The sequence below is a fragment of the Bos taurus genome, chromosome 21 (assembly GCF_002263795.3).
Source record: "Bos taurus isolate L1 Dominette 01449 registration number 42190680 breed Hereford chromosome 21, ARS-UCD2.0, whole genome shotgun sequence".
Taxonomy (NCBI): domain Eukaryota; kingdom Metazoa; phylum Chordata; class Mammalia; order Artiodactyla; family Bovidae; genus Bos; species Bos taurus.
In genome coordinates this window covers 29,718,346-29,790,434 of record NC_037348.1, presented here as the reverse complement: position 1 = coordinate 29,790,434, position 72,089 = coordinate 29,718,346, and the positions used below count along the sequence as shown (strand labels likewise).

General features: G+C 42.7%; 1 pseudogene; it reads right to left on the bottom strand.

The window, feature by feature from the left end:
• Positions 1-36,444: 36,444 nt before the first annotated feature.
• Positions 36,445-68,876, bottom strand: LOC789928 (transcriptional adapter 2-beta-like; annotated as a pseudogene).
• Between the last annotated feature and the right edge of the window lie 3,213 nt (positions 68,877-72,089).

Below are 72,089 nucleotides of genomic sequence, written 5' to 3'. Positions count from 1 at the left end.
GGGAAAGGACAAGCAGCCTTGGGAGGGTTTCTAAAACTTTAAGCTCATCTACTGGCCCAAAGCTACTTGTTTTTCTTGACTTATTTTCCTTTCTCTTACAATGTCTATTTTCTTCTTTTTCATTCCTTTGGAATTCTTGTTTGAATATTTTCTTCAGGTAGGGTATATGATTTATATGCTTGTAGTAGACATTCCAAAGGTAAAGTTAATAGAGGGGAGATGAGTTGGTGAGGGTGAGATGGCCTTGTTGGAACCCCTCTGGCCTCAGACCTCACAGATTGACTAGCCACCAATTCCCTTCCTGACTCAATTGTGTTTCGTTTCATGAAAGAATCAGACTGTCACTAGGCGTGCGCACGCACACACACACACACACACATTATCTTGCTAATTAATCAAGCCTACCTATCTTGCTAGTTAATTAAGCCTACAAAAAAAGCCTACATTCTTTTTTTTTTAATTATTTATTTGGCTGTGCCAGCCAATAAATAATCTTATCTGAGCACTTGGCATCTTCTATGTTCCTTGAGGCATTTGGGGTCCTCAGTTGTGGTATGCAGGGTATTTTTTCTTTTTTTTAGTTGTGGCATGTGAACTCTTAGTTGAGGCATGTGAATTCTTAATTGCGGCATGTGGGATCTAATTCCTGGACTAGGGATTGAACCTGGGCCCCCTGTACTGGGAGCTGGGAGTCTTAACCACTGGACTACCAGGGAAATCCTTAGTCAGACTTCCAGTATGATTATAGAAAGAGTGCAGATGCAGGAGGAAATACAAACTAATAAAGGTCCACTCATTCCTCTTCAAGAAGATATGTTCTTGTGGGTGAGCAAGATAATACAAGATTCAGATAACAGATAAACCAGATGAGGTGCTCGACGCCAAAATATGGATCTTAAAGAAATAGTATTTTCTCTTTGAATGTTAGGATAATAACCATGGCAAGTTCCAGAAAATAGAGTTGAAGGCCATTTTTCCCTTAGAGTTCTTATCTAGAACCACAACATGGCCAGAAGTAGGAGGAACTTCAACATCCTCAGATTTCTGCAGAGGAACCTCAGGTTCAGGGCAGAAAATGACCTAGGCAAGGTCCACTGTAAGCTGTTAGTGGATCTGGGATTCAGCCTTCACCTTCTGATGTCCAGGAAAGCATGGTGCCAACTCTGATTTTCTTTAGGCTCCTATGTTAGTTGTTTGGATATAATCCTTGTGTAGGTATCCAGCTATATCCATGATCAAAACACAGCTGAACTTGTACATTTTGGATTAGCATCATCATCAAATAATTATTAACAGTTAATAATTCAGACTTCAGTCTCTACATTATGAATTTGCAGGAACAGTAAATTAATTTTGGTCATTGTGATAGTCTGTTAAGATTACTGTAACAAATTACAACATACTGTGGAGTTTAAATAACAGAAATTAATTTTTTCACAGTCTGGAGGCTGAAAGTCCGAAATCAAGGGGTCTGCAGTGGTGGTTTCTGCTGAGACCTCTCTCCTTGGCCTATAGACTGCTGTCTTCTCCATGTCCTCACGTGACCTGTCTTCTAAGTCTGTGTTCCCAACGTCTTCTTATAAGGACTCCAGCCATAATGGGTTACGATTCATCTAATGACCTGAGTTTAACTCAACTGCCTCATTTAAAGACTCTCTCTTCAAAGTAAAGTCACATTCTGAGGTACTGAGAGTTAGGATTGCAGCATATGGATTTGAAGAGGGGACACATTTCAGCTCATAACACTCACTTAAAATATCAAAATAGCACAAAAAGGAAGCAAGGATATTAAGCATCATGAAAATAGAAGATTCCAAATTAAAGGGAAGAGTAAAAGAGACCTCATCTTGGTCCCATGTATGGCAGTACCTTATACACTGAGGATTTCACCTTTGCACACAGAAATCGGGCTCGTCCACCTGACCTAAACACTTCAACCTGCACCTGATGCTCCTTTCCCACCAACCCTCAGCATGAAAGAACTCAGCATCACCCACTCACAGGTGCCCAGGAGCCTGGGAGAGCCATGAGGCATCACAGGGCTGAAACCATGACAGACTGCCATGGAGAAAAGGAGATCCCTTACCTCCCTCAGGCTTCCCTGATAGTTCAGTTGGTAAAGAATCTACCTGCAATGCAAGAGACCCCGGTTCAACTCCTGGGTTGGGAAGATCCGCTAGAGACAGGAGAGGCTACCCACTCCAGCATTCTTAGATTTCTCTTGTGGCTCAGCTGGTAAAGAATTCACCTGCAATTCGGGAGACCTGGGTTCACTTCAGTATTCTGGCCTAGAGAATTCCATGAACTGTATGGTCCATGGGGTCGCAAAGAGTTGGACACGACAAGCAACTTTCACTTTACCTCCCCTTATGTGGTTCCGTTGTTGTCAAGGGAATGGCAAGGTATATATTAATTAGTATTTGAATTATATCAACAGATTATGTACTCACAGTATACTGTAAGTACATAATTATACTTAAAATACTAATATTAATAAGAATGCACTAATAATATATAATGCATTGTGATTAAATTAAATAAATATAAATATAATTATTGTATTGTATTAAGTTATATTAATATATTATGCATGCTGTTATATTGATTAATAATTTCATTAACACATAAGAATCATTATATATATATACTTAAACTTTATATAATAGATAAAATATATATAAATGTATTTCTCAGTTATTTGTAAAGCCTCCTCAGACAACCACGTTGCCTTCTTGCATTTCTTTTTCTTTGGGATGGTGTTGGTCACTGTCTCCTATACAGTGTTATGAGCCTCCATCCATATTTCTTCAAACACTGTGTCTACCAAATCTAATCCCATGAGTCCATTTGTTACCTCCACTGTATAATCATAAGGGATTTGATTTAGGTCATACCTGAATGGCCTAGTGGTTTTCCCTACTTTCTTCAATTTAAGCCTTAATTTTGCAATAAGGTGCTCATGATCTGAGCTCCAGGTCAGCTCCAGGTCTTGTTTTTATTGACATAGAGCATATAGAGCATCTTTGGCTGCAAAGATCATAACCAATCTGATTTCAGTATTGACCATCTGGCAATGTCTCCTGGGTTGTTGGAAAAGCGTGTTTGCTATGACCTGAATGTGCTCTTGATAAAATTTTTTAGCCTTTGCCCTGCTTCATTTTGTACTCTGAGACCAAACTCGTCTGTTATTTTAAGTTTCTCTTGACTTCCTACTTTTGCATTCAGATCTCCTATGATGAAAAGGACATCCTTTTTGGCGTTAGTTCTAGAAGCTGTTGTAAGTCTTCATAGAACTGGTCAATTTCAGCTTCTGCCCAATCAGTGGTAGGGCCAGAGACTTGGATTGCTGTGATGTTGAATGGTTTGCCTTGGAAATGAACTGAGATCATTCTGTCATTTTTGAGATTCCACCCAAGTACTGCATTTCAGACTCTTTTGTTGACTATGAGGACTACTCCATTTCTTCTAAGGGATTCTTGCCCACAATAGTAGATATAATGGTCATCTGAATTAAGTTTGTCTATTCCCCTCCATTTTAGTTTGCTGATTCCTAAGATATTGATGTTTAATCTTGCCGCCTCTTGCTTGACCACATCCAATCTACTTTGATTCATGGACCTAACATTCCAGGTTTCTATGCAATATTCTCTTTATGGTGTTGGATTTTACTTTCACCACCAGACACATCCACAGCTGAGCATCATTTCCACTTTATTCTATTCACTTCATTCTTTGTGGAGCTATTAGTAATTACCCTTTACCCTTCCCCAGTAGCATTTGGACACCGTCCAACCTGGGGGCTCATCTTCTGGTGTCATATCTTTTTGCCCTTTCGTATTGTTCATGGGGTTCTCCAGGCAAGAATACTGGAGTGGGTTACCATTTTCTTCTCCAGTGGACCATCTTTTGTCAGAACTCTTAACTACAACCTGTCTGTCTTGAGTACCAGCACAGCATGGCTCATAACCTCCTTGAGTTACTCAAGCCCCTTTGCCACACAAGGTTGTGATACATCAAGGGTTGTACTATACATCCGAGGATACAGAGTCAGTGTTTAAAGGCCCAAATAAATAATTTATGTGATGTACTATGTTTATATATATATATATATATACACACATTAATTATATATTTGGGCCTTTAAACAATGACTCTGTATCCTTGAGTGTCATTGTGTGAGTTATGAACATACACATATGGTGTATGGGTGTATTGGCCCTGGGTGAGGTACTTATCTTTTCTGTGTTGACGTGCATATTTTTAATAGGGGAACAACATCTGCCTGCCTGTGAAGAGCACTGAGGCAATGTCAGCAGGATTGACACATGATTGTAATCCATAAAATACAAATCGCATATAAAGACGATTTCCTAGCCATCAATGACTGATATAGAAGACTATGGCAACTCCAGAGTTATCTTGCTGCAGAATCATAGCTCCATCATAGCTCCGTTTGTTATAATTGAATCAAAATAGGTAAGGCTTGCAGATAGCACAGAAACTGTAATGAAAACATAACAAAACTACAGTTCCATTTATGTTGAGTTTATAAATCTCTTAAATCATATTATGTTATTGTGTTAATTATCTTATGTTTTGTTTGGCTGTTCATAGTGAAGGCTGCTGTCAACACTCATGCCACAGTGAGGCCAGTGACCCCAGGTAATTTTGTTTGTGAAATTAGAAGCTTGAGATCTGTAAAGAAGAAAAAAAAAAAAAAAGCAGAGCAAAAGGAAATGGGTTAGCAGACAATCTCAGTGAGAATTGGCGATTTCCTCACTGCTCCCACAGCAAGTGCTTACAAGCCTGACCTTCCTCTTCCCTGAGGAAGTTTCAACAGAAGATACCAGATGTCCCCTTGCCATCAGTGAGATCAGTTAATTTACAACACAGAATAGAAATGGAGAAAATAGGGCTCAGCTCAGAAGACTGTCACATGGAGATCTCTGAAAAAATTAATCATACTATTTTGTTGAATTAATTCTATTAGTAATAAAATCAGGGCTTCCCCTGTGGTGCTAGTGGTGAAGAACTCGCCTTCCAATGCAGGATGTAAGAGACGTGGGTTCGATTACTGGGCCAGGAAGTTCCCCTGGGGGTTAATGAAATCATACAATTTTATTGAATTAACTCTGTTAGTAATAAAATCAACAGCTTTGGTTGAGGTCTGCTTTGAGCAGGCACAGACAGGGCTGATTCATGTGCTATTTCCAACACTGACATTCCAGTTCCCATGCTGGAACCAGATATTTGCAGTCCTTCAGATTTACACATCTTCCAAGATGCCTCTGCTTCGCTTGCAGCCACTCCCAGTGCTAGCTTGAAGAAAGGGCCAGACAATTCCTTGGGTCTAACCAGGAAGAAACCAGAACTTTTCGTTTGTGTTAGAATTATGTAGTTGAATGTAGTTGGTTTGTTAACTATTTTGTGTTGAAATTAGAAAATAATAACATTAAATTTAAATTACTATTTAATATATATATTTATATTTGTAGGCATTCAAAATAGATATTTTATATTTGGCTCATAAAATACTTTATACTATAGTCAGAAAGCAAAAGAGGGAAAAATAATATTCATCAGTTACCTCTTAACCATATTCCCCATTGTGTTCTCTTTATTGGTGGAGTTGATTGCAGAGTCCATGGTTTGCTGTTTTGCTGAAAGGTGAGAAAGAAAACAAGCCCCTCCAACACCACCTCCTGTAGCCAAAATATCGGGCCATATTTTGGCTGCATGGTATCTCACATTAATGCAGCACTAAACTTTTTATGACTTTTCTGTTGTATTTCTCTTTCAGGGTTTTCTGGAGGAGTACAGAACCTGAGCAGAAAGAGGCCAGAGTCAGAGCAACTCTACCTGCTGGATGACATCAGGTGTCCAGAGTAGGGCAAACAAGAGCCTGACATGCCACAAGGCTGCCGGACCCTCCAGGATCTGTGATGGCCATGCTTCTCTTCGAGCCATGGAGAAAGGCTTAAATCCTATATCCTCAAAACGCCAACAACCAAGGCTGAGTGTGAGTCTGGTTTATATTTCCACTTAAAATGGAATTTAAAATTTGACACCTGCATATGGGGACTCTGCCATTTGACTCTCCCGTGCTCACCTGGTCCAGTACACTGGTCACCTGGCCACAACACGGCACACGGCAGGCAAGGCAGCTACTTCCCTGTACAAGAAGGAGGCCTTTTTGGTGCTAAGTGCATTGAGAGCTGTCAAACAGTCTTCAATGAAGATAAGGTTAACAATGTGTATTTCCATAACGACGCATTGCTGCTTAAAATTTGCCTCCCAGGGGAGAATTTCAAAAGTAGGTTTATTTAGAGAGATCTTTTCTGTGTGAATATATTTCTTCTGCTGTAGAGGAATAATTACCCAATGCAGCCGAATGGAACTGCAGTGGGGAAAAAATCATCAGGAAATCCAGAATAGAGATTTGCCAAGAAGGTCCCAGTCAGGGCAGGGGACTTCATCTTATTCTTACAGTGAGAAGAGGAGGAACAGAAAAGAGATTTCATGCTAATGGAATGGGACAAGATGGTACTGTCCTGAGTGGCATTATCCTCAGGTCGGGCTGGGAAAAGGATGTTCTTCATTGTAGTCAGTTCATTTAGATTTTAAGCATCTGCTAGACTCTGGAGAAATGAACTCCCTCTTAATCATCACTATCAAGAAGGAATAAATATGTGCATTTCTCTTTGCACAGTAATTGGCTGTGAAGATTCTGGCAATCCTTTCATTAGTGTGATGAGATCCAGAAATAGATCCAAGTATGTTTATTGGAAACTAATAGACCCACCTGAATGTAAAAATTCCTGTAAATGCAGTCGTTCACAGAGGGGTGTGTGTGTGTGTGTGCGCGCGCGCACGTGCAATCCCTCACGTGGGTTGTGGAGGGAGCAGTGGAGGGGAGTGGGAAGCAGGTAGTGATTAATGTTTTCACCACCTCAAGTCTTCCTTTGGAATGAAGATACATAGCCAGTGTAACTTGCCCTTTCTGGGGTAATCCACCTTTGCTCTAAGGTCCCAGTTTGAGAACTGCTAAGTCTAGTACAGACTCTGTCTCTGCAAGCTCCTCCAGGACTGGCAGACCTCGGTGGATTTCCCTTCCCTGACAGATAGGAGGGGGCAGCACCGCTTTCTCCTTGCTCTGTGGTCTGGGATTAGGCTTTTATATTTCATGATTTTATGTATGTATTTATTTTGTGGCTGTGCCGGGTCTTTGTTTTTTCGTGGGCTTTTCTGTCGTTGCAGTGTGCCGGGCTTCTCATTGCGGTGGCTTCTCTTGCTGTGGAGCACAGGCTGTAAGATGTGAGGGCTTCTGTGACTGTGACTTCTGGGCTTTAGAGCCCAAGCTCAGTAGTTGTGGTGCACTGGCTTAGTTGTTCCATAGCATGTGGGATTTTCTTGGACCAGGGATCAAACCCGTGTCTTCTGCACTGGCAGGCGGATTCTTTTCCACTGAGCCACCAGGAAAGCCCTGAGATATTAGGTTTTGAGTGATTATAACTGGGCACGCAAAACTCTGGCTTGGGTCCCAGTAGGAGCGACTGCAGTGGGCAGGATTTGGGGTCCCCACCCCCACCTTTCCCTGACACACACCTGGTGGTATAACTGTGACAATGTGGCAACCGAAAAAAATTCAGATTTCAGTATCTGGAAGTGGGATGCTGCTTTTAAAATACCCACAAATGGGACAGTGGCTCTGGAATTAGGCAGTGGCCCAAATCTGGAAGAGTCTTGACCAACATGATAATAAAAGCCTAGACTGGCTTGAACAGATTGTTATTAGAGATAGCAGGTGCGAAAGACTCTTGCGGTGAGGACTCAGAGGAAGTGAGGCGCAGTGTGGAAAAATCCTACATTCCCTAGGAGAACGCCTGTCACCAGAAACAAACTATTTGTAGAGACAGGGACTTAAAGGCCACTGCTGGTTCAGCTCCCAGATTGGACTTGGAGAATGTCGCCCTTGAGCGCTCAGAAGAAAGTGAAGAAATGCCACTGGAAGGTGGAAGAGGAGGCTCCCCTGGCAGAAAGCTTAGTGAAGCTGGGCCCTGCAGATGTGTAGGAAGTAGAATTCGTTATGACAAACCTGGTCCTTCAGCTGAGGAAAGCTCCAAGTCGAGGGTGGAGAGTACAGCCTGTTTCTGTCCTGCTGCTCAGAGTATAGGGTGAGTTGGGAGAGAGAGACTGAGGGAAGAGAAGTTCCCAAAAGAGCAGCTAGGACCGGAGAATTCGGGAAACTGGCAGCCTATTCAGAGAGCAAAACCATCGGAAAGGAGAAACTCACCATCTCCTCTGCATGCATGTGGCCTCTCGGCCTTTCCTGGCACCTCGGGAGGGTCAAAGTCTTGACTTTATTTATCAAAAGGGGATGATTCATCTGCTGATAGACATTTAAGTTATTTCCACATCTGGGTTCTCATAAATAGTGCTGCTAAGAACATAGGGGTGCAGGGATCTTTTTGACAGTTGAATGGATGAAGAAGGTATGATATATATGTACAACCACACATTAGAATATTTATTACTCAGCCACAATAAAGACTGAAATAATGCCATTTGCAGCAATATGGATGGACATGGAGATTATTATACTAAGAGAAGTAAGTCAGAGAATGACAAATATCATATCATTTATATGTGGAATCAAAAATACGACACAAATGAACTTGTCTATGAAACAGATTCGCAGACAGAGAGAACAGACTTGTGGTTGCCTAGGGGGAGGGACAGTGGGGGAGGGATGGACTGAGACTTGGGATTAGCAGATGAAAGCTATTATATATATCCATAACTGAATCACTTTGCTGTACAGCAGAAACTAACACAACATTGTAAATCAAATATACTTCAATGAAATACATTTTAAAAATAATTTAAAAAATAAAAAGATCGGGGATGATTCACTCCCTAACACAAAGGGCTTTGGGAAGAGATTGAGAATGAATGTGTGAAGTGAGTAATTTCAATAAATTAAGGAGAGGAAAGGACTTCCCTGCTGGCTCAGATGGTAAAGCATCTGCCTACAATGTGGGAGATCTGGGTTCGATCCCTGGGTTGGGAAGATCCTGTGGTGAAGGAAATAGCAACCCACTCCAGTACTCTTGCCTGGAAAACCCCATGGACGGAGGGGCCCGGTAAGCTACAGTCCATGGGGTCGCAAAAAGTCGGCTCGACTGAGTGACTTCACTAAGGAGAGGAAAACACAAATAGGTTAACATCCTTGTGCCTGAGCGTACAAGTGAAGGAAAGTGAAAGTGAAGCCCCTCAGTCATGTCCGACTCTTTGCGACCCCATGGACTGTAGCCTACCAGGCTTCTCTGTCCATGGGATTTTCCAGGCAAGGATACTGGAGTGGGTTGCCATTGCCTTCTCCAGGGGAATTTTCCTGACCTAGCAATTGAACCTGGGTCTCCCACATTGCAGGCAGACGCTTTAACCTCTGAGCCACCAGGGAAGCCCGTGAAATCCAGCTGGCAGCTTTTGCCGAACAGAATTTGGTCCACTAGGGACCGAGTCCTGCCTTTTCCTCTCAGCTGCCCTGGTGCTGGCTCCTTTCTTGTGCTCTTAACACATGGAAAACATGAAAGACTAGGTGCAGATGAGAAACTCAAATAGAAGCAGAGCAAATCAGAGCCAGGAAACTCCAACCTGGGAAGGAATTTGAGAGGCAGCTGCGATGCAAACAAAGGATGATTTGCGATATGGGTAAATGCAGGCTCAGAGGAGCCCCTGGCATGCTGTTTTCTTGCCTTGCCTATGGCTTGAGTCTGGTGAGTGTAAGAAATAAATCAGATCATTACATAGCCACGTGTTTTTTTTTTTTTTTTTTTCTTCTTCTTCTTCTTTATTTGTCAGGAATAGTTGCTGCTGGGAAAACCTCAGGTTTTCAAGAGGACAAAGGCTCAATCTACTGGGCCCATGTAAGTCAGCCCAGAATTAATGCCATTTGGATAGGAGGGGCTTAGAATTTGTTTCTGCACTGGAGTCATATGGTTTCTTCTTTGTTTCTATTATTATTGAAAATTATATTGATTAGTTTTTGAATGTTGAACCAAGCATACATTCCTGGGATGAGCCTCACTTCGTGGTGATGTCTTATATCTTTATATTCCTTACTAGCTTTGATTTCCAAATATTTTGTTGAGGATTTTGTGTCTGTGATCATGAGAAATATCAGGGTAGCGTTGGTCTCTTGGTAAGAGTGGGAAAGTGTTTCTCCCTCTTCTATTTCCTGGAAGATATTGTGTGGAATAAATATTTCTGCCTTTAAATGTTCAGTAAAATTCACCAGTGGGAACTTTGGGAATTAGCTATTCTTCATTGGAGAAAAAAAATTGTTTTACAATGATTAACTAGGAATTCAGTTCCTTTAATAGATGTGGGATTATTTAGTTTATCTGCTGCCTGGGTGAGTTTTGGTAGTTTGTGTCTTTCAGTAATTGGTTCACTTTATCTAAGTTGTCAAACGTGTGGGTATGGAGTTATTTGTAGTGTTCTTAGGTCAGCCTCTTAATGCCTATGGGATCAGTATTAAAGTCTTTCGTTCCTGATATTGGTAATTTGTTTCTTCTCCATTTTATTCCTTGGTCAATTTGTCTAGAATATTATCAACTTCACTGATCTTTCAAAGAGCTAGCTTTGTGTTTCATTGATCTTTAATTTTTTTCGTGTCTGCTCTTATCTATTATTTCCATTCTTCTGTTTGTCTTGGGTTTAATTTGTTCTTCTTTCTCCTGTTTCTTAAGATGGAAGCTTGCATTACTGATCTCAGACCTTTCTTCTTTTCAGATATAAATGTTTAATGTTATAAATTCCCTCTAAGCCCTGCTTTGCTGTATCTCGCCAATTTTGATCATTTTTCTTTAATTTAAAATATTTTAGTTTCTCTCGAGATTTCCTTCTTGAGGCACTTGTTTTGCTTAGAAGTGTGTTTTTAATTTCCAAATATTTTGAGATTTTCCAGCTGTCTTTTTGCTCTTGATTCTTAGTTTAATTTCATTACAGTATTAGAGCAACTATGCATGATTTCTGTTCTTTTGTGTATGTTAAGGTTATTTTCTGGGGCCCAGAGTGTTGTCTGTCTTGGTATGTGTTTCCATGTGCACTTGAGAGTAACGTCCATTCTGCTGATGTTGGGCGAAGTGTTCTAGAAATGTCAGGTCAAGTGAGTTGATGGCGTTCAGGTACATGCATTCTTACTGATATTTTTTGCCTACATGTTCTGCAAATTATTGAAAGGTGAGTGATGAAGACTCCATATATAATTGTGGATTTGTCTCTACTGTACTTTCAGATCTATGATTCTTCACCCATTCATTTTGAAACTCTGTTGATAAGTGCATAAACACTTAAGATTTTTATGACTTCTTACACAATTGACCCCTTTATAATTATACATTAGCCCTCTTTATCCTTGATAATAATTCTTGTTCTGAAATTTACTTTTTTGGAAATTAATACAGATACTCTGGTTTTCTTTTGATTTGTGAGTACATGTATATGCATGTATTATCTGTCCTTCGACTTTAACGTATATTTCTGTTTCTAAAGGAGGTTTCTTGTAGACATCCTATAGTTGGATTTTAAATTTTATGTATTTAAAAATTTAATTGAGGAAACATTGGGTTATAACATTAAAGAAGTTTCAAGCACACAGCATTATATTTCAATGTCTGTATATAGTAGTAGTCAGAGGAGGAGGGTGAGACAGGTAAAGGGTGTTCATGGTGACAGATGAGTGGGTCCTACTTCTTTATCCATTCTGACAACCTTGGTCATTTTATTGACTTCTTTAGAACATTTGTATTAAAAATGATTATTCATAGATTAAATTGTCCCATCTTGCTAGCTGTTTTCTGTTTGTTTCATTTTTGTTTACTTCATATTTTTCTGCCTTCTATTGGCTTAAATGAACATTTGCTTGTGACTCTGTTTCATCTTCTTATCGACTTATTATTTAAATATTTCTTAAACATTAATTTGATTTACCACATACATTTGAAAATAATGTTGTCTGCCTTTAAATAATATTATACTGCATCGCATATAGTATAAAAAACCTTGTAACAACACATTCCCAATTCCTACCTCTGATGCCTTTGTCATGTTTCAGTTTTACATTTACTATAATCACACAATATTTTTATTATTATTTTTGTTTTAAAAACCAGTTATAACACATTTGAAATAAGAAAAAATATTCTATTTTGTCATCATTTATTTCACTTCTGATCTTTTCATTGCTTTGTGTAAATCCATGTTTTTGACTATATCTAATTTTTTCTGCCTGAAAAACTTCCTTTAACATTTCTTGTAGAGTAGGGCTAATCTGATAGCAGTGTTTTTGTTTTCTGTTTTTATGAGAAAGTCTTTATTTCATTTTCAATTTTTAAGAATATTGCGACTGAGTAAGAATTTGGGGGCTGACCGTTCTTTTTCTTTTATCACATTACTGATGAAACTCTTTATCTTTTCATTTTCGTGATTTCTGATGATAAATTTGCTGTAATTCTTACACTTTTCCCTCTACAGATCAGTGGTCCCCAGTGTTTTTGGCACCAGGGACCAGTTTTGTGGAAGACAATTTTTCCACAGACAGGGATGGGGTGGGCAGAATGGTTTCCAGAGGATTTTTGTAAGACGCATGCAACCTAAATCCCTGGCAGTTAAATCACAGTTCCCAGTAGGGTTCTCTCTTCTCTAAGAATTGAATACTGCCACAGAGATCAGGCTGGAATGTGAGTGATGGGGAATGACTGTAAATACAGATGAAGTTTGCTTGATCGCCCACTGCTCATCTCCTGCTGTGCATTCCTAATCCTAACAGGGCAAGGACCAGTAATGGTCCGTGGCCTGGGGTTGGGGAGCTCTGCTACAGATAACATTTATTTTCTCTTTGGTTGCCATCATGATTTTCTCTTTAGTTGTCAGTGCTTTGAATATGACATGCTTCACTTTTTTCTTTCTTTTCTTCTTCCTCCCTTCTCCTTGGTATTTTCTAAGCTTTTTGAGCCACTGGTTTGGAATCTGTCACTATGTTTGAAAAATCCTAGTGTTTATTTCTCCTTCCTTTTTCTGTCCTTTGTCTCCTTCTGAGATTCCAATAATATGTGGATTGACGTTGTCCCACAGCTCTTTAAAACTTTGTTCTAGTTTTGTGGATATAAGCGAAAGTGCTAGTAGCTCAGTCGTGTCCGACTCTTTGCGACACCATGGACTGTAGTCCACCAGGCACATCTGTCCATGGAATTCTCCAGGAAGGAATACTGGAGTGGGTTGCCATGCCACTCCAGGGGATCTCCAGGGGATCGTCCCAACCCAGGGATTGAACCCAGGTCTCCCACATTGCAGGCAGATTCTTTACCATTTGGTTGGTTGGATTTTACTATTTTTTTTCCAGTTATGGTAATATCTATTGCCCTATCCTCAGTTTTAGGCAGGCACTGTGAACCTGGGTCTTGGGAATGATCATCCATTTTCAAGACTGTTTCTAGTAAATTTCTTCTACTCCCTCAGGGTAGAGCTTCATTTTCCTGTTTTGTTATCTCCAGCGGTTTTTCACTGGTGGTGTTGGTTTAATTGCTAGGTCGTGTCCAACTCTTGTGACTTCATGTTCTATAGGCTGCCAGGCTCCTCTGTCCATGGGATTTCTCAGGCAAGAATACTGGACTGGATTGTCATTTCCTTGTCCAAGAGATCTTCACAACTCAGGGATCAAACCCAGGTCTCCTGCATTTCAAGTGATCTTCTGCATTGTAGGCAGATTCTTTTCTAACTGAGCCACCAAGAAAGCCCAGGTTTTCACTAGTGCTTCCTTTTTCCCCTTTAGATTCTGCCTTCTGTATCCTCTAGGAGATGGAGGAGATATGTTCTGGGTGGAGTCTGCTCTCCATCCTCTGGCAGGTACTAGAAGGAAAGCTTTCTCAAGATCCTTCCTAGTCTTTCCCATGAATACCTGGTAGGATTCCTAGAGGGAGAACGTGAAGGAGGGTGTCAATTGCTCTCTGTCTGCCACCCTCAGAGACTTCACACTCTTACAGTCAGCTTGTACTAGCTTTTATGGTATGTGCTCTTGTCTGCTCCAGTAAATAAATGCCTGCATCTTGCTTTTCTCTATATTTGTTGTTGTTGTTCAGCCACTAAGTCATGTCCAATTCTTTGTGACCCCATGGATTGCAGCATGCCAGGCTTCCCTGTCCTTCAACATCTCCCAGAGTTTGCTCAAATTCATGTCCATTGAGTCAGTGATGGCATACAACCATCTCATCCTCTGTTGTCTCCTTCTCCTCATGCCCTCAATCTTTCCCAGCATCAGGATCTTTTCCAGTGAGTTGGCCTTTTGTATCTGATGGCCAAAGTATTGGAGCTTCAATTTCAGCATCAGTCCTTCCAATAAATATCAGGGTTTATTTCCTTTAGGATTGACTGGTTTGATCTCCTTGCTGTCCAAGGAACTCTCAAGAGTTTTCTTCAGCATGACAATTCAAAACCATCAATTGTTCAGCACTCAGCCTTCTTTATGGTCCAACTCTCATATCCGTACATGACTGCTGGAAAAACTATAACTTTGATCATACAGAACTTTTTTGGCAAAGTGATGTCTCTGCTTTTTAATATGCTGCCCATGTTTGTCATACCTTTTCTTCCAAGGAATAAGTGTCTTTTAATTTTGTGGCTGAAGTCCACTGTCTGCCATGATTTTGGAGACCAAGAAAACCATTTACCCCCCATTTATTTGTCATGAAGTGATGGATCTGAATGCTGTGATCTTAGTTTTTTGAATGTTGAGTTTTAAGACAACTTTTTTATTCTCCTCTTTCACCCTCATCAAGAGGCTCTTCACATCCTCTTCGCTTTCTGCCATTAGAGTGGTGTCTTCTGCATATCTGAGGTTGTTGATATTTCTTCTGGCAATCTTGATTCAAGTTTGTGACTCATTTAGCCCAGCATTTTTGCATGATGTACTCTGGATATAAGTTAAATAATCAGGGTGACAGCATACAGCCTTGACATACTCCTTTTCCAATTTTGAAATGACAATCCATTGTTCCATGTCTGATTCTAATTATTGCTTCTTGTCCTGTATACAGGTTTCTCAAGAGACAGGTAAGATGGTCTGGTATTCCCATCTCTTTAAGAATTGTCCACAGTTTGTTGTGATCCCCACAATCAAGGCTTTAGTGTAGTCAATGAAACAGAAGCAGATGTTTTTTGGAATTCCCTTGCTTTTTCTATGCTCCTACATATGTTGACAGTTTGATCTTTGGTTCCTCTGCCTTTATACACCCAGCATGTACATGTGGAAGTTCTTGGTTCACGTACTGTTGAAGCCTAGCTTGAAGAATTTTGAGTATTAGCTTGCTAGCATGTGAAATGAGCACAAGTGTACAGTAGTTTGAGCATTCTTTGGCATTGCTTTTCTTTGTGATGGGAGTGAAAACTGACTTTTTCAGTCCTGTGGCCACTGCTGAGTTTTCCAAATTTGCTGGCATATTGAGTGCAGCACTTTAACAGCATCATCTTTTAGGATTTGAAATAGCTCAGCTGGAATTTCACCACCTCCGTTTGCTTTGTTCATAGTAATGCTTCCTAAGGCCCACTTGACTTCACACAGCAGGATGTCTGGCTCTAGTTGAGTGACCACATTATTGTGGTTATCCAGGTCATTAAGACCTTTTTTGTATGGCTCTTCTGTGTATTCTTGCCACAACTTCTTATTCTCTTCTGCTTCTGTTAGGTCCTTGTTTTTTCTGTTGTTTATGGTGTGCATCTTCTCATAAAATGTTCTCTTGATATCTCCAATTTCCTTAAAGAGATCTCTAGTCTTTCCCTTCAGTTTTTTCCCTCTATTTCTCTATAGTTTGCCTATGTCTATGTAGATTTCAATTTGGTTACTTGGCCTGAGACCTCAGTTCTCTGATGAGTTAAAGAAATTCATTACATGCAAAACTTGGAGACTGTGGATTTGGTGTCAGAACGTTGCAATAAAGGGAGTCACATGAATTGGTTTCCCAGTGCATATAAAATATTTGTTTATTTTTGTTTTTATTTCCATTACTCTAGAAGATGAATCAAAAAAGATATTGCTATGAAGAGTGTTCTGCCTGCTTTCTTCTAAAAATTTTATAGTATATTGTCTTACATTTAGGTCTTTAATCCATTTTGAGTCTATTTTGGGGTATGGTGTTAAAGAATGTTCTAATTTCATTTTTTACATGTAACTGTCCAGTTTTCCCAGCACTATTGAAGAGACTGTCTTCCTTCCATTGTATTGTCTTGCCTCTCTTATCATAGATTAGTCAATCTATGATTGATTAATCATACACACCCATGGGTGTGTGGGTTTGTTTCTGGGCTTTCTATCCTGTTCCATTGATCTCTATTTCTGTGCCAGCACCATACTATGTTGATGACTGTAGTTTTGTGGTATAGTTTGAAGTCAGGGAATCTGATTCCTTCAGCTCCATTTTTGTTTCTCAAGATTTCTTTTGCTCTTTGGGGACTTTTGTATTTACATTCAAATTTTATGATTTTTTGTTCCAGTCTGCAAAAAATGTCATGGGTAATTTGATAGGTATTACATTGAATCTGTAAGTTGCCTTGGGTAGGATAGTCATTCTGACAGTATCGATTCTTCCAAACAGAAGAACATGGTAGAGCTTTCCATTTGTTTGTGTCACCTTCAATGTTTTCATCAGAGTTCTATAGTTTTCAGAGTACAGGTCTTTTGTCTCATTAGGTAGGTTTATTCCTAGGTATATTATTCTTTTTGATGTGTGGTAAATGGGATTATATCTTTAATTTCTCTTTCTGATCTTTTGTTATTGATGTATAGAAATGCAGTTGATTTCTGTTAAACTCAAAAGCTTTTGCACAGCAAGGAAACAAAATGAAAGACACCCACAGAATGAGAGAAAATATTTGCAAATGATGTAATTGATGAGGGATTATTCTCCAAACTTTACCAACAGCTCATGTGCCTCAATATCAAGAAACAAACAACAATTCAGCAAAAAAAAAAAAAATGGCAGAAGATGTAAATAGACATTTTTCCAAAGAGACATGCAGATGGCCAATAGGCACATGAAAAAATGCATAACATCACTAATTATTGGAGAAATGCAAATCAAAACTACAATGAGATATCACATTACACCAGCTAGAATGGCCATAATCAAAAAAATCTATAAAAAATAAATGCTGGAGAGGGTGTGGAGAAAAGGGAAACTTCCCTTCCTGTACTGTGGATAGGAATGTAAATTGGTACAGCCACTGTAGAGAACAGTATGGAGGTTCCTTAAGGATCTGTTAGGTTGGTGCAAAAGTAATTGTAATTTTTGCATTGTTGAAATTTGCTGTTTGATTTTGGAATACATTCTAAATAAATGTTGTTATGTAATACATCATTTTAATGTGCATTTCTCACTTTATATATATATATATATATATATTGCTAATGACATTATTTGCTGTTTATTTTTATACTTATTTTAGACAGCCAGTCCATTCTAAAGGAGATCAGCCCTGGGTGTTCTTTGGAAGGAATGATGCTAAAGCTGAAACTACAGTACTTTGGCCACCTCATGCGAAGAGTTGACTCATTGGAAAAGACTCTGATGCTGGGAGGGATTGGGGGCAGGAGGAAAAGGGAATGACAGAGGATGAGATGGCTGGATGGCATCACCGACTCGATGGATGTGAGTTTGAGTGAACTCTGGGAGCTGGTGATGGACAGGGAGGCCTGACGTGCTGCTGTTCATGGGGTTGCAAAGAGTCAGACATGACTGAGTGACTGAACTGAACTGAACTGAACTGATGGAAATGATGTTAGACAAAAAGCAAATTCAAGAGATTTTCTTGAGTTCAAAATTGGACATAGAGCAGCAGAGACAACTCACAACATCAACAACACATTTGGCTCCAGAACTGCTAATGAACATATGGTGCACTGGTGGTTCAAGAAGCTTTGCAAAGGAGACAAGAGCCTTGAAGATGAGGAGCACAGTGGCCAACCCATCATTGAAGCTTATGCCTTACAACTACAGGAGAAGTTGCCCAATAACTCAACGTCTACCACTCTACAATTGTTTGGCATTTGAAGAAAATTGGAAAGGAAAAAAGCTCGATAAGTGGGTGCCTCATGCGTTGACCAGAAATTTTAAAAATGTCATTTTGAAGTGTTGTTTTCCCTTATTCTATATAATAACAACAACCATTTCTCAGTTGGATTGTGATGTATGAGAAAAGTGGATTGTACAGAACAACCAGTGATGAATAGCTCTGTTGCTGGACTGAGAAGAAGCTCCAAAGCACTTTCCAAAGCCAAACTTGCACCCAAAATAGCTCATGGTCCCTGCTTGGTGGTCTGTGGCCAGTCTGATCCACTATAGCTTTCTGTATCCCGGTGAATCCATTACATCTAAGAAGTATACACAACAAATTGATGAGATGCACCAAAAACTACAATGCTTTCAGCCAGAATTGGTCAACAAAAAGGACCCAATTCTTCTCCATGACAATGCTCAACCACATGTTGTGCAACCAATACTTCAAAAGTTGAATAAATTGGGCTATGAAGTTTTACCTCATCTGCCATATTCACCTGACCTCTCACCAGCTGACTACCACTTCTTCAAGCATCTTGACAACTTTATTCAAGACAAACTCTTCCACAGCCAGCAGGATGCAAAAAATGCTTTTCCAATAGTTGGTTGAATCCCAAAGCACAGATTTTTATGCTATAGGAATAAGCAAACATATTTTTCAGTGGCAAATATGTGTTGATTGTAATGGTTCCTTTTTTGATTAATAAAGATATGTGTGAGCCTAGTTATAATGATTTAAAATTCATGATCTGAACCCATAATTATGTTTGCACCAACCTAATAAAAATAGAGCTACCATATGATCCAACAATCCCACTCCTGGGCGTATATCCAGAGAACAACATGGTTCAAAAGGATACATACAACTCAGTGTTCACTGGGGCATTGTTTACAATAGCCAAGACATGGAAGTAACCTAAATGTCCATTGACATTTGAATTGACAACTGTCCATTGACAGAAGAATAGACAAAGCAGAAGTGGTACATATATACAATGGAATATTACTCAGAATGAAATAATGCCATTTGCAGCAACATGGATAAACCTGAAGATTATCATACCAAATGATGTAAGTCAGTCAAAGACAAATACCATATGATATTGCTTATATGCAGAATCTAAAAAAATAATACAAATGAACTTATACACAAAACAGAAGTAAGTCTGTTCTCACAGACTTAGAGAACAAACTTATGGTTACAAGGGGGAAGGGGTGGAGAAGGGATAAATTAGGAATTTGGGATTAACATGTACATACTACTATCTATAAAATAGATAACCAGTGACGACCTACTATACAGCACAGGGAACTCTACTCAATATTCTGTAATAACTTAAATGAGAAAAAAAATGTAAAGGAATATATATTAAAATTATATAATTCTCTCTATATATAAATCCAAAACCACTGCAGATGGTGACTGCAGCCATGAAATTAAAAGATGCTTACTCCTTGGAAGGAAAGTTATGACCAACCTAGATAGCATATTCAAAAGCAGAGACATTACTTTGCCAACAAAGGTCCGTCTAGTCAAGGCTATGGTTTTTCCTGTGGTCATGTATGGATGTGAGAGTTGGACTGTGAAGAAGGCTGAGCACCAAAGAATTGATGCTTTTGAACTGTGGTGTTGGAGAAGACTCTTGAGAGTCCCTTGGACTGCAGGGAGATCCAACCAGTCCATTCTGAAGGAGATCAGCTCTGGGATTTCTTTGGAAGGAATGATGCTAAAGCTGAAACTCTAGTACTTTGGCCACCTCATGCAAAGAGTTGACTCATTGGAAAAGACTCTGATGCTGGGAGGGATTGGGAGCAAGAGGAGAAGGGGACGACAGAGGATGAGGTGGCTGGATGGCATCACTGACTGGATGGATGTGAGTCTGAGTGAACTCTGGGAGTTGGTGATGGACAGGGAGGCCTGGCGTGCTGCGATTCATGGGGTTGCAAAGAGTCGGACACGACTGAGTGACTGATCTGATCCGATATATATAAAATTTAAAAGGTGTATATATATATATATATATATATATATATATATATATAAAACTGAATCATTTTGCTGTAACCTGAAACTAACACAATATTGCTAGTCAGCTATGCTTTAATATAAAATAAAAAAAATTTTTAATCTGCATTTACACTATCTTTTCTCTAAGTATGCAATGGCATTATTTCTAAAAATGTATATACCTTAATTTAAAAATACTTTATTGCTAAAAATGTTAGCCATCATCTGAGCCTTCGTCAAGTTGTAATCTTTCTGCTGGTGGAGGGTCTTGCCTCAATGTAGATGACTGCTGACTGATGTGCTAACTGATCAGAGTGGCAGTGTCTTAAGTCTGGGGTGGCTGTGGCAATTACTTAAAACAAGACAACATTGATGTTTGCCACATTAATTGACTCTTCTTTTCATGAATAATTTGTCTGTAATATGCAATGCTATCTGATAGCATTTTACCCACAGTAGGATTTTGAAAATTGGAGTCAATCCTTTCAAACTCAGTCACTGCTTTATCAACTAAGGATATGCAATACTCTAATTCCTTTGTATCATTTCATCAGTCTTCACAGCTTCTTCACTAGGAGTAGATTCTATCTCAAGAAACTACTTTCTTTGATTATCCATAAGAAGCAACTCCTCAATTGTTAAAGTTTTGTTGTGAGATTGCAGCAGTTCAGTTACATCTTCAGGCTCCACTTCTAGTTCTCTTATGGTTTCCACTACATGTGTACTTACTTCCTCTGCTGAAGTCTTGGACCCTTCAAAGTCATCCATGAAGGTTGTAATCAACTTCTTCCAAAGCTCTGTTAATGTCAATATTTTGACCTTTTCTAATGAATCAAAAATGTCCTTAATGGCATCTGTGTATGCATGCATGCTCAGTTGCTTCAATTGTGTCTGTCTCTTTGTGACTCTATGGACTACAGCCCTCCAGGCTCCTCCATCCAAGGATTCTCCAAGCAAGAATACTGGAGTGGGTTGCCATGCCCTCCTCCAGGGGATCTTCCCAACTCAGGGATTGAAGCCGCATCTCCTACATTGCAGGCAGATTCTTTACTGCTGAGCCACTGGGGAAGCCCCTAATGGCATCTAGATTGGGGGGGTTCTTTCCAGAACCTTTTCAATTAACTTTGCAGAGCTAAATAAGGAATCGTTTTCTATGGCAGTTGTAGTCTTAAAAATATATATATTTCTTAATTCATAAGGCTTGAAATAAAAATTACTTCTTGATCTATGGGCAGCAGAATGGATGTTGTATTAGCAGATATGAAGACAGCATTAACTTCATTAAAGCTCTTGGATACATTCTCAATGTTTTGGGGGACATTCTCAGTGAGCAGCAATGTTTTGAAAGGAATCTTTTTATTTCTTTCTTTCTTTTTTATTTTTGAGGAACAGGCCTCAGTCAGTTTAGTTCAGTTCAGTGTTCATTCGTGTCCAACTCTTTGCAACTCCATGGGCAGCAGCACGCCAGGCTTCCCTGTCCATCACCAACTCCCAGAGTTTGCTCAAACTCATGTCCATAGAGTCGGTGATGCCATCCAACTATCTCATCCTCTGTTGTCCCCTTCTCCTGCCTTCAATCTTTCCCAGCATCAGGGTCTTTTCCAATGAGTCAGTTCTTCGCATCAGGTGGCCAAAGTGTTGGAGTTTCAGCTTCAGCATCGGTCCTTCCAATGACTATTCAGGACTAATTTCCTTTAGGATTGACTGGTTTGATCTCCTTGCAGTCAAAGGGACTCTCAAGAGTCTTCTCCAACACCCCAACATTGCACTTAAAATATTCAGTAAACCATGTTGTAAACAGATGTGCTGTCATCTAGGCTTTGCTATTCTACTGAGAGCATAAGAAGAGTAGATTAAGCATAATTCTTAAGGGTCCTGTCATTTTCAGGATGGAAAATGAACAATGGCTTCAACTTCAAATCACCAGCTGCAATATCCCCATTTCATTGAATTGAAGAGAATTAAGGCCTTGTTCTGGTGGGCTGCAGCCCACGGGGTCGCTAAGAGTTGGACACGACTGAGCGACTTTGCTTTCCGTTTTCCCTTTCATGCATTGGAGAAGGAAATGGCAACCCACTCCAGTGTTCTTGCCTGGAGAATCTCAGGATGGGGGAGCCTGGTAGGCTGCCATCTATGGGGTCACACAGAGTCGGACACGACTGAAGCGACTTAGCAACAAGGCCTTGCTCTGGATTAAGCTGTGACTTAAGGGAATGTTATGGCTGGTTTCGCAAAGAGTCAGACATGACTGAGCGACTGATCTGATCTGATCTGATCTGATGGCTGGTTTGATCTTCTATCCATACCATTAGTACTTTCTCCATATCAACGATAAGGCAGTTAGGCTTTCTTATCATTTGTGTGTTTACTGGAGCAGCATTTTTTAAAATAATGTCACCTCTGCATTCACAACTTGGCTAACTGTTTGGCACAAGAGGCCTAATTCTCTGCCTATCTTGGCTTTTGACATGCCTTCATCACTAAGCTGAATTAATTCTAGTTTTTGATTTAGAGTGAAACATGCACCTCTTCCTTTCCTTGAACATTTTGAGGCCATTGAACTGTTATTAATTGGCCTAATTTTAAAATTGTGTCTCAGGGAATAAGGAGACACAAAAAGAGGGATGGGGAGTGGCCAGTTGGTGGAGCAGACAGAACTCACACCACGTTAAATTCAACACACAGCAACACACAACAATCGTCTTACGTGGGTGTGGCTTATGGAGCCCCAAACAATTCCAGTAGGAAGGGTCACTGATTGCAGAGCCCCATTACAAATATAATTATGAAAAAAGTTTGAAATAGCGCTAAAATTACCAAAATGTGACTCAAAATACCAAGAGAACATATACTGTTGGGGAAAATGGTGCAATAGTCTTGCTCAGAGGAGGATCGCCACAAACCTTCAATTTCAAAACAAAACGCAATATTTGCAAAGTACAACAAAAGTGAAGGCAGTGTAACAAGGTCTGCCTGTGTAACTTCTTACGTGCTCTGAAAAGGTGTAAGATTAGCATCATTTTTTCCCCCATAAGTATTTGGTAAACCTGGTGGGTAAAGTCATTCAGGCCTATACAGGTTTTATTTGGAATGATAATAAATCTAGTAGATTTTTGTGGTGCTATTCATATTTCTCTCATGTCAGTCGTGGTGAAGTACATTTTTCTAGAGAGTTGTCCATTTTGTTTAGTTTACCTGTTTGAAGGGAAAGTGAGTTGTTTACTACTTTTTAAAACATGTTCTGATTTTTGGCTATTCTTTCTTTTTATTACAAGTAGTTTTATCAGGATTTATCAGTGTATTAGCCTTTTCAAAGGATAAACTGATTTTCTATATGTTTGCTTTTTGCTTTATTAATTTTTGCTCTTTTACTTATATTTTCTCTGTCCATTTTATTTTAAAAGGTTGAAGGCTGCACTATACACATAGCCTAGAAGATTTACTATTCCAATACAATCCCAATAAGAAGCCCAAAAAGTTTCTTTGTTTTGTGAAACTTGACAAGATAATTCTGGACTTTGTGTTAAGCGTATGACTAAACCAAAAATGAGAAACTAGGGAAAATATTTCATCTTATATGATAGACACATGCTTAGTTTTATTAGTCACTTTTACAAATCAGTAAGAAAGAGAACAACAAACCAATATTAAAACATGCAAAGGACATAAATAGTTAGGTTACAAATGAGAGAAAATAAATGTCTTAAATATAGGAACACTATTCAACCTCACCAATGGTATTCAAACTAAAATTTTTAAAACAGTGAAAATGTAAAAAAAATCATAGCAAAAACTGACATACCCACATATATGAAAATAAATTTCAATAATGAATAAACCAGTCAGGCCAAAATTTAGTAAGAGCGAAGGACATGTGAACAGTGTGAATAGCAAGCTTAAATTAATGAGCACATCTAGAACCCTGCACTCAAAGTCTGTATGAGATTTTAGCCAAGTTGGAGGATAAAAGGCCACAACACCAATCTCAGTGAATAACGGAATAGTGTATTTAATACACATAGTGGTATCTAGTAGCTATTCAAAGATAAAATATCAATGATAAAATATAGCCCAATAAGGCATAGTCCTCAGGAAATTAAAGAAATCCATTGCTGAATAATTCAAAGGATAGGAAGATCACAGTGGAAAACATGAAATATTCATGAATGAATCATAAAGAATGACTATGTGTCAATACCTGAGTGATGCTGCTAAAATGGTAATTGAGGAATATTTAAGTGCATCCATTAGAAAAGAAATAGTGACCATTATTGAAATAAATTTTCAAAACCAAGACAAGAAAGAGAGTAACCCCAAGGTAAGCAGAGGAAAGTGTATAAAGTATAAATACCAGTGAAAGAGGAAGCAAAAGAACCAGGACGACAGCCAGTCAAGCTGATAGCTCATTCATCAGAAAGGACTAAGTGATAAACTAGACATCTGAAGGGATTAATAATTTTTTTCCTCCTGGGAAGATTTTAAATTACAAATTCATTTTTTAATTTGTTAATAGATCTGTTCATATTTTCTACTTCATTTTGAGTCTGCTTTGTTAATTTATGTCTTTGTAGGAATTATTCATTTCACCTGAATTGTCTAATTTGTTGTCATAAAGTTCTTGACAGTATTCCTTTATAATAATTCATAATAATTCCCCTTTCCTTTCTGTAAATTCACCAATGATATGTCCTTTCTCTTTCATGTTTTTCTTAATTTTTCTTTCATTTCTTGGTCAGTCTACCTAGAGGCTTAGCAAATATTACTGATCTTTTCAAAGAATCAACTTTCAGTCCATTGATATTCTATATTGCTTTTCTTTTCTCTGTTCAATTGCTTTCCTCTCTAATTTGTATTATTTCCTTCCTTTGACTTGTTTTAAGTTTAGTTTTCTCTTTTTCTCTAGTTCTTAAAAGTTGGAGCACACAAAGTTAACTTGGATCTAACTTTCTAATATAGCCATTCAAAGCTCTCCATTTCCCTATAGGCACTGCATTAGCTGTATCCCATAAATTTTTGATGTGCCTTAGTTTCATTCTGTCTGATATTAGTACAACCACTCCAGCACTCTTATGGCTACTGTTTACATGGTATATCTTTCTGTATTCTTTCTCTTTGAACCTACGTATGCCTTTGGATCAAAATTGTGTATCTTAGATCTTATTTTTTAATTGAATTTGAAAATATTTGACAGGATTAGAGAGTTCAATCCATTTACATTTAATGTAATTATTCATATGATTGTACTTATGTATGCCATTTTGATAATTAATTTTTATGCCTCATACTTTTTTATTTCCTCTGTTGCTTCTTTCTTTTTTTTTAGCACTAAGTAGATACTTCCTATTTCACCATTTTAATTCCTTTGTTATCATTGCTCTTTTTACTATATTTTAGATGTTATTTTCTTAGTAGTTCTCTAGAGATTAAAATATGTATCTTAATTTATCAAAACTGATTTCAAATCAATATTAATGTAATCCCAGTAAAATATAGATATTTTGTGCTATTACTGATGGCATTATACACACATAGGTTAAAATTCCACAATAAATTTAGGATTATCATTATTTTTGTGTAAATGTGTTTAAATGAGTTAAGACAGAAAAAGGAAATGGCACATTTATACTGTCATCTATATCTGAGTTGGGGGAACACACTGAATGTTCAAAAAGACCACAAGTATACTTGGCTTCTGTTTTCTACCAGTAGTTCTTATTTCCCCTTTGAGCATCACTTTCAAAGATAGGAGGCTATTCGGGGCCCCTCCAGTTTCATCTAATATAAGTAAATATTCCTTGAAAACATAGTTACATAATCTCCCCTAATGCATTGTTTTTCAAATTTCTCTCTTAACCTCAATTTTCAATATATTTTTTAAAAATGTAGATGACCAGTCCAAGTTCGATGCATGAAACAGGGCACTCAAAGTCCCTGCATTGGGACAACCCAGAGGGATGGGAGGGGGAGGTAGGTGGGAGGGGGTTTCAGGATGGGGGACAAATGTACACCTGTGGCTGATTCATGTCAATGTATGGCAAAAACCGCCACAATATTTTAAAGTAATTAGCCACCAATTAAATTAATTAACTTAAAAATGTATTGGAGTATAGTTGCTTTACAATGTTGTATCCATTTCAGGTGTACAGCAAAGTGAATCAGTTATACATTTATCCACTCTTTAACAATGTTCAGACAGGCTTTCTTTTCCTTAAAGCTTGATTTGTATTTCCTTTACATAATTCCTGGATTCTTATAAATATATAGTAGAACCTCCATTTCCACAGGTTCATCATCTGTGGATTCAACCAACCATGAGTTGAAATGTTGGTTTGCATCCATGGATGCAAGACCTGTGGATAGGGAGGGCCAAATGTATACATGTCCTGTGCCATTTCATATAAGTAATTTAAGAATTCACAGATTTTTGGTATTTTCAGGGCTCCTGGAGCCAACGGAGCATGATTACTGAAGGACAACTACCACTGATTTGTTCAATCTCAGAAACCCACAACTTCCCTGAAGCCCTTTCAGATTATCCTGTTCTCCCTCTTCCCCACCTCCATATCCCTCTCTGCCCATCAAAGTAGAGAAATCAATCCTTCAGTCTTCAGGAGCCCATATTTTGTATCTCTTTTAGGATTTCTTACCAGGCTGCCCAATTTTGTATTTGCTTGTGTCTTAACCTCCTAATTGTACTATAATGCCCAGGGAACAAGGGACCATCCCTTATTTATATCTCCAAGCCTGCCTTATTCCCAGCGAAGACTCACACACAGTGGGTGTTCACTATGTGTTCAGATAAGGGTGATTTTTGTTTGTTGGCAAAGCTAGATTTGCTGTGGCCCGCCCCTTCCTCACGTGGGCCATAAGGCCCCTGTGTCACCAGGGCTTTTGTGTCTCCAATATTCTCCAGCTTATGCTTCTTGGGAACATTTGTGGGCTATTAGTCATCTTATGTAGAACAGGATATATCTGTCACTTCTCTGTGAAATCCTCCCTTCAGCAAGATTTATTTTAAGAACTGTGTGAAAAGAGAAAATTTCGCAGGCAACCCTGTGAAAATCTGGTCCTTTGTTAACATGTGGGATCAAGTGCCTTGAGTACCCGTCTGGCTGCTTCTGGCCCTGCCCACCCCGGGGCCCCCTTGGCAGTGCAGTTCTCATAGACTGGCGTCATAACTGCAGGTTCTGAGTCTGCCAGGAAGCTGTGGTTGGTGAGTACACCTCTGCTTTCCCTGCTCTCCACAGCTCCTGTGCCGGGTGAGCTGTAAATTCTCTTGAACAATGAGGCTGACAACCATGCATGTCATCTCCCTGAGTCCTCAGCGCCACCTTGGACATCACTCTGACTCCATGGCAGAAGGGAAAACTGAGTAGACAGCTGGAATGAGCTGGAGCTGGGCTTTGAACTCAGGCCAGTGGTCTCCATGTACAAGGTTCAGTTCAGTAGACTGAGGTGGCTGGTGATCTGCCACTGGCTGCAGCAAGTCTTCACTGAGTTTGGAGCAGGTGGAACCAAATAGCTGCTCATTAAGAATCAGAGGTCTCTGAAGGGATGTGGGATGCTGGAGGTTACCATCCAAAACCCAGCTGGAGGCAAGCTCCTCCTTGCTACACACCATCCTGCCAAGGGAGAGAGCACACGCTGTGGGCACTCTGTGGGGGGGAGTTGGCGCTCTGTCCATCTTTGGCTGTTGGTCTAATCTCTGCCACCCTGACATCTGGCTTCTAGGGCTGCAGTTCCACTAGTTCTGACCCATAGTGGTTGGGCTCCAGGAGCTCTCCGCTTCCCCAAAGTTCACACTGGAGTTAAACAGAAAAGGAGCAGAGTGGCTACCTCCTCCGCACTCTGGGACACACATGTTGGGTGAGAAACACTGGGGCTGCTTGAAGCAGAGCTGCCAGCACCCTGCTCCAGGCTTCCTGCATCAGCCGGGAGGCTTCACACCACATCCTACCCAACACCCCCACTGTGAGTTTCCATAGCAACTTTTGGGAGGAATTTCCAAGGCTCAAAGATTCTGTCACAGTAACCCAGTGAGGGGAGAAGGCAGCCTAGGACCCTACATGCAGGTAGAGGCTGAGGCCCTGGAGGCCCCAGCAAGGCCAGGAGAGCAGAGTGAGTGGGCCCCACAGAGAGTGGTGCAGTGGTCGGGGTTCCGGCTGGCTCTCGCCAGCTCCTAACAACAGGTCACACCTTGTTCCTGGGCATCTCACTTTAGACAATACAGTGAATCTCAGAGATGGTCATGATGATTAAGTGAGGGAGAGCTTCAGGCTTCTCATTTGATGTTTCCTGAAGAATTAGGGCAAGACTAGCCAGGATTTGGATACCAGAGTAGGGCCACCCGTGGGTGTCTGTGGAATTGAAATGAAATTATGCAAGCAGATGGCTTGATGAAGAGACAAAAATATGGATAGAAAAGCATCCTACCCGTGGAAATGCTAATTTTTAAAGCTTTTTAATAATGACACAACTTTGGATATCAAAGCCATCTTCCAGTTTTTATTAAGCCCTCCAATACATTTTCAACAGCACACTGCTCTAAACCACGCACAAGAATTTAAAATGGAGGATTTTTAAATGCCTGCCTCTTAATACCTAAGCACTGATCATGTAACATCCAGCACATGTATCTGCAGACTTAAAACCCATCCAGGCTGTGCTGTGCATCCTGGGGAGTAGAAAGTGACTACACTGTGAGCCCTGCCCTTGAATTGGGGATAAGCAGTAGGGGAGATGGGGCGCTTACATCTACTGTGGGGAGTGCCAGTGACATTCCAAAGAAGGCAGAAACACCTCTGAAAATGAGGAAGGTTTCTCCAGTGAAGCCAGAGCCAAGCCTGAAGGCAGGCTCCAGGAGGAGGGAGAAATACAAGCTTCAGACCCCAGTGCAGGAGAGGGTGAAAGGGTGAGGAGGCCGATGGAGTGTGGGATTAAGCGATGGTGAACCCCTTCTGCCTGCACTCCCTCTGAGTCACTGCCAGTAAACCTCTCATCAACTGGCAGATCTCGGCTTTTCACTAGAGTAGAGCATTATACTCTCTTCTTTTCAGGCTTCTGTGGGTATTAATTCAGTCAAGAATTCAGCCCAGGTCCTGGCACAGAGAAAGCACTTAACAGATTATAAGAGAAGCAATACAAAGTAAAAAGCATAGAAGTTGGCAGTAAGAAAGGATCCTATGTTATAATATCTGGGGATAGAAAATGGCAGTCCATTCCAATATTCTTGCCTGGAGAACCCCATGGACAGAGAAGCCTGGTGGGCCACAGTCCATAGCGTTACAGAGTCAGACACCACTGAAGCAACTGAGCACATGTGTGACTGGGGATGTTCGGATGACTGTCTGCTTTGGGGCTTTCATTTCTCTTAGAATTCTATAATAAAACAATTTTTGGCTCACTCATGCCACTGTATACCCTTCTGCCCTGGTACATCCAGCAAGATACACAGGGAGGGCTCCCTAAGCACCAACACCACAGCAAGCTCTATTAGCCACAGTCAGAGGTGTTAGATGAGAACCCAGGCTTTGCAGACGGACATCTGTCGAGTGGGACACTCCCTGTGCCCCTTCATCTTTCTGTGGGCCATTGACATAAATGGACATTGGGAGACTATCAGGTGAGAAATTCTACCCCCTAGGGATTCAGTATAGGATAAGAAAGGAGGGTATTGAACACAGGCATGCTGCTGCTGCTGCTGCTGCTAAGTCACTTCAGTCGTGTCCGACTCTGTGCGACCCCATAGATGGCAGCCAACCAGGCTCCCCCATCCTTGGGATTCTCCAAGCAAGAACACTGGAGCGGGTTGCCATTTCCTTCTCCAATGCATGAAAGTGAAAAGTGAAAGTGAAGTCGCTCAGTCGAGTCTGACTCTTCGCGACCCCATGGACTGCAGCCCACCAGGCTCCTCCATCCATGGGATTTTCCAGGCAACAGTACTGGAGTGGGTTGCCATTAAAAGCTCACATGATCCAGATAGCACAGATGAGGTCAGCTTGTCACTGCTGCATCCCTCGGGGATACCTGTGATCATCTCTCTACCTCTCCTCTGGTAGCAGGAGTCTTTCATATGCCTTCAGAAGATGTCCCCCAGACTCCTGCACCCATTCCACTCCTCAGAGGACATTCCCCATGATAGCCCTCAGCTCAGGACTGCCAGGTACAGGAGCGTGGAAGCCCAGCACAAGTCTCCTCAAAGGATACCTTCCAGTTACTATTTCCATTCCAGAGTCTCCCTTGTTAAGGAATAAAAATACACGACAATTGTTAAAATGTTAAAGCAAACTTCATGCAGAGGTGCCAACCGTGTTGTGCTTCCCAAGTGGCGTTAGTGGTAAAGAACCTGCCTGCCAGTGCAGAAGACATAAGAGACACACATTTGATCCCTAGTTTGGGAAGATCCCCTGGAGGAGAGCATGGCAACCCACTCCAGTATTTTTGCCTGGAGAGTCCCATTCATGGAAGAGCCTGGTGGGCTACAGTCCGCAAGGTCTCAAAGAGTCAGACATGACTGAAGTGACTTAGCATGTATACACTATTGTGACAGGCATAAGCACTACTGCAGTTGGGGCTGTGCAGTAGGGGAGAGGCATGGGGCTCGACTCCAAACACACAGTCAAGTGGGAATTTAAACCAAGAAGCAGGGTGGGGGTAAATAGATGCAAAATTAATAAGGGGATACATCAAGGGTAAGGGGGATTCTGGCTAAACTGACTTGGCAAGATTCTTTGCTGAAGACAGGCCAGGCTAATTAGATGTCACCTAGCGGGTAGTGGAGGGTGCAGAACCCAATTACATCTAAGAGTCATCACATATCAAGGGTGATCAAGGGGTTTAATTAAGCCCCTTAGCAGGATTCTTGCTAAAATTGGTTGATGCAAAGATGGAGGTAAGTTTAATCGCTTAGTTGGATCTGACGCTTTGCAACCCCATGGATTGCAGCATGCCAGTCTTCCCTGTCCATCACCAACACCGACAGTGCTCAAATTCATGTCCATTAGGTCAGTGATGCCATCCAACCATCTCATCCTCTGTTGTCCCCTTCTTCTCCTGCCTTCAATCTTTCCCAGCATCAGGGTCTTTTCTAATGAGTCAGCTCTTTGCCTTAGGTAGCCAAAGTATTGGAGCTTAAGCTTCAGAATCAGCACTTCCAATGAATATTCAGGGTTGATTTCCTTTAGGAATGACTGGTTTGATCTCCTTTCAGTCCATGGGACTCAAGAGTCTTCTCCAACACCACAGTTCAAAAACATCAATTCTTCAGTGCTCGGGTGTCTTTATGGTCCAATTCTCACATCCATACATGACTACTGGAAAATAACAGCTTTGACTAGATGGACCTTTGTCAGCAAAGTAATGTCTCTGCTTTTTAATATGTTCTCTAGGTTTGTCATAGCTTTTCTTCCAAGGAGCAAGCATCTTTTAATTTCATAGCTGTAGTCACCATCTGCAGTGATTTGGGAGCCCAAGAAAATAAAGTCTGTCACTGTTTCCATTGTTTCTCCATCTATTTGAAATGAAGTGATGGGACCAGATGCCATGATCTTAATTTTTTGAATGTTGAATTTTAAGCCTGCTTTTTCACTCTCCTCTTTTACTTTCATCAAGAGGCTCTTTAGTTCCTGTTCACTTTCTGCCATAAGGGTGGTGTCATCTGCATATCTGTTACTGATATTTCTCCCAGAAATCTTGATTCCAGCTTGTGCTTCATCCAGTCTGGCATTTCACATGACGTACTCTACAGATAAGTTAAATAAGCAGGGTGACAATATACAGTCTTGACATACTCCTTTCCCAATTTTGAACCAGCCCATTGTTCCATGTTGGATTCTAACTATTGCTTCTTGACCTGCATATAGGTTTCTCAGGAGGCAGTGGGTAGCCTGGTATTCCCATCTCTTTAAGAATTTTCCACAGTTTGTTGTGATCCACACAAAGGGTTTAGAGTAGTCAATGAAGCAGTAGTAGATGTTTTTCTGGAATTCTCTGGCTCATTCTATGATCCAATGGATATTGGCAATTTGATCTCTGGTGTGTATGCCTTTGAACATCTGGAAGTTCTCATTTCACATACTTTTGAAGCCTAGTTTGGAGAATTTTGACCATTATTTGGCTAGTGTGTGCTAGTGGCTAGTGTGCAATTGTGCAGTCATTTGAACATTCTTTGGCATTTCCTTTCTTTGGGATTGGAATAAAAACTGCCTTTTTCCAGTCCTGTAACCATTGCTGTTTTCCAAATTTGCTGCCATATTGAGTGCAGCACTTTAACAACATCATCTTTTAGGATTTGAAATAGCTCAGCTGGAATTCGATCACCTCCAGTAGCTTTGTTCACAGTGATGCTTCCTAAGGCCCACTTGACTTCGCATTCCAAGATGTCTGGCTCTAAGTGAGTGATCACACCGTCGTGGTTATCTGGGTCATTAAGATCTTTTAATATAGTTCTTCTGTGTATTCTTGCCACCTCTTCTTAATATCTTCTGCTTCTGTTAGGTCCATACCATTTCTGTCCTTTATTGAGCCCATCTTTGCATGAAATGTTCCCTTGGTATCTCTAATTTTCTTGAGGAGATCTTTAGTCTTTCTCAATTCATTTGCTTTCCTCTATTTCATTGCATTGATCGCTTAGGAAGGCTTTCTTATCTCTCCTTGCTATTCTATGGAACTCTGCATTCAAATTGGTATATCTTTCCTTTTCTCCTTTGCCTTTCGTGTCTCTTCTTTTCTCAGCTATTTGTAAGTCGTCCTCAGATAACCATTTTGCCTTTTTGCATTTCTTTTTCTTGGGGGTGGTTTTGATCACTGCCTCCTATACATTGTTACACACCTCTGTCCATAGTTCCTCAGGCACTCTGTCTATCAGATCTAATCCCTTGAGTCTATTTGTCACTTCCACTGCATAATTGTAAGGGATTTGATTTAGGTCATACCTGAATGGCCTAGTCATTTTCCCTACTTTATTCAAGTCTGAATTTGGCCTTAAGGAGTTCATGATCTGAGCTACAGTCAGCTCCTGATCTTGTTTTTGCTAACTGTATAGAGCTTCTCCATTTTTGCCTGCAAAGAATATAATCAATCTGATTTGGTATTGACCATCTGGTGATGTCCACGTGTAGAGTTGTCTCTTGTGTTGTTGGAAGAGGGTATTTGCTATGACCAGTGCGTTCTCTTGGCAAAACTCTGTTACCCTTTGCCGTGTTTCACTTTGTACTCTAAGAACAAACTTACCTGTTACTCCAGGTATCTCTTAACTTCCTACTTTTGCATTCTATTCTCCTATGATGAAAATGACTTTTTTTTTTTTTTTTTGGTTCTCAACTTTTTTAATGTGTAAAAGGGGAAAAAAGAGGCAGTAGGCAGAGTTTCAGTCTGAATACATTCTCGGAATGCTGGCCATCGAAAGCATCATTCTGAACAGCTGATTATCTTCTGTGACTGGAGAGAGTTTCAGTTTTGAAAAGACCTAATTCCATGGGATTATGGTGACTCATTTATCATTAAGAATTAAATACAGAAATTTAAAGACTGAGCAAACAGCAGGGGCGGGACTAATGTGACAGTAAGAGCTGGAGTTGATGGGGCAAGAGGCAACCAATCATAAAATTACTTTTCCCTTGTAACAAAGGGTTCACACTTTTAACATAAATTATACATTCATTATATAAACAAACCTGTGGCTCAGACGGTAAAGTGTCTGCTTGCAATGCAGGAGACCCAGGTTCGATCCCTGGGTTGGGAAGATCCCCTAGAGAAGGAAATGGCACCCCACTCCAGTACTCTTGCCTGGAAAATCCCATGGACAGAGGAGCCTGGTAGGCTACAGTCCATGGGGTCGCAAAGAGTCGGACACAACTGAGCGACTTCACTTCTTCACTTCAGTTTATACATTCATTATGGTGTTTAAAAACAGTCAAGCCTAAATAAATTCTTCATACCATCTAGAAGAGACACAAACACTGACAACCTGCTTAAGCACAGAACATCTCATTTGAGAGCTTTTGGCCAGGGTCACGCACGTTTTACAGGGAGCTTTTGTTTCTCAACCTTAGTGAAAGTCTGGCGATCATTTTGTATAAAAATAAGACTTAAATTAAAAACCTCACCCAACTAGGAATCTGATGTAGAAAATCAGTGACACGGGAGTGGCTAAAGCCCACAGTTCTCAGACTTCAGCCCGAATCCCAGTGACCTGAGAGGCCCCGCCCCGCGTGTCCGAGGCTTGGGGTGGGGGGGTGGGGGCAAGTCCCTGAAGGGCCAGCCTGTTCCCCCAGGGATGCTGCGCTGCTGCTCCAGGAACCCTGGCTGAGAACCCCTGGAAGGACGTAGCACTGTCTCCGCCTCTGCTTGGTGCAGACCGTGTCCGTGCTCTGGTCAGCTGTGGTTACCTTGCGGGCGACGGCAGGAGGCGGTGCTAGGGAGTGATACCATCACCCGCTGCTTTTTGGTCAGAGAGAGCGGTCCTGGGCTTGAGGTCAGGTCATGGGGAGTGCTGCTCTGCCAGCATGCGATGCGGTTTATAACTGAAGCCACGAACGACGTGTTTGAGCATCAGGCACTCAGTCACGCCTGACTCTGCAACTCGGTGGCCGGTGGCCCACCAGGGCTCCTCTGTCCGTGGGGGTTCTCCAAGGCAAGAATACTAGAATGGTTCCCATTCCCTTCTCCAGGAGATCTTCCCGACCCAGGGATCGAACCCAGGTCTCCTGCATTGCAGCTGGGTTCTTTACCATCTGAGTCACCAGGGAAGCCCCCAATATAGTTGACGTGTGTATTTAATGCTGGAAATTCACCCTAGGGGACAGACAGAAGAGTGTGAAAGGAAAAGGCACCATAACTGAGCTGTCCTTGGCAATGATGAGGTTTCTTTTTTCTTTTTTCTTTTCTTTTCTCTCTCAAATACCTTCACTTTAAAGTAACTTCAAGCCCAAGCATTCTGGGAGGTAAACAATCTGGTAGCTACCAGGGATGAGGGGCAGGATGTGCCCCAGGACGACCAAAGGACCACTGGGGTCTGGCCACTCCAATGACTCTACAGCAGGGCCTTGGACCCGAGAGCCCCAGGCAGCTGGAAGACACACGATTCCTCAGGTTCCCACGTGAAGGCACCGTTTCTGTCACGAACGGAAGCCCCTGATACCCTCTCTGAACCAGGCTGGGCAGAGCCACACCAGAGTCTGGCTCAAGGAGGCAGCCCAGAGAAGAAGTGCCCGGGGCCTCCAGGCCACAGGGGTCCCTCTCGCCTGGCCCAGCGCCTGACACCACACAAGACAAGACACGTGGCCAGTCTCAGAGAAAGAGGGGCTTGCCACTGGGGTGAGAACCCTCGAAGGAGCTGACCCAAAACCCAGAACTCTAAACTCTCGGTCAACTTCATTTAAAATGAGTTCTTCCAAGTAAAACGCATGGCCAAGTTCTAAATGCAGCAAGCAGCAGCCCCAGGGGAGGTGGCTCCGCGTTCTGCCAGTCTGCACTGCGCTGGACCCCGTGTCCCCCTGGACACCGCGGTGAGCTCCCTCAAAGTGCCACCACATGCTGTTGTGGGGAAGCTCAGTTTGGCCAAACCATTCAACACCAGATTCCTCCCGCGAGTCCCTACGGATGCCCATCCAGCCCTCCCCCGGCCTCTTCTGCTGGCCCGGCGCCCTCCACCTAAAGTGCCACCTGCCTGACATCGAGGGCAGACGCGGCAGAGCTCAGGTCACGAGAGTGAGCCGGCAGCCGGCAGGGAAGGGCTCCTCTCCGCCCATCTCACAGTCCTGTACCACTGCTGCTGCTGCTGCTGCTAAGTCGCTTCAGTCGTGTCCGACTCTGTGCGACCCCATAGACGGCAGCCCACTAGGCTCCTCTGTCCCTGGGATTCTCCAGGCAAGAATACTGGAGTGGGTTGCCATTTCCTTCTCCAATGCATGAAAGTGAAAAGTGAAAGTGAAGCCGCTCAGTCGTGCCCGACTCTTAGCGACCCCATGGACTGGAGCCTACCAGGCTACTCCATCCACGGGATTTTCCAGGCAAGAGTACTGGAGTGGGGGTGCCATTGCCTTCTCCGCTGGGAAGCAACAAAAAAAAAAAGGAAATTTCCTGATATCATCATCATATGCTCCACACTGAACACTTAAAGGCAAATCGTCATCTTAAAGTACTACGTTTAAGGATTCAGTTAAAATATACACGGGTTTTGTCTTCTTCTTGATCCGACTGTTGCTTCTTCAGAGGACGGTAAAAAGAATTGATACCCTAAAAAAAGAACTCGATTTGTTAAAAAAAAAAAAAAGAGCAACAACGCGGGGTGGGGGTGGGGGTGGAGCCGGAAAGGCGTTTCCTCTCCCACTCCCGCCCACCCCTTTTCCTTTTGGCTCACAAAGCTTTTTTTTTTTGACTCTTCGCTGTCGGTGCGGCTCTCGCTGCGACCATCCAGCCATCCGTCCGTCCGTCCGTCAGTCCGTCTGTTCCGGGCGGCGGGCTTCAGGAGGCGTCCCTGGATATCCACCCACTTTCGGTAAGGAAGTTCAGGATTCACTTCCTGAGGACTTTATCCAGGCAGCTGGGCAGGCGGCTCTTGGAGGGGATGCCCCGGCGCTTCTGCAGGTGGTCCTTGATGATTATGGTCTTCACAGTCACGTAGCGCGCGGGGCTCAGGTTCAGCGAGTTGCACATCACCTTCTCGCGGTCGACAAGCGCTCGAAGCCCGGAAGGTGCTCGATGGCCACGAACTCGCCATCCCGGCCGTCCTCCTTGCCGCGCTTGGCGCCCCCCGCCGCCGCCGCCTTGTTCTCCTTGCACTTCTCGTGCTTGTGCCGGGCCGCCTCGTACTCGGCCGACTCCTCCATCTTTGTGATGCCGTTGCGCTGGTAGCGCTGCAGCTTCTCCTTGTGCATTTTCTCGAATAGGTCGTCGAACTCCTTGCACGACATGAACTGGTACACTGGCCGCGGCTTCAGGCGCAGCTCCTTCTCCTTGGTGACCTTGCACGGCGCCGCCCGCTCCTTCTCCTTGTCCTTGCCCAGGAAGGCGGGCACCAGGTTGTAGTCGCGCGCGATGTTCTTGCTCCACTGCCGCTCGCGGACCTTGAGCACGTACATGTGCACGTGCGCGCGCTTCAGCTCGATCTCCACGTCTCGTCGTCGTAGTTGACCGGGAGCCCGGTGATGAGCGTCTCGGCGTTCTGGTCGTACTGGATCTAGTAGTCGTCCCGCAGAGGCATGTAGCCCAGCTGCTACTGCTCAGCCACCGAGATGTGTAATGCTCCATCACTTCCTGGGGAGTCCGGGAAGCGCCGACGTGAGTTGCCATGTCCTCCCAGTTCCCATAGCCGAACTGCTCGATGGCATCCAGCAGCAGCTGCTCCTCGCGGCTGCTTCAGCCGCCCTCGGCCTCGGGCCCCCAGAGCGTGAAGCGCCCGCCGTGCACCAGCTGGTATCCGTGGTAGCGGCGGCGGTGGTGGCGGCGCCGCGGAGAAGCACTCGGGGCACGGCTCGATGTCTTGGCACTTGGTGCAGCGGAAGCGCAGCGGGCTCACCTCGGCCAGGCAGTACACGCAGTACTTCTTGCCGAGCTCCTCCACCTTCCACCGCCGGGGTCCCGCCGCCCTGTGCTCCAGCGAAACCGCCGGGCCGCCGCCGCCTGGGCCGGCCCGCCCCAGGCGCCCGCTGCCGACATTTTTTTTTTTTTTTGGTGATAATTCTGGAAGTCTTGTAGATCTTTATAGAACCGTTCAGCTTCAGCTTCTTTGGCGTTAGTGATTGGGCGTAGACTCGAATTCCTGTGATAGTGAATGATTTGACTTGGAAACGAACAGAGATCACTTGGAAACGAACAGAGATCATTCTGTTGTTTTAGAGATTGCACCCAAGTACTCCATTTCGGACTCTTCTGTTGACTGTGAGGGCTACTCCATTTCTTCTAAGGGATTCTACTGTCCACAGTAGTAGACACAATGATCGTCTAAATTCACCCAGTCTGGTCCATTTTAGTTAACTTATTCCTAAAATGTTGATGGTCATTCTTGCTAGCTCCTGTTTGACCACTTCCAATTTACCTTGATTCGTGGAGCTAGCATTCCAGGTTCTTATGCAATATTGTTCTTTACAGCGTGGGACTTAACGTTCACCACCAGACATATCCATGACTGGGCATTGTTTCTGCTTTGTCTCAGCCTCTTCCTTCTTTCTGGAGCTAGTTCTTTGCTCTTCTCCAGTAGCATATTGGGCACCTACAGACCTGAGGAGTTCATCTTTCAGTGTCATATCTTTTTGCCTTTTCGTACTGCTCATGGGGTTCTCAAGGCAAGAATACTGAAGTGGTTTGCCATTCCCTTTTCCAGTGGACCACATTTTGTCAGAATTCTCCACCATGACTCATCTGTCTTGGGTGGCCCTACAAGACATGGCTTGTAGTTTCAATGAGTTAGACAAGGCTGTGGTCCATGTGATCAAATTTTGGAGCATAGAAATGTTTATTATAGGGCTATGCAAGTAGCTGTGTGGTTTATACTCTTAAAAAACCCCTAACTCCCAGAAGGGTTTCAGCAAAGCATTTTAAAAGGCAAGGAAGGGAGGAGGGGCTGGTTGGTTGTTACAAACTGCTTACTGTAGGAATCTTTTATTGTTGCAGCAGGCCACGTAAGTCAGGTCATGAATGTTCCTGTAAACCTCCAACAAGACCAATGTTATTCTCTGTTCTGCAACTTTTGTTTAGCTCTATATGAATGGAAAAGTGTCACACACTTAAAGGTCGGAGTCTTGGACTATCCTGTATATTTCAGGTTATAGCCAATATTCTTAACTCAAAGCAAATGGAATACAATACAAAGGTTAAAGTAAAAGAAATAGGTTTATTATAGACTGAGATTTGTTCTTCCCTATTACATTGACAGAGGTAGAAGTCTCAAGCAGATTTAAAGGAAAATATTTTATCCAGCTTTCATAATTTTCTCCAGCAGAAATATTAGTCAGAAAATTACCTTGTTCCTTATTACCAATAGCACTTGCAACCATGACTGTTTTTACACACTTTTATAAAACACTTTTTAATCTTTTCTTCATTTTTAGAAAAGTAGGGTGGGAGAGGGACTGTAGTGTCTATTCAGCGAGTCATCTTGAAAAGGAAGCCTTTATTTGGCATATAATGAACATGCTGGATATTGAGAATCCGTCAGTGACTATGAAGAAATTACTACAGCTATGGACTTACAGTCTAGATGGTGGTTACTGACCACAATCAGGACAGTATAGGATGCTAACTTCTCCCTGAGCAGCTTTCCACTCAGAAACAACACCCAAGCAACCCTTGAGAGTAAAGAAAACTCTTGAAGTTTTTCTAAGTGTATTAGTCAGATTTCTTCAATGAAATATCTATCTAGTCTATCTATCTAAATTATAAAACACTGGCTCACACAATTATGGAGGCTGAGAAGTCTGAAGTCCAGACTGACAAGCTAGAGCCCCAGGAGGGTCAATGGTTTGGTTCTAAGAGCTGATGTTTCAGTTAAGTTGGAAGGCAGGAAAAAAGTTGATTTCCCATTTCATGGCAGTCAGGTAGGAGAAGCTTCCTCTCACTAGAGGGAGAGTCAGCTTTTTTGTTCTATTCAGGTTTTCACTGATTAGATGAGGCCTACCCACACTGGGGAGGGCAATCTGCATTACTCAATCTACCAAATCAAATTAAAAAAAAGTTTTTAGGATTGTGAATGATTTGATTATTTTAATTTGCTTTCTATGTACTTATATTGTGCAAGAAAATAATATTAATCAGGAAAAATAGTAATTTTTAAAAATTGAAGTGTAGTTGCTTTGAACTGCTGTGTCAGTTTCTACTGCATAGCAAAGTAAATTAGCCATACACATACATGCATGTGAGCTCAGTCACTTCAGTTGTGTCCAACTCTTTAGACCCCGTAGACTGTAGCCTACCAGGCTCCTCTGTCCATGGGATTCTCCAGGCAAGAGTACTGGAGTGGGTTGCCATGCCCTCCTCCAGGGAATCTTCCTGACCCAGGGATCGAAGCTGCATCTCTTACATCTCCTGCATTGGCAGGCAGGTTTTTTACCACTAGCACCACCTGGGAAGCCCATATATATATCTATAACCCTCTTTTATGGATTTCCTTCCCATTTAGCACCGAATAGAGTTCCCTGTGTTATGCAATAGGTTCTCATTAGTTATCTATTTTATACATAGTAGTGTATATACATCAACCCCAATCTCCGAATTCATCCAACCCCCTGCCCCTTTGCTCCTTGGTAGGACCAAGAGACCATCATACAGAGTGAAGTAAGTCAGAAAGAGAAAAATATCCTGTATAATAATATATGTGTTACCTAGAAAAATGTTAAAGATGATCTTATTTGCAAAGGAGAAAAAAGACACATGTAGAGAACAAGTATATGAATACCAAATCAAATGTTAGTCTCACCCAGAAACACCCTCACAGACACACTCAGAATGTTGTTTGACAAGTACCTGAATAATTCATGACTTGGTGAAGTTGACACAAAATTATCCATCCAAGCAGGTAAAGTCACTAAAACAAGAGGAGTCTCAAGGATGAGCAGACATTAAGAAAAGCTGAAGGTCAACAGGAGTGGAGAGGGAGCCAATAATGCGAATAACTTAAGGGTTGAGTGAACATAATTTAGTAGGTGAAAAGGAGGTGTAGTCATTTGAATAGTATTCACCAAAATTCACGTTCACCCAGAAACTCAAAAGGTGACTATATTGAATAGAGGTCTTTACAGATGTAACTAGTTAAGATGAGGTCATCCAGTAAACCCAGTGGCTAATATTCTTAAATGGACGAGGAGATGTGGAGACCCACAGACACACAGAGGGAAGGAGGCACGTGAAGATGGAGGCAGAGATGGGAGTGGTGCAGCTACAAGCCCAGGAAAGTCAAGGACTGCCAGCAACTACCATGCGTAGGAGAAATGGATTCTGTCTCATAGTCTCCAGAAAGAATCAACCCTGGTAACCCCTTGATCTCAGGCTTTGCCTCCTGACTTGAGATAATAAATTTCTGGTGTTTCTTAAACTCCATCACTTATGGCAATTTGTTACAGAGCCCTAGGAAACTAACACAGAAAGTGTTTCTGAAAGGTTTGTGTATAAAGTGCGCAGGGGAATCAGTGAGATGGAGATAGGGGTCAGGAGGGGAAGACCACGAATGGCATGTGAACCACAGAAAATATTTTCTTTATTATGAGACTCAAAGGAAGCAGACAACTTAATATCAGTAAGAGAGCAAAATAATGAGATTTATGTTTTTATAAAGATCCCTCCGAGGCCAGCTGAGCATCTGAGGCTGAAGGTCAGATGCCCAGTGAGAAGGATTATTGTGGAGAAACAGGCTAGAGAGGATGATGGCCAGAATTCTGTAACAGATAAAGGAATGCAGATATGCAAATGGATCAGAAGATAACATAGAACCATACCAGTAAATTTGGATGATTATATAAGCATACACAGTACACATGGAAAAATTAATCTTGACCCTTGTGTCTCATATACCTACACACATACACAAAATCCTAAATTGATGTTAGATGTAAATGTGAAAGCAAAAGCATAAAACGTCTCAGAATAGCAAGTAAGATTTATTCATGACCTTAATTAAGGAAAGCAAAGATTCCTTTAAAAAGATACCACAAAGAAAATTAAGACAATTTTAATATACTAAATTCAAGAATTGAAAATCTATAAAAGCAAAAACATATGAAGTAGAAATGTCAGAATGTAAGATTTTTGCAATATATATCTAACAAGACCCTAAAATTTCTAAAGAACCTCTATAGGTTCATTAGTAAAAGACAGCCTAATTTTAGAGAAGTGGGCAATAGACTAGAACATGCCCTTCATGAAAAAGTCTATCCAAATGCCTCAAAAACATGTGAAAAGGTGATCAGTTATATTAATCATCAGGGAAATGCAAATTAAAGCCACGGTGAAAAGTCTCTACTCCCCCCACCACCAAAATGGCTGAGTGTTGAGGAGGTGCTGATGGAAACTCACACACCCCTTTAGGAATGTTACTCTCTGGCAGCATTCTGAAAACAAGTAATCACATGTGTAGGTATATATACCCCATATAGGTACAACAAAAGGAGTTTATGCAAATGTTAATAGCAGAATTATTCATAAAAACTAAACACTGGAATAAATCCAAATATCCAAGAAAGGAAGTACATTCTGGTAAAGTTATACGATAGAATACTTTGAATCCATAAAAAGCAAAACTAATACAATTATGTAAAGTTTAAAAATAAAATTTAAAAAAAAAGTAATAAACTGCTATATATAACTACACAGATGAGGTTCCCAAATGTAGTGCTGATTGACAGAATCCAGACACAGAGAATAGATAGTATTTGACTCCATTTATATAAAGTTCAAAATTGGTAAGACTAATTTTTGCTGGTAGACTAGTGATGGGTACCTTTGCAGGGTGGGCAGATGGATTGGATACCAGAAGAGCTTCTGGTGTGTGATAATGTTTTATTTCTTCAAATGTGTGTCGATAACCTGGACATGTTCAATTTGTGAAAGTCTTCTGAACTCTAAAATGGATTTGCCTGCTTTTCTGTACATATGTTATACTGCAATAAAAAGCTTATCTAAAATACATCGACTTAAAGTTTTTTTTATTCTAGTTGATTTACAATGTTTTGTTAGTTTCTGATGTACAACCAAGTGATTCAATTATTCATTTTCATTATGATTTATTACAGGATATTGAATATAGTTCCCCATGCTATACAGTGGGATCTTGTTGAGTATCTATTTTATATACAGTAGTGTGTGTGTGTTAATCCCAAACTCCTAATTTATCCCTCCCCACCCCTTCCCCTTTTGGTAACCATAAGTTTGTTTCTACGTCTGTTTCTGTTTTGTAAATATGTTCACTTTGTCATATTTTAGGTATATTTTTTTTTAAATATAATAATTTCATGAATTACATGTTGTAAGCCCTCTTCATCACCCCTAGCCCCTCTATAGGAATAACCAAACTGGTATCAGGGTGGTAAGAAATTTCCAGGATATAAGAACCTCAAAACTTTGCTGCTAAATGCAAAGCACTCTAAATAAACCTCACTGTTGTTGAGTTTAAGATAGATACTAGGAATATTTATCTTTTTGTTGCTATTTTAATTAAGTATTTTAAAAATTATCTAGTTCTTGACTTGGTAAATTTTCTAACCAATAGTTTAAGGTTTTTTACTACATTGGATTTTTAAGATGAATCAAAGCACAGAAGTTTAAAAAGAAAAGCTAATAATTCTCCTTCCTTCTCACTCCTATGTGTGATCACCCATTCTTCTGTACTTTTCTTTATTGTCAAATAGGCAAAAATAAATGTACATGTATGGTCCTCTCTATGCCATTTTTTATACAAATGGGATTAAATCAGCTCCTTACATGTCAACCTATTCAATCATGGGTTTGTGCACATAAAATTAATTTATTTTTCAAAAACAGGATAATATTTTACAATGTGGCAGATTAAAGAATGCCACTGATTCTTTGCTAATCCTTCCACTGAGTGGTTGAATCTAAAGTCCCTCTGCTTAACTTTGGGCTGGACTTGGTGACTTACTTGCCTAATCAACAGATGGAGACAGAAGCCATATTATTTAAAGCTTCCACCTTTGTCCCTTGGAACCTGGGAACTATGCTGTGAGGAAGGCCAAACAGCTCCATTCAGAGACCCCATGGAGTGACCCATTTGGAGAAGAAGATCCCAGGCATATGCTGGCTAAGCATCCACCGAGTGCCAGAACCAGCTCCTCAGTCTTATAAGTGAGAGTGAGTCTTCAAAGTGTTTCCCCTTCCAGCCTCAGAAGAGCTGGACCAGCTGAGGTTGCCCAGAGCAGAGACTGGCTGTTGTTGCCATGCCCCATTCAAATTGCTCATTCATAAGCAAAATGAGTAATTCTCATTGTTTTAAGCCACTTGGTCTTGTGGAGGTTTGCTGCAAATCAATAGATAACCAGAATGCAAGGAATCAGAATATCTAAACATCTTAATTTACTCATTATGAAACCACTCCACTATGTATAAACATTTCTGTTAGATTTCAGGTTGTTTTCCCCCCAGACTTGTTATAATCCTGCAACATACAGTAAATACTACTGAAGTATCTGTTTACTGCATTTGATGCTGTTGGTTTTTCCTCAAACATCCTGTGGTTTGTTTTGTGGTACATGATTTATAGAACAGACATAGTATCTGAGTGTTTCTAAACTTTCAGGCTTACCATATTGATCCATCAATCCTCCCCATTCTATTTTTCTTTTTACTGGTGACAGATGCTGACTCTTTTTTTCCACACATCAAGAAAAACACTTAGTTTGATTTTTAACAAAATCAACAGGATGAGTCATGGCATTCTTTAAAGTTTAATCTCTCTTTTTAGAACTCTTTGAATTTAATTGCCATCATGCTACATCGCCTTTTGCATGTTTTAGAAAAATCAGTACAATACTCCTTGAAAAAAGCTTTCTGAGTCCACAAAATCTGAATTCTTTGCCATTTATCCAGAATTTGCTTGAGGTCAGAAAATACTGCATTTTTTCCCTACTCTCTGCTGAGAAAACCAATATTTTGGCAAGTTTTTTTCTTCTCTTCATTATTAAGGTGATTTCAAAGCACAAAGCTGGCTGTGTGTACACTCAGTATAATTTCAACAAAATTTGTTTGCTGCTTTTCAGATACGGTTCATCAAAACTGATTTGGTGCTGGCTGTGGCATTATAAGTTCCTCATGCTTTTTTCAAGGTCCATGACAACTAAGGGTGACAATCTCCTCTGGAACCATATGGCCCCTATTATTTTTCAATTTAAACATGGAAGTCAAACTTCATGTTTCTGCTGCTTGGACTTTGAATAGAGGGTACCATAGGGGAAGACACCTCATTCACATATGAAATAAAGAATCCAGTGAGGCTGGGAAGTGGCCGGGTTGGCTACTTACCAAAGACTTACAAGTGTATTTACTCCAGTACATTGATTACATACAAAACCTTAGTCTCAGTATTTTCATTCATTTCAATCACATCATTCAAGATAACAGTAAAGGTAGCATAAATGAACATTATAATGGCAGCTTCTTCATTGTAATGCTAATGTAGAATGTACACACATCAGAAATCCCTCTGTTATATAAACATCTACACTGGAATATAATACCTAGGAGCAACCAATAAAGAATCTATACAAAGAGATACATTAAAATTGCAGATAAAATGAAATTCCTAAGTAATATTCAGAGACCCAGAAGGCAAAGAAAACAGAAAAAAGAACCAGAGAAAACAAATAGAAAACAAAATGTAAGTAGGCAGACTTCATTCCTAATACACCAGAAACTATATTAAATATAAATGTCTAAATAATGCCAGTCAAAAGACAGTAATTTGCAGAGTTGATTTAAAAATGACCTAACTATATGACAGCTACAAGAAATTCACTTCAAATATAATGATACAGTTAGGTTGAAAAATGATGGGACAATATGATACGTAAACATTAATCAAAAGAAAGTTGAAGTGGACATATTATCACATAGAACAGACCTTAAGGTAAAGGAAATTACCAAGGACCAAAAGGGACATTTCGTAATGATAAAAGCATAGAGCAATTCTAAATACGTATGCACCAGTCAACACGGTTGCAAAATATGTGAAGAAAAACTGATAAAAGGCAAAAGCAACACAATTATTGTTGGAGGCTACAATACCCCTTCCTCTCTCTACAACTGATAGAGCCCAGCATCAACCTGCAGGATATAATCAACCTTCAGAGGCCACTCCGCCCAACAGCAGTGGAATACACATTCTTTTCAACCGCCTGTGGAATATTTACCAAAATCAAACATCTCATGAGCCATTAGGTGAATTTCAACAGATATAAAATAATTGAAATCACTTGGAATTTGTTCTATGACCATGGTGGACTCAAACTAGGAATTGATAACAGAAAAATAACAGAAACATCTCCATGCTTTTAGAAACTACACAACATTCTTCTAGTCCATGCCTCAAAGAGGAGGTCTCAAAGGTAGTTTAAAAAGTACACTGAACTGAAGAAAATACAATATATAGTTAAGTTCTGGGATAGAGACTTCTAGAAAGGTGGAATAAATGTACTTTTCCTTATTCCTCCCACTAAGTTCAACTAAAACCCTTAAACATTATACATAAAACTAACATAAAAATTACTCTGAAAGGTGGAAAGAAGAAAACAGATCAGTAAGGGATCTTGGATCTGGAGAAATGACACAGTGATGAGTTCCCTGGATTTTTCTTTCAGTCTCACATATTCCACTGTCCATGAAATTCTCCAGGGAAGAATACTGAAGTGAGGAGCCATTCCCTTCTCCAGGGGATCTTCCCAACCCAGGGACTGAACTCAAGTCTGCTGCATTGCAGGCAAATTTTTCACCATCTGAACCACCAGGAAAGCCCTATATATCCCACACCTAGTGCTAAAGAAGCCAGCAACCTGCCAACAGGAAATCACAGATAAAAAACAAACAAACAACAACAAAAAAAACCTTGCTTTCTGTATCCAGTTGTTCAGTTGCTCAATCATGTCCGACTTTTTGCTACCCCGTGGGCTGCAGCACTCCAGGCTTTCCTGTCCTTCACCAATACCCGGAGCTTGCTCAAACCCGTGTCCATTGAGTCAATGATGCCATCCGACCATCTCATCCTCTGCCATCCCCTTTTCCTCCCACCTTCAATCTTTCCCAGCATCAGGGTCTTTTCTAATGAGTCAGCTCTTTGCGTCAGGTGGCCAAAGTATCGGAGCTTCAGCACTAGCATCAGTCCTTCCAATGAGTATTCACCAGGAAAGGGTCAGTCTGGCCAGACAGAAAGGTCTAGACAATAACCACCCTACTTCAGCCCAACTTTACAGAAAGACTTGAAGGTCCAGGTGACCCTTGAAGGCAAGAGCCAGGTGCTGGGCCTAGCCTTCCGTGCTTGCCCAGCTGCAACAAGATGACACAGCTGCTCCCCTACACCCAGCTTGTATTGGAGAAGGCCAAGTGGGAGGTCAGGACTTCAGTCCCTGACCAGTGCTAATAAGGTCTGGTCCCCTTGAGGTGCCAGTGGAGATCACATGGGTTCATAACAAGGCACCTTGCCTCTCTGCCATGGTGATATCAGCAGGCATCATGAGAAGCTGAGCCTCCCACCACTGCTCAGCAGTAATGAAGAATCCTCCCCTCCAGGAGTGAAGACTGGCCAGGTAGGAATCTGAACTTCAGCACCTACTTGGCACTAGCAATGCTGAACCCTCTCCATCCATAGAAGTGATGTCAGAAGAAATCTCTGAACAAAAGATTTATATAAGATCAAATTTCACAATATAATATTTCAAATATTCAGGTTTATTCACCCATCATACCAAGGGCTAGGAAAGTCTCACCTTGAAAGAGTAAAAATGATCAGTAGACATCAACACAGAGATGACAAAGATGTTAGAATTTTCTAATGAGGATTTTAAAGCAGCCATCATAAAAACACCTTGAATGAAAAAAGAATTACCGACATCAGGAATGAAATGAGGGATATCAATATGGACAAAACAAGTGTCTTAAAGATAATAAGGAAATATTATAAACAGTTCTACATACATAAACGTGACCTTAGATAAAATGGACAAACTCCTTGAAAAGCACAAATTACTACAATCTACCCAAAATGAAACAGATATTTAAATAGTCCCATAAATATTAGGGCAATTTATTTTGTAATTTGAAGCTCTCCCTCCCAAAATCTTTAGGTCCAGGTGGTTTCACTGGGAGAATTTTATCTCAAGTTTGGGAAGAATTAGATTTTCCAACTCATTTTACCAGATCAGTATTACCCTGATATCATCTAGACAATGGCAGTACAAAAAAAGAGATAACTACAGACCAATATCCATCATGAATATGAACACAAATGTCCTTAAAAAACATTAGAAATAGAATCAATGTATAAAACAAATTATACAGCATAACCAAGGGGGATCTAGATTAGAGATGCAAGGCTGGTTCCATAATCAAAATCAATCAATACTAAAAAAAATCAATTAATACCATTTTCACAGGCTAAAAAAGAAAATTACATGATCATATTAAATGATGTGGAAAAAAGCAAGTGAAAAAATTCAACACTCTATGATAAAACTCTCAGCAATCTAGGGAAAGAAGGAAATTCCTCAACATGATAAAGAATATACACAAAACCCCTCCAGTCAATAGCACATTTAAGGATAGAGGAGTGAATGCTTTCCCCCGTAGACGAGGAGAAGGAAGGAGATCTTCTCTCACCATTGTTAGTGGTCCTGGAAGCTCCAGCTGATACCATCAGGCACGTGAAGGAAATAAAAGGCATATGCATCATAAAGAAACCTGTGTCTATAATTCAGATGACATGGTGGACGAGGTAGAAAATTCTAAGGGATTTGCCAAAAAAAAATACCCCAAAACCCTTCTAGAGTAAGAGAGTTTAGCAAGTTTGCAGGAAAGAAAGTTATACACACCAAAAAAAATTGTATTTATATATACTAGCAATGATCATGGAGAAGGCAATGGCACCCCACTCCAGTACTCTTGCCTGGAAAATCCATGGATGGAGGAGCCTGGTAGGCTGCAGTCCCTGGGGTCGCTAAGGGTCAGACACAACTGAGCAACTTCACTTTCACTTTTCACTTTCATGCATTGGAGAAGGAAATGGCAACCCACTCCGGTATTCTTGCCTGGAGAATCCCAGGGACAGAGGAGCCTGATGGGCTGCCGTCTATGGGGTCGCACAGAGTCGGACACGACTGAGGCCACTTAGCAGCAGCAGCAGCAGCAGCAATGAACATGTGGAAACTGAAATTGAAAATCAAATACCAGTTATGGTCACTGAAAAAAAAAATGAAGTACTTAGATGTGAAGCTAACAAAGCACATACAGGACTTATACTGAGAACTAAAAAAATTACAAAGTTACTAACACTGTACACAAGTATGCCAGACATATGTAATGTATACATATAACTTAATTTGAAGAAAAACTTCTGTTTCTTGCTGTACATATTTTGATTTTTTGTGAATTCAATACATTGTACTATTGTATTTATAATGTAAATCTTTAAAATGTGTGACAATGCTAAGAATGGTTAAGAACATAGTAGATAGAACTTCTATTGCAACTCACATTGGTTCAACCAATTTAGAGAATAGTTGGCATTACCTTTTAAATGCCTAAATTATATTTGAATTGATTTGACAACATGAATAAAGCACTATTTTGTGCTATTCACTGTTCTAAGTGCTTTCCATAGTCTGACTCATTTAATTCCTCCAATCCTCTGAAATACATACTGCTTACAGTGCTACTTCACAGTTGAAGAAATTGAGGAACAGAGGTATTAACTATTTTGCCCAAGATACATCAAATAAGTGGCAGAGCCAGCATCCAAATGCAGGTCCTCTTGTTCTCAGTTCAGTTCAGTTCGTTTCGGTCGCTCAGTCGTGTCCGACTCTTTTCGACCCCATGAACAGCAGCACGCCGGGCCTCCCTGTCCATCACCAACTCCCGGAGTTCACTCAGACTCACATGCATCGAGTCAGTGATGCCATCCGGCCATCTTATCCTCTGTCATCCCCTTCTCCTCCTGCCCCCAATCCCTCCCAGCATCAGAGTCTTTTCCAATGAGTCAACTGTTTGCATGAGGTGGCCAAAGTACTGGAGTTTCAGCTTCAGCATCATTCCTGCCAAAGAAATCCCAGGGCTGATCTCCTTCAGAATGGACTGGTTGGATCTCCTTGCAGTCCAAGGGACTCTCAAGAGTCTTCTCCAACACCACAGTTCAAAAGCATCAATTCTTCAGCGCTCAGCTTTCTTCATAGTCCAACTCTCACACCCATACATGACCACTGGAAAAACCATAGCCTTGACTGAACGGACCTTTGTTGGCAAAGTAATGTCTCTGATTTTCAATATGTTCTAGTATCTATCTATTCCTCTGTTGACTCTGTTTTGTGCACACTGACCTTATGACCATCAGACTCCACTCCTAGGTCATGTCTTTAAGACTTTGTTCTAGAAAGCATACACAAAGATGTGCATTGCAGCATTGCTTGTGATTATGTGCACACAATCCAAATGTTTATGAACAAAACAACAGAAGATGTATTACGACTTTCACACTATAGAATTTTGCTGTTTTTGTTCAGTTACCAAGACTGTGACCCCATGAACTGTAGAATGCCAGGCTTCCCTGTTCTGCACTATCTCACAGAGTTTGCTCAAATTCATGTCAGTTGAGTCAGTGATGCCATCCAACATTTCATCCTCTGTTGCCCCCTTGTCCTCTTGCCCTTAATCTTTCCCAGCATCAGGGTCTTTTCCATTGAGTCTACTCTTCTGATCGGGTGGCCAACATATTGGAGCTTCAGCTTCAGCACCAGTCCTTCCAATGAATATTCAGGGTTGGTTTTCTTTAGGATTGACTGGTTTGATCTCCTTGCTGTCCAAGGGATTCTCAAGAGTCTTCTCGGCACCATTGAAAGCATCAGTTCTTCGGCGCTCAGCCTTCTTTATAGTTTAACTCTCACATCCTTACATGACTACTAGAAAAACCATACCTTTGATCATATGGACCTTTGTTGGTAAAGTGATTTCTCTGCTTTTTAATACACTGCCTAGTTTTCTCATAGCTATTCTTCTAAGGAGCTAGTGTCTTTTAATTTTGTGGCTTCAGTCCGAGTCTACATGGATTTTGGAACCCATAGAAAATGAAATCTGACACTGTTTCCACATTTTCCCCATCTATTTGTCTTGAAGAGATAGGAATGGATGCCATGGTATTTGTTTTTTGAATGTTGAGTTTTAAGCCAGATTTTACACTCTCTTCTTTCACTTTCATCAAGAGGCTCTTTAGTTCCTCTTCACTTTCTGCCATTAGGGTGCTGTTATCTGCATATCTGAGGTTATTGATATTTCTTCCTGAAATCCTGATTCCAGCTTGTGCTTCATTCAGTCTGGCATTTCGCATGATGTACTCTGCATATGAGTTAAATAGGCAGGATGACAATATACAGCCTTGACGTACTCCTTTCCCGACTTGGAACGAGTCCATTGTTCTATGTCTGGTTCTAACTGTTGCTTCTTGACCTGCATACAGGTTTCTCAGGAGGCAGCTAAGGTGATCTGGTATTCCCATCTCTTTAAGATCTCTGGGTCATTAAGATCTTTTTTTGTACAGTTCTTCCGTGTGTTCTTACCACCTTTTCTTAATTTCTTCTGCTTCTGTTAGGTCATTGCTGTTTTTGTCTTTACTGTGACTATTTTTCATGAAATATTCCCTTAGCATCTCCAATTTTCTTTAAAAGATCCCTAGCCTTTCCCATTCTATTGTATTCCTCTATTTCTTTGCATTTTTCACATCAGAAGACTTTATCTCTCCTTGCTATTCTCAGACACTCTGCATTCAGATCCAGCATACGCTAGATCATAGAAAAAGGAAGAGAATTCCCCAAATCATCTACTTCTGCTTACTATGCTAAAGCCTTTAACTGTGTGGATCACAACAAACTGTGGAGGATTCTTAATGAGATGGGAATACCAGACAACATTACCTGCCTCCTGAGAAAACTGTATGCAGGTCAAGAAGCAACAGTTAGAACCAGACATGGAACAACAGACTGGTTCCAAATTGGGAAAGGAGTACATCAAGGCTGTATATTGTCATCCAATTTACCTTGATTCATGGACCTAACATTCCAGGTTCCTATGCAATATGGTTCTTACAGCATTGGACTTTACTTTTATCACCAGACACATCCGCAACAACACATTAATTTTACACAGCAGTTAAAATTAATGTACTAGAATTACATGAAACAATATACACAAATCTCAGAAACATAATGGTAAGTGAAAATAAGAAGATAGTTTCCAGTAGAGTAATACTTAAAGGCTTCCCAGGTAAAGATTCTGCCTGCCAATGCAGATATGGAATTCAATCCCTGGATCAGGAAGATCCCCTGGAAGGGGAAATGGTAACCCACTCCAGTATTCTTGCCTGGGAAATCCCACGGCCAGAGAAGCCTGGATTCTTAAATGTAAATTCCTGGAGGGCTTACAGTTCATGGAGTTGCAAAGAGTTGGACACAACTGAGCATGCACACACAGAGAAGTACTTAGGCAAAGAAGTAAAACTGAATGGCATATGGCCTAGAGATACATGCTTATGGTAAGCACTCTTTCAAGGAACAAAGGAAAAAAATAGGAATGATAGTGCTTTCCTCTGTTTGGAATGAAGATGCAGTAGACAAGGAGGAGCCAAGTATACTCTATCTGCCCTGTTTCTTAAGTTGGCAGGTTGGTTCACAGTTCAGTATTGGTTTGATTATCATTTGTTATAACTTCATAAATGTTATAGTCTTTGGCTTGTGTCAATATAATAGAATACAAATTTTTAAAAAATTAATAGAAACATGAATTAAAAAAAAAATAGTAGAAGAAAAAATAGTCAATAAGACCAAAAACTCATTCTTGGAAGGATTCTCCTCCCCTCAAAAAATTAAACTAGACCCTGGCAACCTCGATCCAAACTAATAACAACTACAACAATAATAATAATAATACTGCAACAATGACCACACTGGAAAAAGGAAATATACCTATAGATAAAAGGAAATATATTAAAGGTATACAATACATAGGTGTTATTTCAACAAATCTGAATTTATACAAAACTGGTTTTATAAATATTAATAAATTTTAAGTGCCCAAAATTTATTGAGGAAATAGATTAAAAAAAAAACAAAAACCTGGAATAAGCTTCTGCTGCTGCTAAGTCGCTTCAGTCATGTCCGACTCTGTGTGACCCCATAGATGGCAGCCCACCAGGCTCCCCCGTCCCTAGGATTCTCCAGGCAGGAACACTGGAGTGGGTTGCCATTTCCTTCTCCAGTGCATGAAAGTGAAAAGTGAAAGTGAAGTTGCTCAGTTGTATCCGACTCAGCAACCCCATGGACTGCAGCCCACCAGGTTCCTCTGTCCATGGGATTTTCCAGGCAAGAGTACTAGAGTGGGTTGCCATTGCCTTCTCCACTGGAATAAGCTAATATTCATCAAATGTTTACAAGTAACCGGGCAACAAATCCTGGCCCATTTGGACTGCACGTTGGGTCCATTTCCCAGTATGGCAGGCATTACGACTCACCTGATCCTTTCTACCACCCTCTGAGGTGGGAGCTGCTGTTTCCTTTACAGATTTTACAGGTGCGGATACTGTGGGGAGGAGAAGTAAGGTAGCTTCCCTCATTTAATCAGCTTCTAAGTGACTGGTGCAGACTTGAGCCCAGCGAGTTTGGCTCCAGGTGGGAACTGGAACCTAGCTGGTTTGGCTCCAGAGCCTGATGTTGTGATGGCCTTGCTGGGCTGGTGATGACCTCCAAAGTCTCTCCAAACTCCCCAGGACATCCCAGACCCAGACATTACACGGTGTCCTGGCAGCGGTGACACCTGTGTGGATAAACTGCCAGAGTAGAGACAACCCCGCCCCCCAGCCCTCAGGTGATGAGGATGCCAAGGAGGAACGATGATGGGGACATCCTGATGTATTTTTTGTAGCAGATGGGGAGGCTGGGGGTTGGCCTGCTGGTCGTCAAAATTCACAGAGCTCAAGAGCTTACCATCTACCCTCTTCGCTTCGTCTCCATCCCACTGTCTCCACTGGCCCTCAACAGCCCTGCATTGGGCACTTCTTTGACCCTCATTGGACAGGTGATCAGTGCTCTGTCCCAGTGACACTGAGCTACAAAGAAAAGTGACTCCTGCTCCCAGAAGAGCTGGGCTGGGCTTCAAAAATCTGGACCCCCAGCCACATTTTCAGTAAAGATAAATAGACAGTGTCTTCCTTCTGCATTAAAAAACCAAGCAGAATTTCCTCCAGACAGAAAATGACAGATTATATCAAACTGTCCAGGAATGATGTTCCTCTTGTACCCACACCTGTTTAGGAGCAGATGCAAAATGTGACATGGAGACTGGGTAACGGTACTTTGCCTTTGTATCTACCTGCTTCTGTTGTCTTGTTATTCATCCTAGCAATGAATTCCGTTTATTATACTGATACCAATTCCTATGTGTGGGTTTTACCCCCACAACACAAAGCAATTCTTCTATACCAGCTGGGTGTCCTACAATTCAGTTCAGTTCTGATACTCTTTACCTGGAGAAGGCAACCGGTCCCACAGGGAGAGGGCTCAGTCCTACAAGTCTGCCCTCCCCCTGCTCAGACACACATTTCAGATGCCAATCAAGTCCAAGCTGTCAGCTGTGCTTCTGATCCATTGGCTATAGATCAGAGGTCCCGAAGGCTCCCCACCCTGGATTCAACTAATTTGCTAGAGTGGCTTAGAAAATGCAGAGAAATAGTTACTTACTAGATTATTAGTTTGGTATAAAAGGATATAAGTCAGAAACAGTCAGATGGCCCAGCGTGAGGTGTTGAGAAAGCACAGAGGGTCCAATGCCTTTTTTGAGCCTTCAATACTCCTAGAATCTCCACACAATCACCACACTGGAAGCTCCCCAAACCCAGTCCTTAGGGTTTTTATGGAGGCTTCATTACATAGGCATGATTAAAGTCACTGGTTATTGGAGACTGATTCAACCCCCAGGCTCCTTCCCCTCCCTAGTGGGTGGAGCTGAAAGTCCCAACCTTCTAATCACAGGGATGGTTCCCCACCTCCATCTTTAGGGGCTTTCCGAAAGTCACTTCATTAAGATAAACAGATGCGTGTTGAAAGGTTTTGTTACAAATATCAAGAGATCTCTATAGCTCTTATCACTTAAGAAATTCCAAAGGTTTTAGGACCTCTGTGCCCAAAACAGAGATGGAGACCAAATACATATTTCTTAACATAATTCACAATGTCAGCAAATATATATTTCCTATTATAAGTCACAGTGGGTTGTGCAGAGTTTTTAGAAAGATTTAAAAAGGGCTGATGCCACTGAAACAGCAGACTGTTATAAAGGATCAAAATTAACTTAAATGTTGCATGGTCTAGAGCATAGCAGGTGCTCAGAAAGAACATTATTTCATCCCCTTAAAATGCTTTATGGAAGTAGATTAAGTGAGACGATGGATTCTCAGGGCCCTGAGCCCTTCTGGGAATCATCTACAAAAGATCTGGGGATTGGGGAAGACAGAGAGGGCTGAGGGGAGTCAAGACACCTTTCTCAGATGGAGAAGTGCTGTGTAGCTGAGGTCATCACCTTCTTGATTGAAACGGCCCTCTGCACTCACTGTGGGCCAAGCACCTGAAGAATCAACAAGATGGAGGACAGGACAATGCCAACATTACTGGGAAGAAGGAAGGAGGGAGCAGAGGCTCGGCAGGAAGGCTCAGCTCTGGGGGCACCCTCTGACCTGTGCCCCTCTGCTGGGCTTGCAGGACCTTACTTAAGTACCTGCGCTGAGCCGGGAACTTTCTCCTTGTTTGGGAAATTGCTTTTATCTTTTCACCCACGAGGAAGCTGAGGCCCACAGGCTGAAGTCCAGCTGCCCAGTTTTCTGGTGCGAGGCTCCTGCTCCCTCAGGTGGGCCTGTGCCGGTGGCCGTTGCCTCCCTCCCCGTGCTGCGCAATTTGCAGGGCTGAGAAACAAGGCCAGACCAAAAACCACCACATAGTTCCGTAGAGTGTGAGGTCTGCAACAGCCCCACTAAGAATTTTTTAGGCCCCTGTCATCAATACCTGAGCAATTCTAGAGCTGCCCTGGCCTGGGGGGAGCGGTTAGGGGCTGGTACTCAAACCCTGGCAGCCTTCTCACATCTGAGAAGGGTGTGGCTGGGGGTGCTCAGCATCGCCCCCTGTCATCTGTCTGGGGAACTCCAACAGGTCATGCAGATCAAGCAGTGTGCAGCCTGGGCCTGAGGAAGGGAATTTCAAGTTCTGCTGTCCGGCTTTGGTCTGCCAGGGGTCTGGCTTTCCTGCTCTCTCTGAAGTCATGTAGAGAGGTCCCTCAGGGACTCACGGAGGATGCTGTTGGTGCTGCCAGAGCTGAGGAGAGCACAGAGATAAGGCCGTGATGCCCAGGCCCTGCCCCAGAGCATGGCAAGCCTGGACTGTCCACCCTTAAACCCTGCAGGCCCATGGCTGCTTTGCCAAGAAGCAGCTGCGTGCCGGGGGAGTTGCTCAGGAAAGGATATTTTAAACAGTTTTACCCATTTGCTCATGGATTTAGTAAACATTTGCCAACCACTAGTTCTCTGTTACACAGGTGCTGGGTAGCAAACAAGGTCACTGGGCCCTGAAGGGTGAATGGTGATCTGCAGAGGAGTCTATGTTATTGCATTTCCCATCAGGGAAAGCAAAGACTTGTATACAAAGCATTTAGAGTTGCTTGAAGATGTTGCCATACCTACCAGATTCTGGAGGTGCAATTTTCCTTCAGGCTAAATTTCAGAATCTTCAGGAGGAAAAGAAATCTCTGGAGAGGAAGGTCAAAGGCATCACATTGCTTAAACAGTTACTTTGGGGCGCCACCTAATGGCAAAAGGGCCAAACTGCTCATCTCAAGGTCCAGGGGAGTTAGGGGTAGGGAGGGGCAGAAATGGGGAGAGGAAGGGGAGGCGGAGGGGTGGGAGGGATGGCGGCTTCTGGGATTTGGGATTTGGGACCTGGGAAGAGTACAAGCTCTGAATGTCACTACAGTCCCAGGCCGTTTTACTGGGCATGCTCTGACTTTCCTGGTGGAAATGCAAAGGGGCATAGCTCAATGGAGATAAGCAGCAATATCGAGCAAAATCGCATGTGCTTTTTATAATTTTATTTACTTTAATTTTTGCTGTGCTGGGTCTGCGTTGCTGCACGGGCTTTTCTCTAGTCGTGGCAAGCAGGGGCTACTCTCTAGCTGCAGTGTGTGAGCTTCTCACTGTGGTGGCTTCTCTTTTGCTGAGCAAGCTCTCGGGCAGGCAGGCTTCAGTAGTGGCAGCTCCCAGGCTCCAGAGTACAGGCTCAATAGTGTGGCGCATGGGCTCAGTTGCTCTGCAGCATGTGGAATCTTTCAGAATCAGAGATCGAACCTGTGTTTCCTGCACTGGCAGGTGGATTCTTTACCACTGAGCCACCAGGGAAGCCCCAGAATCACGTGCTTTTGTCCTTTGCCCTGGTATTCTAGGGAACGAAGCCAAAAATTCTCTGGCAAAATGATAATAATATAAATATGGAGAAGGAAATGGCAAGCCACTCCAGTATTCTTGCCTGGAGAATCCCATGGATAGAGGAGCCTGGCGGGCTCCAGTCCATGGAGTCACAAGAATTGGACACGACTTAGTGACTAAACCCAGATAATCACGATGGTGTGATCACTGACCTACAGCCAGACATCCTGGAATGTGAAGTCAAGTGGGCCTTAGAAAGCATCACTACGAACAAAGCTAGTGGAGGTGATAGAATTCCAGTTGAGCTATTCCAAATCCTGAAAGATGATGCTGTGAAAGTGCTGCACTCAATATGCCAGCAAATGTGGAAAACTCAGCAGTGGCCACAGGACTGGAAAAGGGCAGTTTTCATTCCAATCCCAAAGAAAGGCAATGCCAAAGAATGCTCAAACTACCGCACAATTGCACTCATCTTACACGCTAGTAAACTAATGCTCAAAATTCTCCAAGCCAGGCTTCAGCAATATGTGAACTGTGAACTTCCTGATGTTCAAGCTGATTTTAGAAAAGGAAGAGGAACCAGAGATCAAATTGCCAACATCTACTGGATCATGGAAAAAGCAAGAGGGTTCCAGAAAAACATCTATTTCTGCTTTATTGACTATGCCAAAGCCTTTGACTGTGTGGATCACAATCAACTGTGGAAAATTCTGAAAGAGATGGGAATACCAGACCACCTGATCTGCCTCTTGAGAAATTTGTATGCAGGTCAGGAAGCAACAGTTAGAACTGGACATGGAACAACAGACTGGTTCCAAATAGGAAAAGGAGTACGTCAAGGCTGTATATTGTCACCCTGTTTATTTAACCTATATGCAGAGTACATCATGAGAAACGCTGGACTGGAAGAAACACAAGCGGGAATCAAGATTTCCAGGAGAAATATCAATAACCTCAGATATGCAGATGACACCACCCTTATGGCAGAAAGTGAAGAGGAACTAAAAAGCCTCTTGATGAAAGTGAAAGTGGAGAGTGAAAAAGTTGGCTTCAAGCTCAACATTCAGAAAACGAAGATCATGGCATCCGGTCCCATCACTTCATGGGAAATAGATGGGGAGACAGTGGAAACAGTGTCAGACTATTTTGGGGGGCTACAAAATCACTACAGATGGTGACTGCAGCCATGAAATTAAAAGACGCTTACTCCTTGGAAGGAAAGTTATGACCAACCTAGATAGCATATTCAAAAGCAGAGGCATTACTTTGCCAACAAAGGTTCGTCTAGTCAAGGCTATGGTTTTTCCTGTGGTCATGTATGGATGTGAGAGTTGGACTGTGAAGAAGGCTGAGCACCGAAGAATTGATGCTTTTGAACTGTGGTGTTGGAGGAGACTCTTTAGAGTCCCTTGGACTGCAAGGGGATCCAACCAGTCCATTCTGAAGGAGATCAACCCTGGGATTTCTTTGGAAGGAATGATGCTAAAGCTGAAACTCCAGTACTGTGGCCACCTCATGTGAAGAGTTGACTCATTGGAAAAGACTCTGATTCTGGGAGGGATTGGGGGCAAGAGGAGAAGGGGACGACAGAGGATGAGATGGCTGGATGGCATCACTGACTCGATGGACGTGCGTCTGAGTGAACTCCGGGAGTTGGTGATGGACAGGGAGGCCTGGCGTGCTGCGGTTCATGGGGTCACAAAGAGTCGGACACGACTGAGCGACTGATCTGATCTGATAGTGACTAAATCACCATCATAGACATACTAGGCACTGCATGATTTTTTCTCATAGCAAAGGACTCAGAATGACTCACATTCCCATCACAGGAGCCTGATAACATACATCCACACAAAGAATTCCAACCAGTTGTCCAGGCTCTGCAGTGGTGACAAATGACACTCAGACCCCAGGCGGGAGTGGGGCTGGTCCCTGGGGTAGTGGGGAAGGAGAGCAAGGCTAGCCCAGAGCCCTGGCTGAACAATGAGCCTTCTCCGCACACCTCATTCCTCATAGCCAGCTCTGAGTGCCAGTTTAGTGTGCCCACCGTTGTGTCTCCTGCATCTGTGGCCAGTGTGCTCCCGCTGAGCGCCCGTGATGCATCCTGATTCTGTGTGCCTGACTTGCCATGCTCATACAGTGCACCTGGCATTTGGCACTGGGCCCTGTGTGTCTGACTTTGTATTCACAGTGCTGCGTGCTGGTTGTTGTTTGCCCAGCTCCATATGCCTGGCAGTGTGTCTGTGGTTCTGTGTGCCGAGTTGTGTGCTCAGAGCTATGCATCTGACACATGTCATATGTCCAGGGTGTGTATCTGGCATGTGTGCTCAGCATTTTGCTGTTGGTGTGTGTGCATGCCCGAGATTATGTATTCAGTGTTGTGTGCCATGGGCTGTGTGCCTGGTGTTGTGTTCTCAGAGTCTCTGACTGGTGTTGTGTGTCTAGTTTTGTGTGCCCAGCCTTATATATAGCATGGTATTGCCTGACGTTGCATGTCTGGCATTGTGTTCCCAGAGTCTGGACCTGGCATTTTGAGCTGAGAGTGTGTACCCAGCATTGGGTGTCCATCTCTGTGTTCCCAGAATTTGGGTACTGCTGTGTGCACCAGATGTGTGCACCCGGCATGTACTGCCATCTTGTGAGCTCAGTGCTGTGGCCCCAGAGATCGGGCCTGGTCTGGGATGCCTCCCAGTGGGTGTCTGATGTGTGTGTCTATCCCCTGGGGTCTTGGGTGTAGTGCCAGACAGTGTGATAACTGTTGTGTGCATGGTATATGTACCTATTTGATTTTCTGGCATACTCTGAGCATGTGCCAGGCTTGTGTGCCCCAAGTGTGTGCCTGACACGCGTGTCAATGTTTTGTGCCCCTGACAGCATTGTGTTTCGGCGTGTCTGGTATGTGTTATTAGCGTATGCTCTTGCCATGTATACCTGGCATTGCGCATTCGCTTCGTGTCCCTGGGGTGTGTATCAGCTTCTGTTCCTGCTGTGGGTGCCAGGCATGACCCTGGTGTGTGTGCAGGTGTGTGTTCCTGCCGTGTGTGCCCAGCTTGCCAGGCTGCCACTGCAGGACTTAATTGTTTGCCAAGAGCTGTGTGCCAGTGTTGTGTTGCTGGTGCTGCCTATTTGGCAATGTGTTCTTGGCACGTGTGTCCACTCTCCCGTGCCTGGAGTGTGGGCCTGTAAGTGTGTGGCCAGTATTTCCTGCCCAGTGTATGTGCCCAGTGCTGTGTCCTGGTGATGCACACCCTGTGATGTACACCTTGTGTTTCCCAGTGTGTGTTCATAGCCTGGGCACTGGCACATGTGCCCAGTGTTGTGTGCCCAGCCTGGTACATGTACATGGCATTGTGTGCATGGCACCCAGCAACTTTGACTTACACCTGCTGGGGGCACCAGTGTGGGGGTGCCCTCCCTCTGCAGAGTGGGATTCAGGGCCCATCCTGGTCTTGGTCCCTTAAGGGTCCCTGCATTCCCTCCATCTCTATGAGCTCATGTCCCTGTTAGCACACTTGTGCTGGAAGACTCCCGAGTTTAGCCTCTCTGAGGGATCAACCCCCACCTCAAAGACACCCCATTCACGTGGGGAGTCCCAGCAGGGTAAGGCACCCCAAGCAGGCCTCATCTCCTGGGCCTGGGGAGGCTGCAGACAGAGCCGAGATCCTGGAGAGGCCACAGGCCCTATTGGGCGCTGCCATCCAAGCCTGAATGTGGAGGAGACTTGTTCCCCCAAATTGACGTTGTCCCCAAAGCAGCATGACTCCCAGCTCACATCTCACAGATCTCCACTAAAACTGCCCCTTCGTCTGCTTCCCTTACCCTGTGGGGCCCAGACAGAGCTCCCGGAGCCTCCTTGGGGGTGGATCCCTGCTCTCCTCCCAGCCTCCTCCCTGACCCCATCTTTCCACACAGACGTGGGCCTGGACGGGCCTCCAGTTCCCAAGGGTCCTGCCAAAAACCCACGTGCAGGGTGTCTACCCTGTGTAGGTTCACCAACTCCCTGGCGGTCTAGTCCCACAGGCCCAGCCACCCGGGAAGAGCCACAAATCCAACACCAAGGCTAACGACAGACTGTGCCAGCACGCCGGGTGCCGGGCCTTGAAATTTTGAGGAGATTGTAGCTTCCTGTGCAGTCAGTATGTCTGAATGCTTCAACTCAATCATATTTTTTTCTTTTTAATTTTTCCCAACTATTTTGTTGTTCAGTCGCTCAGTCATGTCTGACTCTGCAACCCCATGGACTGCAGCACGCCAGGCTTCCCAGTCCATCACCAGCTCCTGGAATCTGCTCAAACTCATGTCCATCGAGTCAGTGATGCCATCCAACCATCTCATTCTCTGTCGTTCCCTTCTCCTCCTGCCTTCAATCTTTCCTAGCGCCAGGGTCTTTTCTAATGAGTTGGCTCTTCACATCAGGTGGCCAAAGTTTGGCAAAAATGAGCTGTTGCTACACTGAGAGTCATGAGAGGGGCAGTGTAGAAAGGTTGTCTGAAAATCAGGGACATTTATTAAGCACCAACTATGACAGGGATCATGATTAAGATGAGGGATTAGAAGCACTATCTGCATACTAGCAGCCTGTTTCCCATCCATGAAACTTTTATTTTAAAATGCGAATTTGTAACAAAAATATTAATAAAAAAGCAAGCGGCTTCCCCTCCTGCCTTGTGGCTTCCCCTCCTGCCTTGACTGAACCCGGTTCCCAGGTCTCCTGGCTGAGCATGGCATCTCCTGATTCAGCCACCAGGTGGCAGAGCTCCCTCTGTCCAAGAAGGCAGACCCTTTGTTGCCTCTTCCACAGCTGCTGCTGCTGCTAAGTTGCTTCAGTCGTGCCCGACTCTGTGTGACCCCATGGATGGCCGCCCGCCTGCTGGATAGGGCCTATTGCCTGTTGCCAGAGCCTGTCTCATCTCGGATCCCTTCTGAATAGAGATGGAGGTGTAGACACCAAAGTTGCTCATTGACCTAGATCTCCAGACAAGCGGAAGGCAGGAACATCATTAAAAACAGGGAGATTATCATACTCAGTGAGAGATAAGCCAGACAGAGAAAAACAGATGTATGATTTTGCTTACATGTGGAATCTAAAAAAGTGATACAGATAAACTTATCCATAAAACAGAAACAGACCCCACAGACATAGAAAACAAACCTATGGTTACCAATAGGGAAAGGGGAAGGATAAATTAGGAGTTTGGGATTACCAGACACAAACTACTATGTATAAAAACATATATTTTGTACCATGTATAAAGCTAGATAAACAAGAAGTACTTACTGTATAGGGAACTATACTCAGTATTTTGTACTAAACTATAAGGAAAAAGAATCTGAATATATATATTCCTTTGCTGTCCACCGAAAACTAACACAACATTGTAAATCAACCATACTTTAAAAAATGAAAAGAACAGTAGGGAGAGTTTTAAAATGTACAGAAAAGCACAAACCCAACTATACACCAAGCATTTACACAACTTGTGTGTGTGCATGTGTGTGTGTACTTTCACATGATTTCAGAGAAAGACAGCTGACTTGGGCTATAGATGCTGTAATTTTAACTTGCTGTTTTAAATTAAATCAGGACTTGCCTTGGTTTCCCTGCTGGCCATCAGAGGTGTCCAGAGCTCCATCTCTGTTTGTCTCCTTAGGACAAAGGTCTGGGTGGGAAGGGGCTGAGGAGCTGCATTCTCTGGGACCCTCTGACTGAAAGGAAGCCAACCAGAGACATCCCCTCCTGAAACTCCAGGACAGTTCAGAAGCAGACCTGATGGAGGTGCTGCTGTCTAGAACTCAGTTCTCCGGATCCTGCAGCATCCAGACCACAGTCCTTCCTGCTGGCTGGCTGTGCTATGGTCCTGCCCTGGCTCACAGGTGCTCTGCAGTTCCTGAGATGCTGATATTATTGTTCTTGTTCTTATATATCTATATAGCTTATATATCTATTTTCTTCTCCTTTGTAAGGAATTTCTTCTCCTTTTCATGGGATGCAAAGATGTGTGTTAGGATCATCGCTGACCAACACCCACCCTGTCAGGCCCAGGACAGTGCCTTCTGTTCTGGGAAACCCTCTACACTCCCAGAGGGACCCCCAGCCACGCTCATGACCCAGAACCCAGGGAGCACATGCCCCTCAGCCCTGTGCCATCCTTGGCTCTGGGGAGTCCAGGAAAGTGCCTCTCCTAGAGGGCGAGGGTGGGGACTTGCCTGTCTGTTCTGAAATGTGTCAGAAACTAAATCTCACATTGCATTTTGCAGCTAATTATGTCCATGCCCTATCTTATCTGGTTCATCTTAAATGACCAAAGTCCTCCAGAGTCCCTGCTGCCTTGGGGGAGTTCACTCTATGGTCCATCCCCCCTTGCTGCATCTTCTGGAAAGGACATTTTGGAAAACAGCCCTTTGAATTTTTAAATTTACATTTAAAAGTAGTTATTTGATATCTGGATATAGTCAGGCTCTGAAATTGTGTGTTTTAACACAGAATGAGTGGAAAGTGGTTGAATAGAGGGCATTCAACTAAGAGATGAAGAGAGTGACAGCCAGTTCATGACAAGGTCACTGCCAGCAGCCTTCCAGTCCCCATGATTATCTGCCCTGAGACTCAGCTTGTGTGAGGACGGGGACCTTCAGGCTGGGGTCTTTGTCTGAGGCTATCGTGGAGGGCAGGATTGGGCCTTGGAGAATGCCTGTGAGTCTGAGAGTCTCAGACTGTTTGCTCTTTGACACTCTTTTTAATGTCCCAGTCTGGGCCATTTCTTAATCTTTATTTCATTCCAAACAGTTGTCCACATTCTCAGAAAGGATAGTGAGCTGAGTAACAGCCGTCAGTTTTTGTGATCCCACTAGTGCCAGGCTCTGACTCTGGTATCCAATCAGGCATTTTAGGACATGTCTGATGTGGTTTCCGTTTGATTTTGGGGGGAGACATACATGAAGCCTACCATGATTCTCCAGTCTGTTTATTGGGCAGCAGGGAATTCATGGGTCATGGGCACAAAGGATCTTGCTTCTCTTGGGGAGTTCATAGAGGAAATGGGAGCCATTTGAATCCTGAATGGGCTTGGGGACTCACAGGTGGGACCTCATTCATAGAAGGAAGGTTTTCTTTTCAGGCTACAGTAGACACATGTGTTGAGGATGGAGGTGGGGGCAGCCCTGGATTTTATGGGTGGTGTAGGATTCCTAGTGCTGATGGGAATGACACAGGTAGGATTAGAAAAAGTGGACACGAACCAGATCCTGAAGGTCTCGATCGAAACTGAGATCACAGAAGAGTTTAACTCTTTAAGTAGCTTGCTTGATTTTTTGTCCTACACACAGCAATCCAAGTGGGGAAAGACTGTAGAGCCATCACCGTGCACCAGTCCTCAAGGAAGGTGAGGCAGGTGTGAAGCAGGGGTGGAGAGCACATGGGATGTGAGGGTTCCATGAAACCTGGTTCCTGGTCGGTCAGGGAGTGGAAGAGGGGTCGGGGCTCCTGGGCTTCCACGCAGGATCGAGTAGCTACTCAGAGCTTGAGAGTGTGGCTGGCTCCTCTGTCCCATGGTTCATCTTGGATTCATGTATTTAGTCACATCTGTCACCTGTGTGTGAGGAGCAAGAGGACCTTTTCCCAATTATATGAAAATAATATTAATAATAAGTTTTTTTAAACAGCTGTCCTTAATGGCTACCTTTAGGACATGGTATATCAGCCTAAGATTTATAGTATCATTAACTTGGAAATATTGCCTTATGGACAAAGTGCAATGTGAAGCCACTTGTATATTGCATTGCTTGACGTTGCTGAATGTAATCAGGAAACATTTACTTAGCATTTTGACCTAGCTGTCTGGCTTAGGAAGGGTCAAGGGGAAAGACATGCCAGTGGGTATCAAGTATGGAGACATAAGTGAAGACTTGGGTGGGCCTCGCTTTGGCAAATTGCTTCCAAGCTCTTCTGTGCAGGTTGAGATTGAGTAGGGAATAAACATGGTCCAGAGGAAAGCCTGCTTCCCTGAGTGCTGTGAGCGGAGTGGCCCGCTGGGAGCGGAAAGGCCCTGGGGACTCTTCAGGGTTGGGTGCCCCAAGTTTTCGCTGTAGTCTGTTCCCTGGAGTCCCTACCAAGCCTATTCCTGATTAGAGAATACTGCATGCCCAGGGACATGCTGACACTGGCTCATAATTAGGAAGGAAATGCTGACAGAATTCTAACTATAGACAGGCAGGGGACCTTGGCCAGCTATGCCTTTTAGCGATCAACAGAATAGCCCTGGGAAAGTCATTAGGAAATTACAGGCTGAAGATTAGCTGAGAAAAGGCAGAAAATTGAATGAAGTCAGTGTGAGCGCACAAAGAGGCATTTTTCTAGCTGTCTGCTCAGAAAGGTCATTGAAGGATGGCACACCAGTGTGGCAGAGACGAAATTGGGCCCTGAGAGCAGCCCCTGCAAACAGCCCCTGAGAAGGAGGCCAACTTGCCAAACATGTAGCCTTCCTGGATACCTTTCCTTTTCCACTGCATCTTTGTGGTCAGCTGAGAATCTAGGTGCATATATCCAGCTAATTTACAATGGGCAGAAGAAAACATGCAACAGCTCACTTAGAGGGTTGCATACATGGGTGTGCAAATCAGTCATAAACACTGCCTTGGGCCTCCATCCCTGTGCCCAGGAAGGACAGGCAAAACACTGTCAGGTCCATGCTGCTTAGCTGAATCCCCAGGGGGAGAGCCTTTACTCTGTCTAGGGAACTCTACATATCTGCCAACAGAAAAGTTGCCTGCCAGTACAGTGGCTACAAATGAGATTTCAGGTGAGCACAGGATGATAGAAAATCAGGGCAGAGGGCATGATTTGTGTTTCCCAGGCCTTCTGCCAGGCGCCTCCTAAACATCTCTGCCCAAAAGCAGAGGCTGCCTCGGTAAAGGCTGGAGTGATCCTAATTACAGCTTTATTGCTAAATGCTCTGTTCTCTTTCCTCTATATTCAGGGCTTCTTTCTTTTAACCAGAAGCATTTCTGTCTTAAGATGTGCCCAAGCCACAAACATATGGAGAGATATACCATGCTCTTGGATTGGAAGAATCAATTCTGTGAAAATAACTATACTACCCAAAGTAATCTACAGATGCAACACAATCCCTATCAAACTACCAAGGGTATTTTTCACAGAACTAGAACAAAAAAGTTCACAATTTGTATGGAGACACAAAAGACCCCAAATAGCCAAAGCAATCTTGAGAAAGAAAAAGGGAGTTGGAAGAATCAACCTTCCTGACTTCAGACTATACTACAAAGCTACAGTCCTCAAGACAGTATGATACTGGCAAAAAAATAGAAATATAAACCAATGGAATGAGATAGAAAGCCTAAAGATAAATCCACACACCTATGGGCACCTTATCTTTGACAAAGGAGGCAAGAATATACAATGGAGAAAAGACATCCTCTTCAATAAGTGATGTTGGGAAAACTGGACAGTTACATGTAAAAGAATGGAACTAGAACACTTCCTAATACCATACATGAAAATAAACTCAAAATGGATTAAAGACTTAACTGTAAGGCCAGAAACTATAAAACTCTTGGAGGAAAACATAGGCATAACACTCTGACATACATCACAGCAAGATCCTCTTTGACCCACCTCCTAGAGTAATGGAAATAAAAACAGAAATAAATAAATGGAATTTAGTTAAACTGAAAATCTTTTGCACAGCAAAGGAAACAACAAACAAGATTAAAAGACAACCCTGAAAATGAAAGAAATGAATAGCAAATGAAACAACAGAGGATTAATTTCCAAAATATATAATCAGCTCATGAAGCTCAGTGCCAGAAAAACAACACAATCAAAAAGTGGACAGAAGAACTAAACAGACACTTCTCCAAAGAAGACATGCAGATGGCTAATAAACACATGAAAAATGCTCAGCACTGCTCATTATTAGAGAAATGCAAATCAAAACTGCAATGAGGTACCATCTCACACCTGTAAGAATGGCTATCATAAAAAAAAATCTATAAACAATAAATCCTGGAGAAGATGTGGAGAAAAGGGAACCCTTTTGGACTATTGGTGGGAATGCAAATTTGATGCAACTACTGTGGAGAACAGTACGGAGATTCCTTTAAAAATTAGGAGTAAACCTATCATATGACCCAACAATACCACTACTGGGCACAGTTTCTGAGAAAACCAGAACTGAAAAAGACACATGTACCCCAATGTTCATTACAGCACTATTTACAGTTGCTAGGACATAGAAGCAAACTAGATGTCCATCGACAGATGAATAGATAAAGGAGTTGTGGTACATATACACAATGGAATATTACTAGGCTATAAAAAGGAATGCATGTGCATCAGTTCTAATGAGGCAGATGCACCTAGAGCCTATTACACACAGTGAATACTGTCCACTTTTTGATTGGGTTGTTTTTCTGGCACTGAAAAACAGAAAAAAGTCAGAAAGAGAAAGACAAATATATATTAATGCATATGTATGGAATCTAGAAAGATGGTACTGATGATCCTATTAGGAGTTCAGCAAAGGAGATACAGACATAAAGAACAGACTTTTGAACACAGTGGGAGAAGGAGAAAGTGGGATGGTGTGAGAGAGTAGCATTAAAACATATACATTACCATACATAAAATAGATAGCCACTGGGAATTTTCTGTGTGATGTAGGGAAGCCAAAACTGGTGTTCTGTGACAACCTAGAGGGGTGCGATGGGGAGGGAGTGGGAGGGAGCTTCAATAGGGAGGGGATATATGTATAATTATGGCTGATTCATGTTGATATATGACATAAACCATCACAATATTGTAAAGTAATCATCCTCCAATTAAAAATAAAATGAAATTAAAAAAAAAAAAAAGATGTGTCCAAGCAACAGGCAAGACACCGTCTGTGTGAGTGTCGGGGGTGCCTGCCCTCGTCCCGCTCAGGTCAGCCTCAGTGCAGTTACAGCAGTTGTGAAGCTATTCAGTCAGTCCTTCCCTGCACAGTTGTTCTCCTAGTGGGCACGTGTGTTAACAAAAGGACAAGAATGGCCAGAGCAGATCCCAGGAAATCAAGTGCAGCCAGCCCTGTCGATCACCCCAGAGAACAACTCCTCCCTGGGAAAGATACGTAAACCAAACACATTTTGTGTCAAACCAAATAGCTGAAGCATACTGCAAAGCTGCTTGTTATAAGGCTGCACGTGTGCATATGTGTGTGGGTTCCTGGGGGAAGGGGTGGTGTGCACAGGGAGGAAGAGACAGAATGGAAGCAGGATTGAGGCAAAGCTTCCTTTTTTCCCTCTGATTATCTGCTAAGAATGACGAGCATCAGGATTAACAGGATCAGAAGTGGGATCTCCAGGCTCACTCCCCCGACTTTATCCAGGAAGTGGGGAGCAGAAGGGGGCACTGAAAATCCAGAAAAAGTCACAGGACTCACATTCCAGCCTCCTGGATCCCACAGCACCTCTTGCCACTGCAAGTCTTGGGGACGCAGATCCTGACAGGGCCACCATCCACTCTGCTTTCTGCACGGTGGCACTTCCTCTGCTGCTCTGCTCCTTCCCGGATGAATTCTGCATGGGCTGCTGAGCAGGTTGATTGGGCTGCCATCAGTGTGCACAATCCCCCAGCCTGCCAATGCGAACTTAACTGATTCCAATTTTGTTAAGGAAGCAGAAGATAACTTGAAGTTATGTTGAATTGAGTCCTTTTCCAAAGTAAAGAATATTTAAGTAGATTACAATTTTATATTCTTGGCCATTTTCTGTTGGCTGGTAGAGGGATTGGAGAAAGTGAATAATAGAGTCGCTTCCTAGGGCGGAAAATGGCTTTTTTCTGGCTCATAGAAAGTTCCATGGCTTTTGAAATATGATTAAACATGGTATAAACAAAGCCTTGGGGCTTTCCAGGTGGCTCAAGTGGTAAAGAATCTGCCTGCCAATGCAGGAGATACAGGAGACTCGGGTACGATCCCTGGGTCGGAAAGATCCCCTAGAGGAGGGCATGGCAACCCACTCCAGTATTCTTGCCTGAGAATTCCATGGACAGAGGAGCCTGGTGGGCTATAGCCCATGGGGTCCCAAAGAGTTGGACACAGTTGAGTGACCGAGCATGCACACATGCAAACAAAGCCTTGGCACATGTTCACTGTGACAACATTCCTCTGCAAATCTGTTCTGCCCCAGGTCTGAGCTGTGCTCTTGGGATATAAAGCTGAGTGAGGCTTGGGCAACACTAGCCGTCTTCCAGCCTCACTGCAAACAAAAGAGACCCCTGGTGTTGTGAGAACACAGAGACAGAGCCATTGACACTTCCAGGAGGTGGATGAACTGGAGGAAAGCTGTAAAGGTGAGGCAGAATTTGAGGGAAGCTTGAGGCAAACCAGGTCGGGGTCCAGGACAGATGCGGCAGATGGCCGTGAATCCTGGGGCTGTCCAGAGTCTTGGCACCTGCCCCTGGAAGGCCGACTGCCTCGTGGAGGTGGCTGGACTTAAAGGGGGACTGGCAGGTGGGTCTCCAGGAGCACAGTGCTTTGAAGAGCGGTATAAGGTAGGAAGAGGAAGGATGTGGTCTGTTTCAGAACAGTGACTTGGACAGCAGAAGGCAGTGGCACCCCAGTCCAGTACTCTTGCCTGGAAAGTCCCATAGACGGAGGAGCCTGGTGGGCTGCAGTCCATGGGGTCGCTAAGAGTTGGACACGACTGAGCGACTTCTCTTTCACTTTTCCTTTCATGCATTGGAGAAGGCAAAGGCAACCCACTCCAGTGTTTTGCCTGGAGGGACGGGGGAGCCTGGTGGGCTGCCGTCTATAGGGTCGCGCAGAGTTGGACACGACTGAGTCGACTTAGCAGCAGCAGCAGAGGAGGACAGGGCAGCACTGCTGTCATTGCAGAGGTGTTGGGGTCTTTGTGTGGATGACATGGGACTGAGCCTGGATCTGTGGAGGAGGGGAGAGACAGGAGCAGTGGACCTGTCTAGGGCAGAGTGGACGGGACTTGGGGGTGGAGGTGAGAGGAGGAGAACTTGGTTCACAGCTGAGCTCCACAGCTTGGACACTGGAGAAGGATGGCACCTCTTGGTGACGCAGGGCACTTGGCAGAGGTGACAGGTTCAGGGACAAAAAGGATACTCTCATTTATTTTTCACTTTTTATTTTAGAATAATTAGACTTATTCTAATTATCCTATAATTAGAAATATGGGAAAAGCAGTGCCAAAAATTCTTATCAACACTTCACCCAGTTTCCCCTAATTGTTGATAATGGTACAATTATCAAAAATAGGATGTGAACATGGACACAATACCATTAATTGAGCTACAGATGTCACAGAAATTTTATCAGACATTGTGCCTGGTTTTTTGGGTTTTCTGAGTTGAGGTGTTAACAGACAAACTTTGTTACTCAGCAGACTAACATGAATAATAACATCTTTGTTTTCTTTTTCCGTGAGTGCTCTGTACTTTGCCTTTTTTGGTCGCTACACTCTTACTATTTATTTTTCAATCCTCTTGATGACATTTTATTTTACATATGTATACACATATATACAATATATACGCATATGCCATATTGAATGGTATGTCTCCCTCCTCTCCACTTGTCTCAGAATTATTTTTACTTGCAAGACTTCCGTCCCCTTACTTGAATTGTAAGAACTGCCCTAGAAGTGTCAGCTACCTAACATCACTACGCGGCCCCATGGCACTGTCTGCTCCATCAGCCCTGCAGCAAGAGGCACCAGCTCAAGGTGGAGGCTGCTGAGCTGAGTCCTCCAGCCATGAGCCAAGTGTGAATGCCAAGTCCCGCTTCTGACTGTCTGCCCGTACACGAGCACCTTGTTATGCTTTCTGTCATTGCCTTCCTTACTGTCTCTTTTGGTTTCTTTATTTTTTTTTTTGTCTATGCAATGTTATCATGTGCTCTTTTTCTCAGTAAAGAATCTGCCTGCAATGCAGGAGACTGGGGTTCGATTCCTGGGTCGAGAAGATCCCCTGGAGCAGGGAATGGCAACCCACTCCAGTATTCTTGCCTGGAGAATTCCATGGACAGAGGAGTCTGGCGGGCTACAGGCCACAGGATTGCAGAGTTGGGCACAACTCTTCAGTGTTAGTGCGAGCTACTAATACCAACACTTAGTGGTGTTCAAGGAGACATTCTCTTTGAGCTCCTAGTGGTTGCCTTTAGGTTGATGGAAGTCTGCAGGTTCTCGCTGAAGGTCTCCATGCTGTCCCACCCAGGGAACTCCTGTGGCACTCAGTCCACCTGCCTTTCCAAGACTCTCTCCGTATGACACCTCTCAGGACACGCATATGCACTGCTCCCCTCACTGTGCCCCTCTCCTGCTTCACTCTGAGGTTAGATTGCCTCGGGCCTGGGATGTTTCTTTGTCTCTGTCTGCATCTGTCCCAGTGACCTGCTTCCTTCTATGCTCGAAGTTCCATTTCCCACCCGCATCTCCAGCTGAGATGGCTCTCTCTTCTGAGGTTCAGACTTACGTAGTTGATTAGAGAGCTCAGCTTGGATGGCCCACAGGGAACCCAAACCTAACAGGTTCCTAATGCACTCAGGATCCCCACTGCTCTCCTGGCCCCCACTGCTTGTGGCCATTCCTCTTGTTTGCTTTTTCTTAACTTGTCACAATCAAATCATCCACAAATCCTGTAAATTCTATGTCTGCCTATCACTTGTTCATGTCTCTCTGATTCCCCATCACTCACCAATAACTCTTTTTCTGAATAGTTATAAAAGCCTTCCAAGTGATCTCATTCACTTTCCAAAACATTCTCTACTCAGAGGGTGGACTGGGCTCTTGTAATTGCAAG